Consider the following 71,054-nt stretch of genomic DNA (forward strand, 5'->3'; position numbering starts at 1 on the left):
GTTTATCAAGTAGTCCACTTACATTTATGCCTTTATCATCATATTATATAAAAATTGTTTTTCTCTATAAAAAGAGGTTATCAGCGAGTCCCAGGGCTCTTTATAAACTTGTAAGACTGGGTAAGGCTAAGATGATCTAGATCATCATGTGTCAAGTCTAGTTTTCTGGTAAAGGAGGTATAGAGCGTCATAGTCATTTGTGTGACAAAGTTCTTTAAATAAAGAAAAAAAAATATTATGAATTAATAAAGTCTAGAATATAAAATCAACCTATATACGTACACAGTCGACATTTATAAATCGCAACTTGTAGAGATAAGTGACAGTTAGCCGACCACGCCCCCTCAGTTACACTGAAATGTTTACTATCCTGTGCGTTCTGACCACGGTAGGCGCTGTTCAGGGAATATATTTTGGTAAGAGTTTGTACATATTTGGGGACGTGTTTTTTTTTATTACATAGATACTAACGAGCTTGGTAATATTGTATATAACGGGTAATATTTGTTGTATATCATACATGATATATGTACATATAATTTTAACAGTATATGATTATGATATGTAGGTATCTGATTGATGAACAAGTCGATTATTCTCGGTAGAATCGAAATACTAAACCGGTACTAACCGGTAACCAGTAGTTTAAAATTTAATTTATATCACGAAATGACGATTTAAAATGTGCTCGTAAATGCATCCTTGAATAACGTTTTTTCAAAGTCTATTTTGTCATATAACCTCGATTTTTGATCCTTTTAGACAATTGATACGATTTTTATAAGGTTCTATTTTTGTGTTTTATGCACGTTCAGTTGACTCAATTTTCGTTTTGCACAATACAAAATAGGATAATTTTCGGTGTAAAGCCGGTTTCATTCCACGACTAATTATGTAACTTAAACTGGTTAAGGTATTTTGAAAATTCATAAAATAGCTATTAATTTTTGTTAATAAAAAAATATTCAATTATTTTTTTTACACGACTATAAAAATATTTCCTTAAGCACGCATTTGCCCAGCGTGAGGACATCTACGGTAAAATTTTTCTTATGACAGACTAAATAAAGTGGAATACACGTTTCAGGGATATTTACTTTACTAAAATTTATATTAGGGACCTTCGGGATTGTACCCTCTTTTTAATACTGTACATAGGTTGTACAATATTAAAAAAGTGGGAAAAATAATAACGACCAAAGAAACGATGGATGGATTGCGTGAAAGACGATATGGTTAGAAATAATGTTACTTGTGAGTCCGACAGAGAAGTATAGAAGAAGAAGACGTTCTACTTGGGGTCGGCCCCCAAGTTAAATTACGATCATGGCAGGAGGATGATGATGATGTAGGTTGTACACACCCATCATTCATATGCAATATATTTAATATTACATGGTTATTTTTTAATGTTATTAACCATTTTTCGTTTTTGGTTCTACCATAAACTCCCCCTTTAATAGATATTTATTTAGGCAATATAAAGATAATATTTTAGTTAGGTGTTAGGACTTTGTGCTAGCCCGTTTGGACGTACCACTCACCCATCAGATATTCTACCGCCAAACAGCAGTACCCAGTGTTGTTATGTTCCGGTTTGAAGAGTGAATGAGCCCGAAACAATCGTATCCACTATAGCGGTCATATCAGTTCAGGTATTACGATTTTTTATGGATGATTCTGAAGAAGTAAATCCTACAAAACTAGTTCTGCGCCTTCATATTAAAAATCGTAACTCCAGTACAATTTAATTCTCATGTAAAATATACATTATTATTATGAACGGTCTAAATTTTCTCTAAATACATTTTATCGTTTACATCTTGAAGTTCAGAATTAGTTTTTGAGATCAAATATTTGAATAAAAACTTTTTTCGTTTGGTATCATATATAGGCGCGTATATGGTTGTTTAATTTATATATGTATGTATATATGCCTGTGTGGTATCAGCAGAATATCTGCACGTTATATTCTCCATGAAATTTAATTTGAAAAACATAATATAAAATTAAATAAAAAAACGCCATCAAGTTTTTTCCTTTAAATTAAAATTGGACCATACAGGAAGTATACCCATTCAAACAAAAAAAAAAACCACCTATTCTCACATCATTTCGCTTACATTAGCAGCCTGTAAATTTCCCACTGCTGGGCTAAGGCCTCCTCTCCCTTTGAGGAGAAGGTTTGGAGCATATTCCACCACGATGCTCCGATGCGGGTTGGCGGAATACACATGTGGCAGAATTTCGTTGAAATTAGACACATGCAGGATTCCTCACGATGTTATCCTTCATCCCCGAGCAAGAGATGAATTATAAACACAAATTAAGCACATGAAAATTCAGTGGTGCTTGCCTGGGTTTGAACCCTAAATCCCGGTTAAGATGCACGCGTTCTAAACACTGGGCCATCTGGGCTTCGCTTACAATAATAGAATTAGTAACATAATATATAATATTTTTGACAAGCGAGTGAGTAGTTATAATATTGACTGGAACTCTTAATATAATCGTAAGTCACTTATTAATCTTTATTAGCTGCTAATCTAATTACAAGTTGATAAGGAATTAAGATCAAAGTTATAAATAAATTGTTTATCAACATTTATAAAACGATGTAGTCAGAACGAATAGGGACGTAACACTTTTTGTAGAAATAATTATTAGTATTTTATATTTATATATAATTAATTTATTATATTCTTCTCTTCAGTGTATTCTCAGCATAAACGAGGACTTAAGCCCTTCCTCAGCTAAACGTACATATTTTTAAGAGATTATAATTTCCAACTTGGTTATAACCGTGAAATAGTTCATAACATTAATTTCCGCTAGCTTCATTCCGGTGAGGAGTGCAGGCAAGTGTTAGTTACCCTATGTATGCCTGACCTGTGTTTTATTTTCTGTACTCTGTACTGAGGCGACATGTATGCAAAGATTTATGATACAATGATGTAACAAATAAATAAACATATATTACATATACAATACTTGTGTATGTAACTAATAGTCGCCCGCAGTTTCGCTCGCTTTTTAAAGGTTGGTCGTCAAGTGTTAGGTATACAAAGAAGCATAGCTTCCTTGGGGTTAATGGTTGCTTCATGCCAAATTTCATCAAATTGGGTTCAGGTTTGCCTGTTAAAGCGTAACAGGCAGAGATACTTTCGTATAATTTAATATAGATTTTTGAAGACGCTACTAATATTCATTTAACAATATCAATGAACTATACATACTTTGATTTAACGTAAAAGGACGTTATATTAAAAACACGAAAATCAAAGATTTTATAAAGACTTCTAAAATGTAGCAGTTCTATAACTTCTGAAACATACTATACCCAAAAACCATGAGTTGGCTTGGAAAAGATACACGTGACGCAATTGTAACTTTTAGGCGTCAGAAACGTTTAATTGATAATGAACTTTTAATTTTATCGAGCCCAAAGGTCTACACATCACCAAAAAAAGACCTAAAAATATATACATATAACTTATGTGAAGTATTACTAGATTGATTGATAGAAACGAATGTATCTTTGTTCAATGAGCAAGTTTAAAATTTTAATTATAATATCATTTTGTTTTAAATTCTCACCTATAAATGAATTAGGAGGTGATTTGTAAAATGATGTTGTCTTCTTCTTTCATATTTCAAATAAATTATGACAAAAAGAGAGAATCTAGAGTTTAAATACCGCCACCACCACCACCACTATACCTTTGAAAGGCCGGAAAAATTGAACAAAAATCAGCTTGGCGACCTTAGTTGAATTCGAGTGACAAACGGAGTTTGAATTTTAAAATTTATTAATATATTCAGTTTAAGTGCTTCCAAGTATTATTTTTGGATCACGGGGTCTTCCCTGAACACTTTTATTTGACGTAATAAATATCTCATTGAAGTAGTTCTTTGTAAATATGTGCATTCAATGTTTAAACATCCGAGATTTAACGGGTGACGTAATTAGTTTTAAGAGCCTAAGTTTTCCTAATGTTTTCGATAATTATTTCGTATAAATCAATCTGAAATGTAGATGAATTTTGCAAGGATTACAAAGACACCATTTTTTGGTGGTTCATTTCTATTTCCATTTAAATGAAAATTAAACCACTATCTAGGGCCTAGGCTCTTGTTCCAAATCCTGGGTCAGGCCAATAAGATGTTATTTGCTTTGATCAAAAATGCATCGGGGTTTAGCTTTGTAATGTATTTACTAGATAAACGAGCCAGTGATAGTACAAATTTTATAGCTGAATTCTAAATAAGAATTAATTTGGGCTCTCTTATCCGGCAACCGATATCATCAATTAGTATTTGCATAATTATCGCATCAAGTTACGATAAACGCAAAAAAAAACGTTACCTTACCTAGATAGGTTCATTTGACAGCTCGCTTTATCAAATTAATTCGTACCAAAATGTCATTGGTCATTCACATTTGTCATTTGACTGTAACATAAGTTTTTGGGACATTTCTCTAAATTTGAGGAGTTTTTAAATTCCAGTAGTGATGTTGTATTATTTTAAACGAAGGTTGGGTTTAAACCCGGATTTAAAAGACTATTTAGTTTAGGTTCCTTATGCCTTCCTAGCTGATTCTTTGATAGATATGATTATACTAGGTTGAATGATTTGTTACTAAATGCTATTTATTTGAATAAACAAACATATTCCAATTTGTTTTTATATTAATAGTAATAGTAGTCTGTAAGAAAATTAGTCCAAAAATTTAAGTAAAATTTGGATTTTTGAATTGCTGATCGGTGCAATTTTTTGCGGTATAACGAAATCAAACAGGTTCCAGAAACCTGTTTTGAATCGTACTGACTACTCGAATTGATGATACCGTTATATTAACATTAAGTCTGACAAATTTAGTACTTTTAAGGCAAGATTTTGATAAACTGGAATTTTGATTCATATTGATGGTTTAAAGGTGGTTGTTTTAACATCCTGTTATCCATTGCTAAAGCCTACTTCCCTCTCTTGAGAAGAAGGTTTAGACTTTATTTCTCACTTCTGAAAGAATCTCATGTGATAATCTCTAAAAATGCAAATTTCCTCACGATATTCCTTCACACGATAACAATATTAAAAACACAACAGAATTAATTACAGTTGCAGAATTATCGAATCGTCGTGCAGTAGATATACATTTAAATATACCGCACGTGTATGTTAAATTAATTGGTATCTTCAAAAGAATTTAAAAAAAAAATGCTAAAACAACTTATTTAACTTAATCTGTTGTCGCGTGGATAAAATAAAAACGTATATTCATTTATTGTTGACACTACATTAAAAAAAATACTAAATTTACTTTTATAAGAGCACGGATTTGATGAAATCCTGATATTAAAAAGTTTTATTTTAAATTGATTATTATTTATAACATCTCCAATGTTTACAAAATATGTTAGCATCTAAGGAAACGATCACTAAGAAATAGCTTTACAAATTTAATTTTGATTTCAATTCTAGGGAATAACCCTGTCCAGTGGAGCTGTTATAATATATCTTATGAGTATTACTTTTACCGGAACAAGAATAAGCATATTTATATATCTAGATCTACTTGTATACGATAGTAAAGATATCAATATTACACACAGACACGTAATTATAAAGTTAAGGATCGTGATCAGATGTAAGTCGTAAGATCGGCTTGTCCGCTGCAGTTAATAAAAGTGTTCTGTCTCGTGCGCACGAGTCAGACGATGCGATGGCGCAGGGACAGGTGTTAATAGTTTTACTCGTACTAGCGATAAGTCATATTGGCGCAGGTATGTCATTATTTTAATAATTTTTTTTTGTCCAAGTCGCTTTATTTCGATAGTATTAATTGATACATTTATTTTTTTATTTTTCAAATTGCAACTATGTAACTGATTATTTTGTCATTATAATTCGTTTCAATTGTTCGAATAAATAAATTGCCTTTTTTTTTTTTTTAAATCATCAACATCGGAATTTCTACGATTGATAGTTATTTTGTTTTAATTTATACCGTTGTTTATTATTTTTGACTTAACAATCGTTTCGATGAATATTTATAAGATCGTGTCGATAATTGGGAAATAAATTAAATCTCATGTGACATCTATTTAAATTATTTTAAGCGTTTTGTTAGACTGATGAATGTACTAGTTTCCAATGTGTTTTTCAATATCTTTCTTTTGAAATTGTGCCTGTTTTAATTAGTGTTACGTTTGTGATAAGGGTGTGATGATAGCTAATGAGTCAAAAAACCTACAATATTATCTAAAATATTTACTTAATAGTTAATACAAATATATATATATATATATGTTTAATTTCCTTAATATATATGATTAATTATTCTAGCTTATCTTAATCGAAATCAATTTAATTACGAATATAGTCTTCAGCATCCAATGACATTTACTGGCTTGTATATATATATTTTTAATTTAAAAAAAAATTTGACCGAGCCGTGATAGCCCAGTGGTTAGAACGCGTATCTTAACCGATGATTGCGGATTCAAGCCAGACAAGCACCGCTGAATTTTCTTATATTTATAACTCCTCTTGTGCTGAATGTGAAAGTGTTAACAAGTATTAACTCCACGCTTTTTTATCATCTATATGATTTAAATGACTTTTTATCAGTCCGACCTGTCTGTACCCAGAAAGTTAATCTCAGGTCTTATAACGAGCCACTAGGGTAACGAGGCAGTCAAATATAGGCTATAAATATAACATACATATGTGCCCGCGGTTATAACTGCGTGTTATATGTGAGATTACACATTATACACTACACTATGTTTATTCGAAATTTTATTTTATTCCCTCAAGCCGTTTTTTGGTTATTGCGTAACAAACAGGCAAAGATACAAAATTTTGCATTTACGATATTAATGCAGAAATATATTATTTATTTAAATAATAAACGTCATAAAAAATATCCTGTCGAAATAATCTGCGTCTTTGTAAAATTATATTTGAACATAAGGGCGGTCGCTCACCGAGAGAATTCGCCTATATAGTAACAATCTTAGGTTCGATTTTGAACATTGCGTTACAATGATTGGAGACCGTTACAAAATGTTAAAATCTAAGTTTAAATTTAGAACATTCGCCTATAATGGAGTCAGTTGTTTATACACTGTTATACTCATTTCTAAAGTGTGATATGGCTAAGTACGCGTGCATTTTAATCGATTATTCCGGCTTCAAACTCAGACAAGCTCTATAGAATTTTCATGTGCATAATTCACATCGTGCTCGGCGGTGAAGGAAAACATCGTGAGGAAACCTGCAAGTGTCTAATTTCAATGAAATTCTGACACATAACAATCTTACAGGCTGGTGGAATAAGCTCCATTCCTTCTCCTTAAAAGGGAGAGAAGGCCTTAGCCCAGCAGTGGGATATTAACAAGCTGTTACATTATTTTACTCACTTACTTATGTTATGCTCGAATCTGAGCTGCTTCCATATAAGTAAACCTCCCGGTGAGAGACCGCCCTAACGTAACGAGTTCTAGTCTCATTAGACAATGTATATGTCCTGTCTGAGTGAAATTAAATCCAGATCTGTCTAATAAATTCCAGTGACGTAAGTAATCTCTGGAATGTAGGTTAAGTCATGACGATATTTTTATCCAAAGTCATAATATTTTAGTGGAACAATTTTATTTATCAGTCAAATTGCACTTCCGTTTCGAGAATGAATTTTGATATAAGAATGACATAACGTTTAACGTTAATTATATTATTATTTAGAATCGAGATGGTCCAGTGGTTGAAACGTGTGAATCTTAATCAACCATTTGGGTTCAAACCTAATACTAAGTTTTTATGTACCTACTTTATTTTTTTCAATAATTAAAGGTTTTTTTTATGAAATAGGTAGGTAGACTGGCACACAGGACAGGACAGACCTATCTGATGGTAAGTGGTCACTACCGCCCATAGAGATATTACCCATTCCTTACATTACACCAATGCGCCACTTAGTTTACTAAGCTTACATTTTCAAACAGCAACAATAATTGTGTGTGGTTTGAAGGATTAGTGAGCCAGTGTAACTAAAGGCACAAGGGACGTAACAACTTAGTTCCCAAGGTTTGGTGGTGAATTCACGATATATGAGATGTTATGGACAACGTGATATTTATTACAGTACCAGGACATCATCCATGACTTATTTATTTATTCGAAACACCATCGGCATATTCACAATAACAATGCAATCAAAAGTACGCGAACCGCTGCAGTGTGATACACCACCACAGGTATTTACAGCACTATTGAATTACAATAAAAAGTAATACACTCTTAAATTAATAATAATAATAGAAACTTAAACAATCACAAACTTAGGCAAAAGATACGGCTTAAGGCTCAATGCAAACGTAACAATTATAAACCTCTAAAAATAAAAATAAAGCAACAATATGAACAATGGAATGCTACCCACTTATAGCGTGTAATACTGACTTACCATCAGGTAGTCAATCTGCAAGTCTACCTTCCAAAAACCTGCCTATCTTAAAAAAAAAAGCAACAGTCAAATCGGCCAGAATTAGTCCCATGACTTGAATCTATACGGCTGGTATGACCAAGCTAAAATATTTGAAATAATTAGTCTCTTATCGTATTTTTTTCATAAATTATATCATTAACGATTTCATAACACGTAATATGACGTGAAAGTGTTAGAAAATTAAAATATTGTATTTTCAAGACGTGACTTAGATAAAATTTAAAAATACGTGACGATTTTATGTTAAAGGTGATAATAAATATAGGAACGCGATAAATTTATTGTTGTGTGACAACATTGTATTGATTGTATCGTAGTAGTACATTATATTATGAAAATAATTCAAGAGATGAAAAAGTATGGTATGTATACTCTTGGGACAGCATAAATGAAACATACAATTTGAGTAGAACTTTGTGCAATTCCGTCTGATCCGCTCACTTATCAGATATTCGACCGCTAAAAAACATATTCAGTATTTCTGAGTTCCGGTTTGAAGGGTGAGTGAGCCAGTACACAAGGGACATAATATCTTAGTTTCCAAGGTTAGAGGCGCATTGGCGATGTAAGGAATGGTTAATATGTCCTACAATGACATTAATTGCGACCACTTACCATCAGGTGCATTTGCTCATCCGCCTACCTATATCATAAAAAGTATCTGTATATATGAAACATATACATATATTTTTTTATGAACAGTGGTGATTAGTGGTGTCTCGTGATTAAGAGATTACCGAGAAAAAAGGCTGTATATAAAATCAGGAAAGGGCACTCTACGCTCACATCTACGTCTACATCTTAAACTCATATTTTGGCTAAGTTTAACAAAAAGAAAAGAGCCATTGGCTTTCAAAGAAAATTGAAATTATTACAAAAAAAAATCATGTATGTTCTTCACGATTGAATTTGCATTCCAAACAGACATCTTTTAATTAACTCGACGATACAAAATTGCTCGTGGAGGCCTTTTTCCGATATACCACTTCAATCAGCGCTGCTTACCACTGTAAGCAAATGTTAATAATTTAGAATAATATGTGTATATTTTTAATATATAAAACTATTTTTAATAATCATAATATTTATTAATAAGTGTATTTGCAATTTTGGACTTCCCCACAACCAATGACCCTTTTAAAGTACTTAAGGTAAAGATAATAGTTGTGAAAAATACCTAATAAATACTTAATTCGAATTTAATTATATTGCATTATGAATTTAGGTCTCAGATTAAATGAGTTGGAGATCAATGTCAATTATTTTTACGATACGTGCGAAGAAAAAAATAAAAGTGTGCGTCTCGGCAACTCCGACAGAAGTGATAACTTAAACTAATCTAAGTTGAACAATATATATATTAATATGATTATGTAAGGAAATATTATTTATTAATAAAATATTTCATTAATTATACGCTTTGAGTTATAGTAAGAGACAAGGAGTCCGCTGCTGTGTGCGTAAGAGAGAGGAAAGCCAGACAAACTTACGCCGTAACGCGTTACGTAACGTAACGGTTTACCCTCCCATAAGAAGTGATAATTTCAAAACGTTTACATATTATACACATAACGAGACCGTCACGAGATCGACATTGTCACGTCAAGTCTGTCTTCATTTAAAATTGCAACTGAACCGAGAAAAATAAAAACAGCAAAAAAAACTTTTGTTTATTTTTCAGTTTCGCTCTCAATATTTCAATAATCATCAACGATAGGTAAAAAAATTATAGAAACTTAATTGTAGAGTGTGGAAGAAGCAGCAAAAAAGTATATTATCATAATTCACGAATCACAACGCACAGCCGAGTTATCGCAAAAAAAACGAAAGTCAAATATTTTTTTCAATATGGCGGCGAACGTACATAGGAAATCAAGGTCGACAATTACAGGTTAAGCTTTTTTAAGCCCCTCCTACATATCCAAACATTAGCCTTCTCGGTTCATTTGCATTTCTCGGCCATTTTTTATATATGTATATTGACTGGACTACTAGTATTATAAATATAGTCAGACTCGATTTAGTAAAAACGATTTTGGCTTTTCTTCCTTTTCACTGACGATTCATATCTTTACATTGAAGATAAAATTATTTATTTTGATACTGATTATAAATCGCACTAATATAATCTAGACTAAAATAAAAATCAAAATATCCTTTATTCGAATAGGCTTTTACAACCACTTTGGAATCGTCATTTTACACAACTATATATAAAGCAAAGCTACCACCGGTTTGGAATGTAGATTCTTCCTAGAAGGACCAGCAAGAAACTCTGTAATTAATTTTTTGAAAAACATTAAGTTAGTTAAATGCAATTATATATCGTACCTGAAAGTCGACAAATATTAGCTTCATGCTTTTTTATTATAGTCTGGAATGGCACATATGTTACACACACTTGAGTAAAGACCGCGGGACAAGCTAGTACATCAATAAAAATTTTTTTGCTATTTTGATAAAATTAATATAATTTATTGTACTTAACGTGTTACTTAACTCCATATTTAATTTTAAACGTGTATTAAGATGACAGGCGTATGATCTCATACGCTATAAGTCAGAAATAAGTCACGTAAACTTTTTAAAATATCATTACTATTTGACGTATTTCAAAAAACAATCGCCAATAATTTAAATCGCGAAAGATAAAGGTGCTTCTTACTAGTAAAAAATTTAAACAAGTGTTCATAGTTACACTTTAGATATATGTAACTACAGTCACGAGGGACATAACATTTCAATTCCCAAGTTTGGCTGCGCTTCGGGAATGTAAGCAATGATTTTTTTACGACGCCAATTACTATACGTAGTGGTGACCGCTTACCATCACGTGGCCCATTTGCTAATCTACCTGCATATGACAAGTATTAATATATATTTGTATAAATTACTTCTATTAACTAGATATTCTATAGTTTCTTGAGATAACATTAAAAAGTATGTTTCTACAGTAGAATCTTTTTCCTTTACGGGTTAATTTGTTATTCAAAGTAAGGCAAGGTGATATGGCTCGATGGTTAAAACACGTTGATCATAACCGAAGATTTAGGTTTCATCCCGACCATCCAGACAATCCAGACAAGCACCAATATAACTTCATGTGCTTCAGTATTAATTACTTTAATGTATTGTATGTATCGTATAAACTTTATAATCAACTAGCTGAAGCTGCCTGAAATTAATAAATCTTTATGTATAGCACACAAACCGTCACCTCCCCCATTTTACCCCCTCTAGGGGTGAATTAAACAAAGTGACCTATGTTCTTCATTTCGTCTATATCGGTTTCAGTTGTTTAAACGTGAAGAGTTAACAGACAGAGTTACTTTAGGCATTTATATGTCGCTTATCACATTTTGAAATTTCACACTCGCGTTCTGCAGACTACAGAATAACTCTACTGTTCTTGTACCTTGAAACTGTGGACAAACAAAAGGTCAAGTTTAAATATATATTTTTTTATGGCATAGGTTGGCGGACGATCATATGGGCCACCTGATGATAAGTGGTCACCACCGCCAATAGACAATGGTGTTGTAAGAAATATTAACTATTCCTTACATCGCCAATTCGCTACCAAACTTGAGAACTAAGACAATGTTACGTCATTTGTTACACTGGCCCTACAAGGCACTCACCCTACAAAACCGGAACACATCATTACTGAGTACTGTGGTTTGGCGGTAGAATATCTGATGAGTGGGTGCCTACCAAGAGGGGCTTGGACAAAGCACTACCACCAAGAAAATAATAAAATTAAAAATAGAATATTAAATAAATAAACGAAACATCGAACACTTGTGAATATTAAATAGAGGCATTTTAACCTACTCGCTTTTTAATAATAACTCTGTTCGTATATATCAACCTGTATTAAATGTCACATGAAAATCTCTGGCATTTATTCACGTTGTTTGTTCGAGCCAAAATAAAACCTCCTTGCTGTGTAAAAAATTAATTAAGGCGAGACGTCATTTTTTTTGAAAAATAGAAGATTGCGCTCGGAAACTTGGACGTCAAATAATAATATAAATTATTTACATAAAATATTATGTTAATATGATTAAATTCATTATTCAAGAGCAAAATACTCTTCTCATTTCTCCATCTTCAATCATTGACGTGATCATTGTTCATTTTTTTATTTACTATATTGCTGCCGCTTGTTTCTTGTATTTGTTTAAATATTCATAATATCAAGCCCTAAAATTGTATCACTACAGCAATAATTTGATTAATTTAATTAGACTTTACATGGTGACTGAGCAAGCCCGTCTGGGTAGGAACCACCCACTCATCAGATAGTCTACTGCAAAAATGAAATACTTACTATTGTTGTGTTTTATTATGAAGGATGAACTAGTGTAACTGCTGGCACAAAGGACATGACGTAGCTTCCAAGGTTGGTAACGCATTGGTGATGTAAGGAATGGTCAATATTTCTTACAGTGCCAATATCTACGGGCAGATGTGATTCCTTATGATGTGATGTGATTCCATCACGATGTCCATTTGCCCAACCACCTGCCTCTAACATAAAACAAGTACTTAAGTTTGACGAAAGTCCTAATTATACGGCCAAAAAATATTTCTTTTGGCGATAATTATTTAACGTTACATTAAATGTATTTCTTAATCACTTTTCTTAAATACAACCGAGACTTCAAAAGATAAATGTTGTTTACACGAAAACTCGTAAACCGTGAACGATCGCTTTGCCTTAATGTAAATAAGTCGTGTCCTCCTTCACCTCGATCCTTTTATGTTTTAACATATTTTGTTTTCAAGTGACAATTTGCTGGCAACACAAAACAATTATCAAAATCTGTATAATTTATAAAGCTCGTTATTAAGCTCGATCATTATTTTACAAGAATAATCCTGTAACAAGACATTTCGAAAGTGCTAAATAGAAACTATTTAAAAATAGAATATTTATATTTTGATTTTTAAATCAAAGTATGGATGATAAATCTTGGAAATATATTCCTTCCATAAAGTTATTAATGGCGTATTTACTCGCTTGGAAAATAAGAAAAATATTTCAATCTAATGATCCGTATTATATCTTATAAAGAATGCAATATAGAATAAAAATATTTCAACATATATTTTTTATAACAAGCCCTTACATTTGATACCGAACTCTATTTGAGTAAACAATTTCAATTGTTTAGTAGATTTAGAGAAAACGGGCTGTAACAGACGGTCATAGAGGCAATATGGAATTCATAAGGGTATTTATTAAGGATATACAAAACAAGTGAAAATCAACGAATAATAATTACAAAACTCTTATTGTTTGTTTGTTTTTTTGGAATCATTCAATGTCATTTTTGGTAAAAGTTTGTGTAATTGTTTCTAAATTTATTTTTGTTACAGATGATGCCGTATCCACTCCAAAACCAAAAAAAGTCCTAGACACAGTCATGAACCCGTCCTACATACCCGCAGACGAGAAGCACGGCTCCTATTGGAGGAAAACAGCGTCAGAAGTATTGAAGTCTAAGATCAAAGAAACCATCAACACCAATAAAGCCAAGAATGGTATAATGTTCATCGGTGATGGGATGTCCTTGGCTACTGTCATGGCGGCCAGGACGTTCGCTGGGCAGCTGGAGAGAGAACTCGGAGAAGACAACGTTTTAGATTTTGAAAAGTTCCCAGTCACTGGGTTAGCGAGAGTGAGTGTTTTTTTTTTAAATTATTCTTTACTTATAAATTACTTGTACTGTGTTAAATTTTGGTCGATGAAATTGTTAGTATGCAGGAGTTTCTAAGCATTCAAGGGCAAAGGTAAAGAAAGTATCAGCCTAAAAATGTCAGCAGGGCCAATGCGGGTCGGTAGCTCTTGTGGCAGATATGGGCCAATACGTGCAAGTTTCTTTCAAACACCAATAATATCAAGTTTTTTGTAATATTAAAAATAGGTACTCCTTAAAATCGCTATAATAATTAATTTGTTTCGTAATCTAACTGAACATGAATTATTTTTATTTTCAAATAACTCCATTTTAAATATTTGTACTAATATTATAATTGCGAAAGTAGCTCTGTCTGTCTGTTGCTCTTTCAATGCCAAGCTACTGAACCGAATTTGATGAAATTGAGTATGAAGCAGGCTTGAACCCCAAGGAAGGTCAAAGACTACATTTTTATGACTAACACTTGACGAAAAACCCATAAAGCGCGAGCGAAGCCACGGGCGACGACTAGTCAATAATTATTTAAACACATCTACTTCAAGATTTCAAAAAATTAACAAACAATAGAACAACAAAATCGTAAAAAAGTAGCAACGGCATCCAATTTATTTATTATGTCATTTATATAGATATTCAACTATAAATAGATTCTAATTTTAGAATAATCAAGTCAACACAGAATTACGTCACTTCCCAAAAGGTCAGAAATCAATGAGAACCTGTTCTTTGCCACTCAAACCAACTAAGTCACCAAAAAAGTTTAAATACTCTGTCTACAGATAGTTAATATCAATCACTGTGCCAATCAATTTGCCCTTAAATTATGAGGAAATGAGCGATCGTCTGTCTGTTCGATTTAATAAATAAGTAAGTAAGAACTAACCTACCACTAAAATCGATTTAGAAAAAAAAATTACATAATTTTTTTTGAATTTAAAATTAAACCAAATTAACGAGAAGCGTACATCCGATTGTCTTAAAAATGCCATCTTATATTTTCCCGAAGATAATAATGTAAGCTACCCTAAAGTATATTAACGTATACTAATATTATAAGTGTGAAAATAAATCTGTCTGTCTGCCTATCACCAATGAATCGAATTAAATGAAATTTGGTTTAAAGCTAGCTTGAACTCCAGAAGGACATATGCTACTTTTTATGCCCTTTACTTACTTACTTTTTACACTTGACGACCAACCCCTTTAACGCGAGCGAAGCTTCGCGCCACAACTAGTATAATAAAGTTTAAATCATCCGTATCGAATAAGATGTATTTCAGAGTAATCATGAACATACGTAAAATCATACGTGTCAAAACATGCAACCTCCTATTTGAAGTCGGTTAAGAAACAAACCCCGTTTCTTAAAGGCAAATGAGATGCAATCTATCGAGATCGTGTCCGTTAATTAAGTGCGCACGCGCAGGTCACGTGTGGATTAAGAAATCATATCTCATATCCTAGGAAATTACCAATCTAGAAATTTGTATACAAACGAAAAATCATATCGCTTTTTTCGGATTAAAAACTAGATTTAGAATCACGTAACCGGTTTTTTTTTGTTGTTCTTGTAACGAATTGTGAAAGTGAGTTCGATTGTTACGTCATTACAGAATAAGCACTAACACCGTAGTTTCACTTTCACTTGGATCTTTCAGTTAGGTGCAAGTACATCTTGGTAGGTAATCTTCACATGTTTCATAACCAAGCATATTATAGTATTTTTGTGTGGCGTTGTAAGGGCTTATGAACCGGTGTAACGAAAAAACTAATTTTTGTTTTCAAGATTGGTGGTGCATTGGCGATGTAAGGATGAATTATAATTTATTTCTCCAATGCCTATGAACGGTAACCACTTACCACCAGGTGGCTCATATCTATAAAAAGTCTCTGAACACTTATTTACTTACCGATACGATTTTAGACAGTAAAAATCATGGAATAAACATGATTTGATTGTCATGCTCGATAAAATGATAATAATTTAATAGTATTTAATTTACATCGCTGTGTAATTTCATTGTAGGTAAAGTATACGTAACTACTATGTAAATTATCTATTAATAGAGCCGAGATGGCCGAGAGATTGGAACGCGTGCACCTTAACCGATGATTGCGGGTTCAAACCCAGGCAAACTTTTGCTTATAATTCATCTAGTGCTCGTGATTCGAAGGAAAACATCGTGAGGTAACCTTAATATGACTAATTTCTAAATTCTGGCATTTTATATATATATATATATATATATCTCAGAGGCGGCGTTCGCCCAGCAGTAAGACATTTACACGCAGTTGCGATAAATAAAAAAAAACATTCCAATCATTGATAAAACTATAGACGTTATAAAAAGGTCAGTGCTTGCACTATTTATTGCTTCGATCGTAAAATATATTACACATCGTTTATTATCATATATTAAGCAATCGAAGCTGTTAAATTAATAATCCGTTCAATAATCCCATACTTGATTAAATTATACTTCGAAATGATATTTGTGTTTAAGTTTTTGCTAGCTGTCCCGATAGATGTGGTCCTGTCTTAACTATGAATATTGAATTGGTATAACTATTAGAAATAATATTTATTCGAAAACTTTTTTATTATTCTAATCCTATTTGATGCACAACATTCTCAGTTTTATTTTCTGGCGCGTATATATGAATAGTTTTGTTGGCAATCCGATTTTGGTTACAGTTACTTTGTTCGTTTAGGTAGTTTTTCTAATGTTTCGCAACTTTCTTAATTTTTTCATTCATTAGAACCTTCTTCTCACAACAAAATAATAATTAGCGTAATTGGTCCATCTGTTCGCATGTGATGCCGTGTCCAAGGAGAGATAATATAAAGGAAAACATTGTTTTTTTTATTTTTTTATTTGCAGTCTTAGGCTGAAGAGGCCATCCTCGTAGTAGAATAATAAAAAAAAAATACTTAGTCAGCAATTTAAATCCAATTTTTTTTTTCTTGCAATGTATACTAAAGGATTTGGGCATGACCTTTAAATATGGTTTCAGTTATTTGGCTATGTTATTTATATAATGATAACCAATCAAAAATTAATGACCTAAATTCCTACTAGTAAAAAAATAAAGAACATCAAGCACTGACTACTGACAATAAATACTCTTATAAATATATACTTTTTCCTCAAATAAAACCCCCTGCAACCGGTAGTACAAGATAATAAGCGTTCAACTGCGATAGGCACTGCAGTTAAAAGTATTTTTTTCCTTAACCTTTGAAAAATACATTTATATTTTATAAATAGATTTGTGTCACAAAGCAAATGATCAACATAATTTCTAATTTTATTACACAACGGATTTTAATGCGATCTTTTTTAATAGATAGATTGATTCAAAAGGAAAGTTTATATGTATGCACATGCACAATATAGTAGAGAAACATTGTAATTTTAGAGGTTTCTGAAGTGATATCGTAAATAAATACTTTTTTGCGCTTAGACTGCAAACGCTGGCTGAATCCTACGAGATAAATTAAAATAATGTACTACAGTATTGTATACCTTAAAAAGGTCTTCAAAAAAGTCCGCGATGGTATATGTCCATATCTTAGGGATAACCCACAATAACCATTTTTTATCTTTTATTTTTTACGAGAAATATAATGGCTTAGTTTCGAAGCGATTTTAAGCAATACAGCATTAATCCAATTAAGTACCTTAAATACATTGTGAATTTAATATACATCAATATGGCCCTTTAAAACATGTAATTTAAATAAATATTTTCGAAGATATAACAGATTTAAAACGCAGGGACATAGCGGTTTGTATTGTCTAATGACTGGAAAACTGAACGTTGTAAGACATTCTGTAGTAGGTATATCAAGTATCAGTATTGCACCCGTGCGAAGCCGGGGCGAGTCGCTAGTATACTATATATTTTCTTAAAGGTCATAATTATTTTGTAAATAAATGAAAACAATCAATAAAAAAGAGTTATTATGGGACATCCTATTGGAACGAAGTTGCTTTTTTATATATTATGTTTTAAATAACAGACTAAATATAGGAAATAAATGCAAAGCTTGAGAATCATTAAGTGATAACAAAAAAATTAGTGTAAAATGTATAAAAACGTATATCACAGAAAGAGAATATCAGGTAAAGGTCGCGTGGGATTCTCCAGCCAGTTAAATCTACTGTGAGAAGCGTAAAATAACTCCCTTCCAAATAATGAAACATATTGATATGGTTAATAAAGACTAAGCAACTACCAGATATATTGTAGTCCAACTTCTAACTCTCCAAGTATTGAGAAGTCTGTTTCCCTTTTATCATTAAATAAACATAATCTCTTTCTGTCTGTCCGTTGCACTTTCAAGCCAAAATCATAAAATTCGTTATGATATATAAACTATTTTTGAAGTATCTGACGTATATCCAAGCGGAAAATGAGTTCACATTTGATGAAATGGAATTACTATTGACATACAAAACAATTGCATAGAATTTTAAGTATATATTTGTTAAGGTAGACCTTTACGTTTAGGTCCGTTGATTTATAAGGATAAAATAATACTCAATATAAAAATCTCTTTTAATTTTGGTGAAGCGGTAGCGCGGTGAATCGAATATTTCTTACAGTACCAGGTACCATCAGGTGTTTACCAGCCCAGCATAACATAAAAAAGCCACAATAATACTCGTCTTCTTGCTAATATTTAAAAAATCACACCCAATGCTGTAGCATCGTGATTATCATAAAACTCAAACCGGAAAAATCGGTAAAATTGTGTTGTACGGTTGACAAGCGCGTATCACGTTTAAGGAAATTACAGAGGTCACACGTACTGCTTCAATTATCGTTCGATACAACTCCAAACAAAACATTTAATTTTTTGTCGTGTTACGTTTGATATCGATGAATCGCTTCTAGATAACAATCTATGTTATACTTAAGAATAATTCTGGATGAATATCATCGCACAGTCAAAACTACCAAGTTTAGAGAGCTGAAATTTCAAATATATAATATAAGGTTTATTACGAGTGAGAAATGGGATGTGGAAAATTTTACGTACGAAGTACGAAGTCAAGCTAGACATTCTACGATGTATAGATATTTTTTGAACAGCCTCATAGTTCTAATGTCTAAATTATAAGAGATACGAGCCGATAAAAAAATATTGGAATAGTCCGAAAACAGGTTGGTTTTGCGCCTGAATACTGATCAGTCTTGTAGATTCATATTTTGGGAGTGAAGCATATATCCTATAGTTTGATAATATCCACTGGACCAAAATCGTCCAGGAAGATTTTATCGTCACTATTAAAATAAGAATAGCAAGTGAGTGAAAATGTAACAAATTGATAAATTGTATTTAGTGATTTTAGTTATTGTATTTTTTTATTTTGCCCAACATTTTGATATACTTGAATTTGACTTTACTGGGTACGGCTTTGTGCAAGGCCGCTTGGGTAGGTACCATTCACTCATCAGATATTTTACCGTCAAACAGCAAGTTACGATACTAGTGCTTATACTCAATGCTTAAGATATATAAAAAACTGTGAATTTTACTACGCTGTTGACCTTTACAAGAAATATTACGAAATTATAAACTTAATTGCAAGATTTCGCAAAGAAATAAAATATAAAAAATATCAAAAGACTTTTGTTTTTATTATAAGTTTTTTTAAACTTAAGTGCAACTCCACTTTCAATTCCCGATATCCTATTTCAACATTGTTGTAATGGAAAATACGTTTACGTTTACTCTGAGTGTATGTGTGTATGTGTGTGTGTAGTGTGAGTGTATGCGTAGAGTACGTAATTGATATGAATTTCATTTTACGATCTTTGTCAGCAGCAGGTTCGTTTATCGAGATTTTTTTAATTACTTTAATCAGATACCCAGACCTTTCATCGATGACATAATAACTTTTAATCAACCCAGACTAGTTTCCTACAGGTTGGTACAGGATTATCTCCTCTATAGGTATATACAAATTACAATAATTTATTACAATTTTTTTTAATTTTATTTATCAACCAAAAATGCCTTCAAATTTAAAAGAAAACCCCAGAAACCTTCTTAATCAAATTGACAGCGAACAACTTGACACAATGATAGGAAGGAAACTCTATAGGAAATTACTAGACAGTTGATTGTTAGACCGTCTACAAGCCCCAAGGTTGATGAGACAATGATCTTGACATAGGAAGATGGACGGGCATTCTTACTTAAATTCTAAATGCTTCTGAATATCCATCATGAAAAACAAAGACAAAAATGCCGCTGTCAAAAGTCATTTTAAATGTCTATAGAATAAAAATACTTGACATTAATTGCCGCCCGTAGTTTGACTCGCGTTTACGAGTTGATCGTCAGTTGTAAAGCATAAAAAGAATCCTATTCATTGAAGTTCAAGCTTGCTTCAAAACGAATTTCATAATATTCGCTTCACTGATGAAAATGAAAGAGCAACAGATAGACAGACAGAGTTACTTTCGCATTTATAATATTAGTACAGATAAGTAATATTTCTATACCATTTATATGATAACCTTAGTATTTTAGTTTGAATTATAAAATTTATTTAATAGATATTGTCCGATTTATCTCGTTATTTTCACTGATTGACACCAGCACTGCAATAATTAAATATAATTTCTCATATCGTCAAAGGGTCGCTAATCATGAGAACTATTCCAGCTTTCTAACCCACTAAGCAGGAACATACCAATAATAAAGCAGTGATGTTTAGTGGTCAAATATCACTCACGTTTTGGTATCTATTAATACGATATTTACTTCGTGGTAGGGCTTTGTGCAAGTCCGTTTGGGTAGGTACCACCAGTCATCAGATATTCTACCCCCAAACAGCAGTACTCAGTATTGTTGTCTTCCGGTTTGAAGGGTGAGTGAGCCTGTGTAACTACAGGCACAAGGGACGTAACATCTTAGTTCCCACGGTTGGTGGTGCATTGGTGATGTAAGGAATGGTTAATATTTCTTACAACGCCATTGTCTACGGGTGGAAAAACTTGACTCCAAGTATTGATAAGTTTCTCTTTAGTTTAAAAAAATATTGGAATGGATTTGAAGATAGAAATTTGAATTCAGCACCAATCTCTTCTCTTAAAAATAAGTTGTGACTGAGAAATAAGAGATTTAAGAAATATTACATCATTAACAGTATACTTATTTATGTTTTTTTTTTCTTACTAGACTTACTGCATAGACGCTCAAGTACCAGATTCAGCCTGTACCGCTACATCCTACCTCACAGGAGTTAAGACCAAGTATGGAGTCATTGGTCTGGATGGCAACGTTACTAGAGGTTCCTGCTACTCGCAACTACATAAAGGCAACTGGTCACCTTCTATTGGACAGTGGGCGTTGGCGAATGGATTAGATGTTGGTGTGTACTTTAAAATCTTCATTTGTTTAATTTAATGTAGCTTCATTTGACAGTTATTAATAATATGAAAATTATTAGTCTAGTCGCCACCCTTTTTGTATGAATATCATAGGCTTCCGTATTCAAATAGAGGTTTAGTAGAAATAAATTTGATTGAGTTGTTCTCTTAATAAATCCTCAGTAATACACTGGAGTTAGGAAGTTAGCAATGTTACTGTGATTCTTGGAAAATATTTAAAATAGCTGGCGAGATCTCTCTCTGGTCGTGTAGAATTGGCATTCTATCGAACTATAGCTTGAGGGAATAGAGTAACAAAATAACAAAACATCAAATCAAAATATACTTTATTCGAGTAGACTTTTACAAGCTCTTTGAATTGTCATTTCACACAATGGTATTATATGTAAGATTAGGGTTCAGGATATAGATTCTTTTTTCCAACACTTGAAATTCATAATTATGTCGATATAATACAATTAAAATTAAATAGACATATCATGCCTGTAAGTCATTAGTACTAGCACCACGTTTTTTTATATCATCTTTATACACATATCTATGTAATTTTATTCACCAAATTTCGTAATTAGCAAGTATAAACGTACTCAATATTCAAATACAAAAAAAAATAATGAAATTACAATTGGAATTGTTTTAAAGATAAAACGTTATGTTAAATTTTCTGATAACATTTCGAATCACCAATAGAACTAGAATGATATTTTTAAATGTTTGTCTAACACATAGTTATCATGTGCAAATATTTAAATTGAACGTAAATATATTCCGTAAAAAATACTCGAATTAACTATACTGTTTAAAAAAAAATAATTAAATATCCCTACATAATTATGTACCGTAAATTTTCCACAAAATCAAGTAATACAGTCAAATAAGATGATAGGATATGATGAACTTCGGAATCGGAGATAAGTATTTGTTTTGGTATAATTATGTCTGACTATTAAACTTAAAGGCGATAAGATGGCTATACAGGATATTAATTTCCCACTGCTGCGCTAAGGCCTCCTCCCTTTGAGAAGGCTTGAAGCATATTCCACCACGTTACTCCAATGCGGGTTAGTAGAAACACATGTGGCAGAATTTCGTTGATATTAGACACATGCAGGTTTCCTCACGATGTTTTCCTTCACCCCCCAGCACGAGATGAATTATAAACACAAATTAAGCACATGAAAATTCAGTGGTGCTTGCCTGGGTGTACGAATACAGATGTACATTTCCGTCGTTCTCATATGGAAAGGATGGCATGCGAAACGACAGTTTAGGTTTCAGGTGTCGAATCAATCACGAGCCTTACGTATCAAGTATCGTAAGTCTTAATTTTCCAGGTCAGGAGTCAAAAACGTGGGTTCATAATTTTAACTTAGATTAACACATAAATTGTATACCGGTGATATAACGAGAACTAAGATTCAGTCAGAATTTTAAGCGTAACCAATTTTTTATTTTCTTCACACTCGAGTAAACAGTCATTGAACTGTTCTGTGTCACGGTGAATTACGACTTTGTATGATTATATAAAAAACCTTATCAATACTTTTCGTCCGTAAATATCACGTACTAGATTTTTTTTTTATATTAAACTAGTACCTATTTTGAGCATTTTAATTAATAGAAAAATACTGTTGATTAAAAAAAATATATGATCATGTTGTCTACCTGACCAATTTAGGCCAGGTTGGAAACGGAGAGGAGACTCAAGGAGTCATTTTAAAGTTAAAACCTAAGTGCCTCCGATAAGATGACAATTCCGACAGGCTGGGAAATAATTCAGGCAAAAAACAAATGGTATTATGATCCATTCCAAGCGTTTAGAAAATTGCGACAGAGGAACTCAACAGATGGTTATTGGTCTAACCAGGCCTTCAAGATTGGCCTCATAATCTTTGAACTAGACCGATGAAACAGTCAAAATCTTTAAAAATAATTAAAGCGTCAAAATAATCTTTTATGCCAGTAGAAGCCGTGTTACTATACCAAAGATGCGAGAACTCATTGTGGCTGTCAAGTTGTATCGCGATTGTCCACGATGACGTATCCAGTATGGATGGATGATTTCAATAGTCAATTATTGTAAATCACTTGTCCATATTAATCATGTTTAATTACATTTTTTCTATATATAGTTTGGAACGTGTAGCATCGAACTATACCTTGATGACACTTAGTTTTAAACAATGATACAAAAAAACTACCTTCAACCCAAAATTGACCATTCTTTTTCAAATTGGTATTACTGAGAACTTCGATTAAGCGTGTAATTCAAGATATTTAGTTATCCTTAATTTTTTTAGCTATTCGGACTGACTTTAAGGAAGTTAAGAGTATCGTTATTTCTCTCATCCTTTTTCAACATTTTTTTAGAATATTTTCCAAAATCTCTTCACATACTTTTTTATTTTCTATTTACGTCAAAGGAATAAATAAAATGTATATTTTTTGGAAAGGACTTATTAATAGCACGAGACAGAAACATCAATTAAAATTTTCGTTTTAAAAATCAGGACATATTTCTTAATTTATTTCTTACTGACATATTTTGTATACACTGAACTTTTCTATTAACATTTTGGATCTACAAATTTTACCTTTTGTTAGTATAAAGAATAGTAAGTGAGTAAGCGTTTATTGATGTGTAAGATGTTTCCTCTCGCTTTCCCGTAATCTGTGGGAGTTCGTGTAAAGGGACGGAAGTGTGTAACAGGTAACCGGGAATCGCGCGCTATTTGTTTTGACCAATGAGCGCGTGTGGCGCTGGAGTTGGCCGTGAGATGGCACCAACATTTGATGGCCCATTTTCCGAAAGGATCTAATGTAGTGCTTATTACCTTAGTAATATCACCTTAATGAGATGTCATCATATGCGACTACTGTAATGCCCACTCGCACACATAAATAATACATTGAATTATTATTTTAGTTATAGTTTTCATTATTTCTGGGTCTTTGTTGACCAAATGAGCTTCATCTCAAAAACTATGGTCTCAGTGTATGATTGGAATTTAGCTCTTCGGAAGATTTGCAATTGGGGGTTGTACTTAACCGAACAGTTAGGTACTACCCATACTTTACATTTTATCGCTAAGCAGCAATACTTACAGTTGATTTCCAGTTTGTTGGGTGAGTGAGTCAGTGTAAATACAGGCACAAGGGACATAACATATTAGCTCCCAATATTATCTTACACTTACCATTACCTATAGAATAAAAAAATATATATATGCGTGGACTGAAATTAAAAAAAAAACTTAAACTTATTAACATCTACCAGGTAACAAGAACTCATTAAATTAGTTAAGTACTTTAAGTAAAGTAATTGGTTATATATGAAACTCCATAAAAGTAATACAATTCCTTCTCCATGTCTTAAGGTCTCGTTACCACCACTCGTGTGACCCACGCCTCACCGGCTGGGATGTACGCCCACACATCCGAGAGAAACTGGGAGTCAGACGCAGATGTTCCTGCGGAGTGCCTGAGCTTAGGGTGCAAGGACATAGCCTATCAGCTGATCACGAGCAACCCTGGCAGACAGTTTAAGGTATTTATTTAGCTTATTGAACAAATTACAGGACACGAAATACAAATGTGAAAGTAACTCTGTTTGTCTATATGTTACGCTTTTACGGATAAACAACTAAACCAAATGTTATGGCATTTGGTGTATACCCCAAGGAAGATATACGTTTTATACCTAAAATCTATTGACAGCCGTCGAAACCGCAGGCGAAAACTAGTGATTTATATAATTAAAAAGAGTACGTTTATTTTGTATTTAGCATTACTCTTATCTTGTTTACGTATAAGTACACGGTAATTATTCAAGTCATTCATTCTTTTTTAATGGCTGAAGGTATAAACATTACACAACTCTGACATATTTTTTTCTTCCATGTAATTCTATTAAGATTTATTTCCTTCGAGCCGCGTTCCAAATTTAAATATGCCTTAAAACGTGTCACATTATGTAGTGTACATGCGTTACGTGCCTGTATTTTTAATACATATAAATCCTTATTATTTATATTAATGCTAAGAAATATTTTTGTGAAAATTATTAAAAAAAACTATGTTAGTTTCGGGACATAAAATTATATATTAAAACATTTTTTTTATATATGATAGAAATATATATTTAAATATAAATTCTAAATAAAAATAAATCGATGCAATGAACCTCCTTTTAAAATTTGACAAGTTAAATAGCAATAGAAATAGTTTCAACATATTAAATACGAATGATCTATTGACTAAACTAAAACTGTCTCGTATAGTTTTGTATGAGTGGTTATTATATCGTAATGATTGATAGGATTTAAGTAGTTGGTTCTGTTACTATCTCTAGACTAAATGACTAGGCTAATATCTAATTTGATTTATATTCATTTGACAATAAATTCTATTTTTAAAAGGCTTCATTTGAACTCATAGGTATTGCAATGACCTGGACTAAATGTTTTGAGTGATAATTGCCGTAATTGTTTTGTAAAAAGGAATACGAAAATAAAAGGTTTAGACGCAATTATTTTGTAATACATTTATACCAAGTACAAAACACATAATTACAAGTAATGTACAATGTATCGAAATACACATATACGTATATTAGTACACAGAACGAAGCATACAGCTGTAAAAGATTATCGTTAAAATTTACATAAAAAACACAAAGGAATTCATTCTCTAGCGTGAACGATTTACCGTGACAAAACGACTTACACTGTGAAAATAATATCTTGAAAAAACATTACATCCAGATTTATATTTTATTGTACATATAATTGTCCATTCACTGTCCGACTATGATGAAACAATGGGAGGAGTACGTGGCCAAAAACAAAAAGATATTGTTTCTCTGATGTTCGACGTTCGTCCTTCAATATATCGTTTTATGGAGCAACCCTATTTAAGGCGGACCGGCAAATGGGCCACCTGATGTTAAGTGAGCGCTGTTAAAAATAATAATCCGCCAATATGCCACCAACTTTGGTAACTAAGATGTTATGTCATTTATACATGTGGTTACATTGGCTCACTCATGCTTCAAGCCGGAACACAACAATACGAATTATTGCTGTTTGCCGGCAGAATATCTGATGAGTGGGTGGTACCCAGACGGGTTTGCACAAAGCCCTACCATCAAGTAACTGATTACATCATAAATTCCAAATATACTCAGGACAGGCGAACCTTTGTCTAATAGAAAGTTTTTCTATTACTGCTCTTACTGTTATATAGTTATTGTTTATAAATGCTTAAAAATAACATTAATTATGTATTTCATCTTAGCGTTCTGTATGTATTAACACAATACAAAATGAATTTATAAAATACCGACAGCTGTTATTTGAATTATTTATAATTTGTATATTAAATATTAATTTAAACGTTCAAACGTTTAATTTAAATAATTACATATTTCCAATAAAGATTTATTGTAATTAATTCATTAGTTTTCCATAACACAAGTGCTTTAGCTACTTACATTGGGATCAGAGTAATGTATGCGATGTTGTCCGATATTTATTTATTTAGACCGGTACGAAACTTAGACCACAATCTACGCAGCTAGCTATATAGCGGAATATCCATTTACGCAGCAAATATAATTGAGCAAACTGTTAGTTCACATACAAGAAACTCACATACAAGACGACCTGCGTGGTCGAGTAGTGTGTACACCGGTTTTCATGGGTACGAGAGTCGATGTAGAAAAAGTTCCATAGTTTTCAATGTTACCTTGGGTCTGGGTCTTTGTCACGGTAGCATGCGGAAGCGACCCCGTGGCGCCCGCCGAAAGACGGAGAGGGTACCGCTGGTTTTTTAGTGGGTAAACCCGGCGTACCTGGGCGCACTCGGTGTCCAGGGCTCCGAGGAGTAACACCCCCCCCCCCTTTCCATCACGTGGGGGAAGCGCGTAACGCGTTTTACCAGCGAGAAAAAAAAAAAAAAGGGTCTGGGTCTTTGTGGTGACGTCGTTACTTCTAATTTTTCATAACACAAGTACCTTAGCTATTTACATTGGGATCAGAGTGATGTATGTGATGTTGTCCAATATTTATTATTATTTATTAAGAAGCAATCTCTATTTGATGGACTTCAAATTCCGCTGAAAATCCGAGACAGGATAGTAATCACGCCAGTGTCCAAAACGATCAAAATATACTTTATGCGAGTAGGCACCATATTTGTAGTATACAAGACTAGTTTGTGTGCGCAACTTCGCGTTATAGTGGTTTATCGTCAGATGCTAGGCATCAAAGTATACTTATGTCCTTTATTGGAGTTCAAACTTCCTTCATACGAAATTTAATTAAATTCATTTCCGTGATTTTGTCGTGATAGAGCTTCAGGCAAATAGACAGACAGAGATAATTTTGCATTTATAAAATGAGTATAGACTGTATTTCATGTAAAGCTACAGTTCGGAATGTAGGTTCTACCGCAAAGAATTAGCATAAACTAAGTATATTTTCCATCAGTTAAATAACATACGTCATAAAAATAAAAAATAATATATCATGACCAACTTGTAATTCCGAGCTGCTGATGATTAAGTAACACACTATTAATCTCCCACCGCTGGGCTAAGATCCCTCTCCTCTTCAGGCAAAGGTCATTATGATGCTGTAATGCGAGATTTTCGCAAAACACAATATGACGTGGCCGAATACGAGTCGAATTGTAAACACAAATTTTACACGTGACAATTCGGTGAAGCTAATCCTTATTAAGTTTAACGCGTAATTATTAAAAAAACCTAATAACTAGATTTGAATCCATTATCTAACATTACCTTGTAAACGGTCAATTAGATCTAGCTCGACCACAGAGATAATTGCATAATTATAGCATGCTTTTTATGAATAAAAAAATTTACTAATTACGTACAAGCTACCTTCAAGGAAAAATATTTCATAGACAAATACATTACTTTCAAACACTAAACCACTTAAACAAATGATAAATATGTACTTAAAATTTACATTGTCTTGTTTTGAAAAGAATCATAACATAACATAACATAACATATAATTATTCAAGTAAAATATCGTATAAAGTTATTTATACAAATGTACAATTATTTAACGTTTATTTTAGGTGGGTCGCCTGATGGTAAGTGGTCACCACTGCCTATAGACATTGGTGCCGTAAGATATTTAACACACCACCACTCCCAAGCTTGGGATTTTAAGTCTTTCATGCCTATAGTTTCACTGGCTGACCTTCAACAGGAACACAACAAAACTAAGTATTGCTGCATGACGGTAGATTCTATGCTAACCGGGTGTAATATCTACCCAGATTAAACAATCTATTTTCATTCAATTGAATCCGTGACGAGTCGAAAGTGTTTGTAGGAGCGTTCATAGTTAAAATATACTTTGATTTAATCCCAGAGTATCAACGTCTTGAATGCCACGTCATCGTCGATACGATTGTCAATTCATCATCTATGCAAAATAACATGGTATTTATCGGTGATTACATTTAATTAGATTTGAGGATCGTTCGTATATTCTTCGTCTCGTGTGCCATTGGCGTGACGTAATTTATGTACAATTGTCCATTTGAAATAAATTAAAGTAATAAATACACATATATTATTGTGAATAATGGTCTTTCTGTTCGGTGATATTTTATAGCTAGCGATACGTTGCTGTGACGTAATATAAAACAGTCCTCCGCGTCAGTCTGTCTAAACGCGATAAATCCTAAAATAAATTCGTCGCTTTTAACTCGAGTTAAAGTGCAAAAAAATAGGTTCGACAAGGCGTTTGAGCAAACAAAATAAGAGTACATGAAACTATCAATTAGGAAACTGGAATATTCTGTTTAAATTTAAAATAATCTGAAGTTCAGTTTGTGTTTAGCCAGGTTTATAATACCTGAAAGATAACACTATTTACTATGCTAAATTTTTACTCAAAGTATCATTAAAATACGTAAATAGCTTATTTTTATAACATTAATTCATTTGTTTATAAAATCAGTATTGACAGAGATTAATGACTTATTCATTTAACGCTTTATAGTAAAGATATAAAATATGTGAAAAAGGAACTTATTATGAAAGTCATGTTTATTCCTTGAATATATTTCTCGAACAACACTCAAGTATGAAAAGATAATGAAGACATAAGTGACATTTGTTAGGAAATATAGAAAGCATTATGCTTATAAATGGATTTTTACAGACATCTACTATCAAATACAAGCGTTTAGATAAATAAAGTAACTAATTAATTTCAAGTGCATAATATTATTAAATTTTTAATAAGTATTATCTCTGATAATGTTACTCGTGTCCCAATGATAACAATACACTTAAAAGCCGCAAGATGTACCCATTGAAATATGTATGTTTATCAAATAAATAAACAGCTAAATGATTGGAAATAAATATATTTCTAGGTGACCACTTAGGGCCAATATTGGTATTCTTTAAGATGTAGTTGGTGTAAGGGCGTAGTGCAAACCCTTCTGGGTAGATACCACCCACTCATCATTTATTCTACCGCCAAGCTGTAATACTTAGTATTTTTGGGTTCTAATTTAAAGCGTCATATCATCTTAATTCCCAAGGTTGGTGGCGCATTGGCAATGTTAGAAATGGCCAATATTGTTTACAGTGCTAATGTCTATGGGCGGTGGTGACCACTTACCACCAGATAGCCCATTTGCCAGTCCGCTTACCTATGCTATAAAAATAAGTATTTACTATTTCAACATGTGTAATCGTATAAATTTTTATTATTTCAGGTGATAATGGGAGGTGGGCGTCGCGAGTTCACGCCAAACGTTACAAACCCTTTAACCAACAGTACTGGCAAACGTCTAGATGGCATTGACCTGATTGACCTCTGGCATGAGGATAAAGTTGACTTAAATGCCACCCACCAGTACGTTACAGACAGAAGTGAGCTGATGAAGGTAGGATAGATTTTGATACACATTACAAGGGTACATTAACTGACTTTTTTTCACATATAAATGGTATACTCGTAACTGGTCACTAAAATTCACACATACTTGCATCTTGGTAGAACTGGTGAATAAAATTCAGAGACATTTGTATTACGTAATATTAACCAACCTTTACGGTGAAAATGTTCCTGAACTAGCCATTTCTTTGAATTATAAGACTGAACACTTTAGAACATTTTCAAGATTTTCATGTAAAATATTAATTGTATTACAAAACGACGTTTAACTCCGTGCCATTGGTAATATTACTTAGTTTTTATCAAATAATTTTCAGGTCTTCAATTCAGATGACTTGCCCGAATATCTTCTTGGCCTGTTCCAAAACGACCACATGGACTATCATTTGAAGGCCAATAATCAGCCAACCCTAGAAGAAATGGTAGAAGTAGCTATAAAGATGCTGAGCAGAAACGATAAGGGATACTTTTTGTTTGTGGAAGGTAATAGAACGCATTCGGCCTGTCCGATCATAAAATTTTTGGACGCCTGTTACTTATAAATATTTGAAAACGAAATTGTATTGAAATTTATCTGACTAATTTATCTAATTAGATCATCTTGACAACTTAATTTTTCTAGTTGCGAGGGTGCGTGAGTCAGTCTAACCGATAAATAGGCCAGTATTGGTGATTTTTAGAAATGGTTGTTCTTACGATGTAAATGCTACTTGGAGGTCGATCGTCCGCCATCCTATAAAAAAATTGTATTTTAATTTTACTTTAATCAATTTAAATTAGGTCTATACTCTTTTGATAGTGATCTCAAGGACAAACATTCTGAACGTCAAGTTTCAAGTTCTTTTTATTATCTATAGTAAATAGCAGAAAGCATTTTCCGAGCGGAAACAATTACGTTGTTATTAAAAAGTACGAGTAGCTGTCTCATATTTGTTTTCCTCGTTGATAAAAATTTAACATTGAACAAGACCAAGACCCAGTTAACGTAACACGTAATTCCTGTTTACTTTGTATTATATATATAAAGTTTCTTTAAATGTTTGAGTAAAGATTATTGAAAAAAAAAAATACAACACGTTTCGTCAAACGATGTTGTTTAAGTAATAGATTTAATACTATAAATAATGGCATATACATTATTGTTTAACAATTTAACACTGCAGGACAAAATATTCCAAGAAACACATGTATAAATATTCCAATCATGCCAGTCCAATCTCCTGTTCTCGCCTGATACTTCACACCGCTACACTAGCGCCTCGTCTTCAACACGAGCTCTTCAATTCACTTCACTTTACTCTGTATGATATATGAATATATTCTATAATATTTTTATTCTAGGTGGCAGAATAGATCACGCCCATCATGACAGCTACGCTCATTTAGCACTGGATGAAACTGTTGAATATGCTAAAGCTGTTAAGAAAGCTAAAGAACTAACAAATGAAGCAGAAACTCTTATTGTCGTATCTTCAGATCACGCACACACAATGACAGTAGCCGGTTACCCATCAAGGGGTAATGATATCCTAGGGGTTGTTGATACAGCTAAAGGTGCCGATGGTGTACCATATACCACTCTAAGTTATGCTAACGGAAAAGCCACGTCCTTTAATGAAGCAGGAAGGATTGATGTGACATTACATAGTGAATTTTCCAATCGTAAGTGTCCAATAGTCCAATGAAATGTCCAAATTCCAATTACTATAACAGAATGAGTTTTTCAGAGGCTTGACATTGGTCGCCAACCTAGTAATTACGGAACGTACTTATTTTTTTTTTAAGTTTATATTGTTACTTCTCTTTAAATACCATGTTTATTAATCAACCCCGCCTTAACCTGCTTTTGAGTGATCAATAAAAATAGCATTAATAGTTTTTTTATCGATGGTATCAAGGATATGCTTAGTTTATAATTAATCAACATCTTCCATGAAGTTTGCTATGAAGTTAAAATTACATATATCTAAAAATATGAATGATAGTTTTGAATTTTAATCTCTTTTCTTTTCCTTGATATTTACAAAGGTAAATTACTATTATAATCTTGTATTTATTTTATAATTTTACAAGATCTAAAATTTCAATGTGAATAATAATAGGCTTAGCACGAGATAATATAATTTAAAATCTATTCGAAATTTAATCTGCTTATTAAAATATAATTTATTATTAAGAATACAACAGCATTTTCTCATATTAAAACGAAATATTTGAATTCCAGGTGAATTGGAATATTCATATCCAAGCTTAGTTCCTCTGGACTCAGAAACGCACGGAGGTGAGGACGTCGCCGTGTTTGCCAGTGGACCTTGGCAGCATTTATTCACATCTAGCTACGAACAATCCGTCATACCACACATGATGGCATATGCAATGTGCTTGGGTGACAATCCCCATGAGAATTGTATGTCAAAACATCAAAGAGCATTCTGGACCAGTAACGGATTTAATATGAGACCAAATAAGTATTATTTACTAAGTTTATATGTTGTGATATTATTAGTTAGTAAAATATATATGTAGTTATTTAGTTTTTAGGCATGATACTTAATTTATTTTATAATACCTAAGAGAACTGTTATTTGCCGATCTATATATTAAACTAAATGCCTTGCCCCTCCTTTTAAGTCAAAATACATACCAAGTAAACCCTCCCTGAAAACTATATAATTTTTGCTTTCTAGGCTGTAGTTGTGTCTGTGCGTTGATAGCCAGTCAGGACAAATATTTCTTTGGGTAGATATTGGATAAACCTTCCTAAAAAAAATCCTAAAAATGTATAATATATATTTTGGTTTTAAAATAAATACTGATCTTAAATTTTCAATAGCACGGTTTTTCTATATGGATATTTAAAAATGTGTGATATTATTATTGCGATAAATCGCAATTATTCCATTTATTTGTAAGTTTTACTATTTGGACTTAGCAACTATATACTTACTTTTACTATTTATTTATTATATATAAATATATATTTTTAAATAAGTTGGTTAGTTACAGCTACGTATGTATTGTCTATCTCTTTCTACATCATGATCTATTCCATTTACCTCTCAATAAAATATATACGTTTTGTAAAAACCTAACTTATGTGAAAATACCTTGTTTCGTTCAATGAATAGTCCAAAGTATAATTTGTATTAATTAAAATGATATTACATAAGTCTTTATTTTGTACGATCTGGTTAAATCATTTACATGGAAATTTAAAGAGGCTTTGAATAGAATAGTTTTAAAAAAAATGTTAATTATTTATGTATTATCACGTATATCTTGATATTATTTTTTTATTTTATCTCCATGGACTACATTAACGTTTTAATTATTTTTTTTTGTTTGTTTTTCGTATAAAACCTAAGGTATCACTTTAATGTTGTAAATAAAAACTGTATGTACTGTTTCCTTATACAAATGGCCATATATGATAATTTTATAATTATAATAACTTCAATGTTCATGTCGTGTGATCCATTTTGTTAATAGTATTATTGTTATACAATTTTAATATTAAATATATTAAATTTATTTGTTCTTTTTTTATTTTTTAACACCTGAATTAAAATACTTTTAGCATTCATATTGGCATTCAACGAATTCATTTAAATTGACAATTTACATAATTATTTTACGTTATAATTTTTCTTTAACGATATCATCACAATTGTATATTTCGATTTTTGAACAACTTGTAGTTTCGAAAATATTTTTCAAATGAAGTTCTTTTACGCGGCCTACAATATAGTGAACTGGCAAAAATCTTTGCAAGTGTTATTTTTCACATGTATATAGGGTTTTATCTAATACACACACATTTTTATTCATTATCAGTTATTTAATACATAATGTGATATAGCAAAAGCAATTTCGATCCAACTGAGAGCCCCACGTTACTTTTCCTTTTTATTTAAATTAAATGTGTAATAGCGCCATCTCTTATCTAGTTACGTAATTCATTACACATACGTATAAGTTACGTAATAGTTCAACAATATGCTAACAGATGGCGTTGTAAGATAAAATGCATCTTTAAAATGTATCCCTGCAGCAATTCTATACCAATGGAACAAGATATCGTTTAGTTTTGTAAATATTAATCGATACCTATGTAATTACATAAAATTTACTCATATACTTAATATTTATCAAATATATTTATTGAATTATTATTGAACAACAATTTATTGAGGAAGGATGTGCCATTTTGTTATCAGGACTAATATATTAGACGTCAAAGTGAATCTCTCTGTTTGTTTGATACCTAATCCCAACTTAAACACTCAATACAAATTTAATTTCTTCATTAAAATTAAATTACGATTCAGTGCTTAAGTTTTCTATAGGTAACTTGCATAGTGACATAAGCATAATCTTCTTAATATTATAAATGCGAAAGTTTGGATGGATGGATGTTTGTTAGTCAATGATGCAAGAAAAGCTGAACGGATCTCAAAGAAATTCGGTACAATAAAACACTCATATACACCGGCGCTTTAAAGAATTTTCAATATCCCTAACATTGCCAATACGCTACCAAACTTGGGAATTAAGATCTACATACATATATCCCTAAGTACTGGCTTAAACACACTTCACAAACCAGAAGAAACACCTGATAAAAACAATAAAATAAAAAATAATACATTTGAATAGGCATAATAATAATCACTCCTAACAGTGATAGTATACGCGGTCGAGGTAATTTTTGGGTTAGGAATGCTTTTTTTTTTAATTGTGTTAAAATATCAATACACGCAGATGTGTTACAAATCGGATTAACCCGGAATAGTAAGGGACACAACCGCGCGTTGGGTCAGTTGCTTATAATGTAAGTGATTCGATCACAGAGAAATGAATTGAGTCGATATGCATACAATTTACTTTACTTTTTTAAGATGTGTTTCCTTTGAGTGCAATGAGAATGAAAATGGCGATGTCAAATTTTAGTGTAACTTTTCTATTGCTGCATTTCCAGTTATATATTAATTGCTTAATATTAGTCGCTACTCTTATCATAGTGGAGAATGATACGTTTATTTTAGTAATTATTAAATTGTTAACTAACAGTATTTTTCGTACAAAAACTACGAAAATCTACCCATTCGAGTAGGCACTTAAAAGTATTCTGTCTATCTGAAATCCTTTCCTCCAAAGGTTTTTTATAGCAAATTAAAAAAAAAACAGTTGAATTCAAACGTTATCACAACTAACCGATACAGCAACGGGTAGTGGTAAAAGACTGACTGAATTAAAATACTTTTAATGTGAATAGTTTTTTTTTTCAACTTTTATTGCATATTGGCATCCAACGAATTCATTTAAATTGACAAATTACATAATTAAATTACATTACAATTTTTCTTCATAACTTCACTATTGCATTCATCACTTTTGTGTAGTAATAACGACTCCACGCCTCTACTGTTCAACCGAAATTGCACTTTTAAATGACATGAAAGGAACATTCCCGCCAGTTTAATAGTAACCGTTGAAGTGTTTAACTGTGAACATTATGATAATAGTTTAAATTTAAATAATTGTCCCTCTGACTTCGTGCCTTTGTCTGTTAAATATTAAAAAGTAGAATGTCATTATTCAATATTTGTTCCTGGACGTGTGTATTAGTGTGCATTGCATGTACAAGTGGGCGTAGTTTAACCAGTTCGAGTAAGAGTTGTGATTTATCTAATAAAGCTTAACTTTGAAGTGTTATTAGTAATTTTAATGTATTTAATAGTGAGTGTTGGTTGGTTAAATGTTATATTCTGCATGTATATTATATCATATTACGTCGTCTAAGTAAATTGAATTATTAAAAATTTTGAGGAGATTGGAGCATATTCTATCCAATGCGGGGGAGATACACATGTATTGTTATACAGTGCAGGTTTTCACGATGTTTATCCTTACCGCCGAACACAAAATACATTTTAAATACAAATTAAGCACACTAAAATTCAGTGGTAATTCCCCGAGTGTTCCCGGCAATCTTCAGTCAAGATTGACGAGTGGTCTAAATATCAACAAGTTATTGACCAATTAAAGATATTACTGAGGAAAACATACTTAGTGTATTTATCGCAGTTTTAGAAACAATCAATTCTGAACTAATTAAACACAATTAATATCTGAAATATCAGGGTACCTAAGCAGTATTATTCTCTTTAAGCATATCTATGGAGTGCCCTTCACTTTGAGGGTCTCTATGCAGTATTCCTCACTTTTAAGTGTCTCCTTTTTGCTCTAGAATCAGTAATTTACAGTAGTCTGTTTGCTTTTTGACGAATCGGCATTTGTTTTTCTCATAGATGCCGCTGTAAACTACAATGGGCATATGCAACGTCGATAGGATTCCTTTGCGTGCCACACAACTGAGGCGGACCTGATTATTGCGGTCAATAAGGGCTGGTTCATATCACAGATCAATAAGGTCTTTGTCGCACCAGTTACGCGTACAGCCATTATAACCCTCCCCATTGCTCGTGACCCATTAATTTATGCTTTTTGGTCGATTTTCACGATCCTTGACTTACCTGGTTCTTTGGAATAACACATATATTATATGGAATGTATATATATGGAATAATACATATACATATGGTGAAATAAATATTAGAAATATATGATCTTTGTCAGTTAAGGATTTACTTATTATTCGTTTCGTATAATCGTTGATAAAATCGTGATATAGCACAAAATAATACAGTTTTTTCTCGTGAACATGACGCAGATCGATGTGAGACCAAGGCAGATAAAGTCTGCATGGTTAGAACCTAAGGATACAATTAGTTTTTGTTTTGTATCAGTAAATAAAACTAAACTATTAGTAATCTGTAATTGTATCACGTCTACAATATGCTACATCGTAATGTAACTAATTTGTGTTTCAATTTAGGTAATTTTTTCAATATTTCTTATGTTACACGCATCTTTTGAACTCTTTCAAATCGTTTAACCAAATGATTGAGTTACATTATCTGTTTAATGTTAGAAATAAGATTTAAAGTATCTGTAATCATTAAATCGATAAAAGTGAATGATTACAGCTAAAATATACATTGTTATATTCCTCGACTAGCGACCCGGAGCGGCTTCGCACGGGTGCAATGCTGCCACTAAATATACTACAGAATCTTGTCTTACAACGTTCACAGTTTTTCAGTCGTTAGATTTAATACAAACTGCTATGTCCCTGCGTTTTAAATCTGTTATATCTTCGAAAATATTTATTTAAATTACATGCTGGCCATATTGATCTACATTAAATGCACAATGTATTTAAGGTACTTAATTGCATTAGGATTAATGCTGTATTGCTTAAAATCGCTTCGAAAATAAGCCATTATTACTCGTAAAAACTAAAGGATAAAAATGGTTTTTGTGGTCTATCCCTAAGAGATAGACATACGAGTATACAACCGCCAACTTTTTTGAAGACATTTTTAAGGTGTACACATCTATCTCGTAGGGTTCAGCCAGCGTTTGCAATGTAAGCGCAAAAATGTGTTTATTTACGACATCACATTAGAAACCTCTAAAATTATCAGTGTTTCTCTACTATATTTTGCATGTATTACACATATAAACCTTCCTCTTGAATCAATCTATCTGTTAATAAAAACCGCATCAAAATCCGTTGTGTAATTTTTAAGATCTAAGCATACATACGGACAGACAGCGGTAAGCGACGTTGTTTTATACTATGTAATGCTGAAGAGTGTTAGATATGGATAATGATAAGAAAATAAATCGGTGTGTGTGATTCTGCTACTTAAAAGACCATCGAAATATGTCATAAAGAATCACTGCTTGGTTAGCGATACACGAAGGTGTACCTTAGGGAAGTGTTTTTGTTATTTTTTTACCTCATCTCTATAATACTCGTATGTCTTCCAAAATATATTGACTAAATCATAAAGTAGAGAAACGGTCTAAGCATTCATCCTATATATTATATATTATAATATAGAATATATATATAATAAACACATACAGATACTTGTCTCTAATAATTAAATAATTAAATTTACAACATTTAATCGGTTCTTTGAATGTAATTTATATAATATTGTTGTTATATTGACAATCTTTGAAATACATTAAAAATTTGAATTGTAATGAGCAAGTTGGAAATTTATTCTAATCCAAAGTCTAATAATAATTGCGGAAGTTTGACGCGACTGTGGCAATGCGCTCTCTGTAATAAATACGTCGGATATATGATAAAGTAATATCGACAATATAATATATCTAGTACGTACCAATAGTTATATTTGCACGAGTTCACTATCTAAACATACTTCATTTGATGATTCATTTTCAAAAAAAGAGGTATGAACAATAAAAATTCTGGACTTTAACGGATCTAAAGAAGATTTATCGATTAAGATCTTTACCATTTCGTGACCCCAGATGGGATGCAAAGTTTGCACAGGTGCGACTTTACAAGTTTTACTTATTACCAGTACTTTGATAAAGCTGTATTGATCACTGCTGAGCAAAGACTTCTCTACCATATACCATAGACATTAAGTTTTAACGCAAAGTAAAACATTAGCTCATTTTCAGTTCAAATCCACATGCAATTTTATTATTATTGAGTTGCGTGTACAAATATTAAAATAACTAAGCCTAACTCTTCCTCGTTTCTGAAATAAAAATATCCATGTTATGTATGTACGTACACTCAAATTATATATGGAAATGATCTTACATATAATTTATCTTGTTATGAGCAGGCTTCAACCAGCTAAACCTCATCGCACATTTCCAAACTATTAACTTCTAGCCCAAAACATTATTAAAATTTTATTATAGTATCGTCTATAGTTTTTGGTTCGGTGGTAACGTTATTATCGTTGTTGTATAACATAACATAATCAGCCTGTAAATTTCCCACTGCTGGGCTAAGGCCTCCTCTCCCGTTGAGGAGAAGGTATGGAGCATATTCCACCACGCTGCTCCAATGCGGGTTGGTGGAATACACATGTGGCAGAATTTCGTTGAAATTAGACACATGCAGGTTTCCTCACGATGTTTTCCTTCACCGCCGAGCACGAGATGAATTATAAACACAAATTAAGCACATGAAAATTCAGTGGTGCCTGCCTGGGTTTGAACCCGAAATCATCGGTTAAGATGCACGCGTTCTAACCACTGGGCCATCTCGGCGTTGTTGTATACAAAATGTCATTGTTAATTGTAATTTAAAGAGTATTCATTAAGTGTGAATAACAATTTATTTCGCTTACGACAATTTAATCAATACCTTGTTTTGAGACTATATTCAATTGAATGAAATGAATTACATTCCCAGTATAGAAAAATACTTATCAAAATATCATTCTCAATGAATGAATTATATATAAATCGAGGTAATTTTTATTATCAGCTCGTTTTCAAATATATTTAGTTGTCTGATTAATCAATAGAACGTTGACGATTTTTTACCGTCTATTAAATGATTTTGAAACGACCATATACCGTAAAACAAGCTACTGTTAATATGACTGACTAGTTTGTTCATAATTCTAAAGCAACTAAATTTGTGACATGAATTGTCAGCTGTCAGCTTCTGATAAGTGTATCAACTGCATCTATGTATTAATTCCAATGTACCCAATTCGATAGTCACATATATTTTATGCGTTAGCTTACATAGACGTTGCGTAATGACGGTTGGAGAAGCTAAAGAAAACTTTTGTCGTCGCACAGATAGTTTCCCAAATCTAAATATGAGTAGAAAAAAAAAAAGAAAAATGAGAAAAATGTTAAGTGAATTCTGTAACACCAACAGAAAGAGACCACTTAATTTATTTTAAGTATGTGGTAGTGAAGCTTGACATTATCATGTATTTGGTGGTAGGTCTTATGCCCGTCTGGGTATAGCTCTCAGTATAATCCACTCATCAAATATTCAACTGCCAAACAGTAATAATTAGTGTTGTTGTGTTCCGGTTTGAAGGGTGAGTAGCTAGAGGAAAAAGGGACATAACACCTTAGCTTCCAAGGTTGGTGACGCATGGGCGATGAACGGAATGTTTAATATTTCTTACATCGCTAATGGCTATGGGCGTTGGTGACCACTTACCAGCGGTTTATATTAAAACGAATTATGGATACCTTTGCATAATTTGCGCACTTAATAATTCTTATTTCCATACTTATCGAATCAAACCGAAGCGAAACATACTCGGATTCGTTTATACTGAAAATATTTTCTCGTAACAAATGTTAACAAAAGCGAATTCAATTGACAGTCAATTCTCAAGAAGGCCAAGGTTCGGTTCCACGGTGCGGCACGTTCCCAAACATTTTATGTTACATGTTTTTGCAATCAAATGCATAATAACTTAGTTACTGTAGTACAACAATGAATGGCCTTTTTATTATGTTTTTTTTTATCTAAAGCGTCGAGCATACCTTACAATGTAAATAAACAACAAATTTATATAAATATATGAATATAATATATTATATATAGTATTTGATCCGGTAGCGCAAGCTATTAGTGAGGAATTACCACGGATAATGAAGAAGATCTTGATACCCGTATCCGATCTGCTTGATGTCAGTCAAAAGGAGTGTGTGTGTATGTGTGAGTCGGTCACACACACGCATTTAGCGTTACTAAATGAGGGTTTGGTCTACTACAGACCATTGCCTTCATGGCGACAATTATTCGTGAGAAGATTTTTTATTAGTGGGATTATTTTTATTATTATTAAATTGTGGTTTAGGCAGTAAATTATTTAATAGTATTTATCGATATGCAATGATTTCTCGACTCTTACAACCCTTCAGGAATGGGTCCATCTCTACCAGATTCTGCTATTCCATTCGATACTGCAATATTCACACAACAGATAATTAAAAACGAATATAATTGTTTTAATTATTTTAACATACTTATCTTTACGAATAATTCAATGAATATCGTGATAATATTAGATTTCGTGTTCTTTGGTTTTAAACGAATCAAAGTTTCTCGGGTCAAGGTGAATTGGACAACCTCACGTAATAGATAACTGCTTGTTTTGAAATCGTTACATATTTTCTAATTTATAGTAACCTTGCCCTGAGAACTGTGAACCGTGGTGAAATTTTTCGTAAAGGTACCCATGTTAAATGTTTTTAATATAGGTCGCATCAAACTATTCTGAATAAGGTAGATATTAAAAAGTTAAAAATAGCCTAAAACTAAATGTGCTAAGTTTAAAACTCATATTGACTCATATTTAACACATACTATTACTAATCTTGCCGGTTATGTACATTAAATATACTTAAAAATAAAACAATTATATATTGGTATGTATGTCTGTCTCTGTCTTGATAGACAATTAAACCTGTGAACTCTATTCCAACCATAAGAGGAGAAAAGCCAATTAAACAATATTTGACAGCAAATCGACGCGATATCACGAAATTTTCGAAAAATTGGCGTTTTGAATGTCGATGAGACAGTTATCAGAATTTTGGAAGTATAAGTAGTTAAGTGTAATATCTTATATAGTATAAAACAAAGTCGCTCACCGCTGTCTGTCTGTCCCTATGTATGCTTAGATCTTTAAAATTACTCAATGGATTTTGATGGGTTTTTTTAAATAGATAGAGTGAATAAAGAGGGAGGTTTATATGTATAATACAGTCACAATATAGTAGAGAAACACTAATAATTTACGAGGGTTCTAATGTGATGTAAATATACATTTTTGCGCTTAAATTATAAACGCTGGTTGAACCCTACAAGACAGATCGAAAAATAATGTACTGCAGTATTGTAAACCTGAAAAAAGTCCGCGATGGTTTATGTCTACCTCTTCGAGATAATCCACGATAACCATTTTTTATCCTTTAATTTTTACTAGAAATAATTGCTTATTTTCGAATTCAATTAAGAATCAATATTTCGACATAAAGCTATGAACTCTGTATATAATTAAATTCTGTAGTATATTTAGTATCAGTATTGCACCCGTGCAAAGACGGGGCGTGTACAAACTCTTAGTAGTGCACACGTGCAGTACGTTAGATTATTGTATTAGTAGTGTCTGCTTTACGAAAAATATTCAAGCTCAAGTACCAGATGGTTATACCTACAGCGAATAATATGACTAAAAACGCAATAGCTTAATTTTTAGTTAGTATTTCAATATTTTGTATGTAAATAACGCTAAAACTTTAAACAAGGTTTTTTACTATTTCTGATACGATTAAGCCGATTAAATTAACAATAATTTTTTTTAGGTTTTATTTATAAATGGTATTTTTATAAATATGTTATCCCAATTCACGCGTGGGAAAACGCGTAATTGCGTTTTTCGATCGAGACCAAAAATAAAGTTACAAATATATTGTAGCTAAGATTACAATCTTGTTTTAAATTGGTTTTGGGAGCAATATTCAAAAATCGAAAAGAATTCACATATTAAAATAACACTAGCTAGGTAGCTGGTCTTCTTCGGTACTATACGGCAATTAAAAATATTACCTAAGAATTATTAACAGTATTCTACAAAATATTCGTAATATGGGAACTAAAATCTTACTTACTACGTTAATAGCGCAATGGTTTAAACGTCTCCTAGCGATGTAAAAAGTCGCAGATACGATCCTGTGCCCTTGGTGTATTGTCGTCTCTACTCCTAGCATAAGTTTTATGCTTAATTGGAGGGGTAATTAGAAACTTTAGCAATTCCTTACAATGTTGCATTCCTATTAATTAAAAAAATTTAGGTAAGAATGTAAATGATATTTATGTTTTCATTTTAGTATTATTTCTATAATTTGACATACATATAAAATTTTCTATCGAATCAATAAAATGTTGTTTTAATTTAAATTATATAAATATATATTTTATTACAGTTAATTCAATTCAGTATTTTATGTTAACATAATTAAGACACTTTAAGATTGCATATATTTTGAAATTTTAATATCGACATTGAGCCGCTTGTAAAATACTGCAATCTAACCTATGTTACTATGCGTTGACACGCTATTTTGATCCGTGTATCCTTAAAACGTTATATTTATTCCAATCAATATAGCATGACAAGATATGTTACCTTCTGATAATTCACAATCAAGTTTTACTTCGAGCTTGTCAACTCGACTTCAATTATTTACTAAATTATAATATTTAAAGGAAATCCTGTTTTTTGTTAACTATCTTCAGCCTATGAGCTAGCTACGACACAATGGATGTCTAGCAGCTAACTTAAGGACCCCAAGGTTCTGAAGCCAGGGATGAAAAGTAATGCAGAAATAATAATAAAAAGGATAAATAACGGGTTTTAGATAAGAAAGAATCCCACATTTTTGAAAGATGATGGTGAAACATTCTTGGATCCTGGTATCATGGCGTCCCGTGAAATTATACGAGTAAAGGGTGCACCTTAGTCTGTACGCGCATTTATACACGAATCTCTATTCCTTTTGAAATTGACGATATCCGGCTAAGAGGACCAAAAAAATATATTTAAAAAAACATTTAGAATTCAACCGAAATCACGGAACAGAATTACATTATTTGACAATAATACACAATTGATATTATTTTCACTTAAAAAAGAAGTTAGTAATCCGGTCTTTTTTCATAGCTTCCTTGTTCCGCACGACTGATTTCAATACAATTATTTGGATATTTCTCTTTGAGACAGGAAATATTTTATCAAAATGTTTTAAACTGTTATGATATTATGAGACGACTTACCTATTGTCTAGTAACAATGTTTTTCAAGAGATGGTAACTTGTATAATATCTATGTAGCCTTACAGATTATGCTCTTATAAAAAACTAGTTTTCGCCCTCGGTTTCACTTTTGGGAGTTGGTCGTCAGATGTTAATAAAAAAAACTTTGTCTTTCCTTGGGGTTCAAAGTTGCTTCATATCAAGTTAAGAGTAACAGACATAATTAATTTGGCATTTAAAATATTAGACTGTGATTTTTAATTATGGTCTTTGCTTGCTCTATTTATTTAAATTATTTATTCATATTTTGTGAGTAATTTATGTAAATCATATAGATATTTTTTCTTTCCTAATACTTACTCTCTGAGATGGCCCAGTGGTTAGAACGCGTGCATCTTAACCGATGATTTCGGGTTCAAACCCAGGCAAGCACTACTGAATTTTCATGTGCTTAATTTGTGTTTATAATTCATCTCATGCGCGGCGGTGACACAAAACATCGTGAGGAAACGGCATGTGTCTAATTTCAACGAAATTCTGCCACATATGTGTTCCGCCAATCCGCATTGGAGCAGCGTGGTGGAATATGCTCCAAAACCTTCTCCTCAAAGGGAGATGAGGCCTTAGCCCAGCAGTGGGAAATTTACAGGCTGTTGATGATGATGACTCACTCTTTCCATAGTTAATCAATGGAGAAAACATTTTTATTTCCAGAACCGCAGCCGAGATCGTTGTTGGACGAAAAGAATAAGGATCATTGGAGAATACAAGCTCAATGGACATTACGTTCAAAGGTAAAACGAATTTTAATACTTAGTCCAGAAAGCTCAATTTTCGAAATTAACATTTGAAACTTAAGTTAACTATAAAATAATAAACCTGTTTCTTGATTTTAAAAAGGTCAACTTGTTTTATCGCGTTCATATCAAATTTATAGATCTAGGTGCACATTGCAAACATGATAAAAAATGTAAAATAGCAGAAAAGTTAAAATAATGAATAGAATTATTTAAAGCAATCATTTAAAATATGTCTGTAAAAAAATAAACAGCAATTGCATCAGCAATTTGACGAGTAACATTTTTATTTTAAACGCACTGATTACATGAATACATAAAAAACAAGAATGTCTGTCAAGTTTACACAAAGTAATCTAATAAGATTTAAAAATATAACAATTGTAAAGGCATACATAACTATCATAGTATTTTCGTATCATATGTAATTTTACTACTAATGTACTTTTTTATGGTATCAGTAGGGAGATCCTCAAATTGTCCAGCTGATTCTAAGTGGTCATCACAGCTCATAGACATTGGCTTCTCTAGCACAATCAACCTTGGGAACTGGGATATTATGTCCCTTGTGCCCTTAGTTACACTGGCTCACTCACCTTTCTAACCGGAACACAATACTAATTATTGCTGCTTGGCGGTACAATAAATGAATCTACCTTGAAGGGGTTGCATAAAGCAAGTAAAAAATAAAATATTTAGTATTCCCGTATCGCTTAAAGAGTCTCCAATAAAACGAAATAAAAGATAAAGGAATATCAGCTTTCGTTCATAAATCAGCATCTTGTTCAAGATTACGATATATAGATTGTACTTCTTAAAGCAACAATGATAAAACGTGGACGTATTGGGTAAGATTGCTAGTCTTATATGATTATTGTTCTTCCTGATAGAAGTTCCAATGTTTCGCTTCCAGGTCTCAGTGCCTCTCAAAACCAACGTTGCAAAGAATGTTATCTTCTTCCTTGGGGATGGTATGAGCATCACAACATTAGCCGCCACAAGAGTGTACCTTGGAAGGAAACATGGATATTTGGGTGAAGAGGTCAAGTTGAGCTTCGAGACCTTCCCTTTTACAGGATTGTCAAAGGTATTTCTTAATTGTTGTATATTACTTGTAATGTTATTTCTGTTCTTCTCGTTGGAACGAAGTTACCTTACGCTGCTTACATTAGAGTGAACCGGCAGAATTTGTCATTTGAGGAAAATACATTATCCTTTCTCTTTCCTTTTTCATTGTTAACGGTTCTATGTAGAATTGTATGTTGTTAACTTATACCATCACCTCTATTACTAGTCCATTCAGTGTCTTTATTCCAACCGTCAAACTTCTTCCCAAAGATACCTGGAAGAAATGATTCCTTAAATAATATAGCCTGTAGGCGCCTAGGCTTTCGTATTATGTTTATTTATTTTAAAAAAAATTATAAAAATCCTTATTCAATATAGAAGACTTATTGATTGTCAAGAAGAAAAATCTTGGAAAAAGATGGCTTGAAAGATTTTTTTAGTCCCAAGGCGTGTTATCCTTTAAGAACTCATCAGTTTTATAATATCCTTCAATACAAATGTTTCTTAAGGGAATTCTATATCCTTATTGGAGGACAATACACCCTTTCTGTAAATCTATATTATTTTTATGTTTATCTCCAGTTAAGGTTTTATTCGGGACACATATTTTTATTATAACAAACTGTGATTTCTTGACTCCTTGACTTTGTAAGCGAATTAAATATTTAATATTATATTATATTGTAGTCAAACCACTTTCGAAACCAGAGAATTAGTCACGCTGTACATATCAACTGTTTGCTGATTAAGTTCGTCCGTAAATATACAATTATATAGGAAACTAGTTGTCGTCCGCGGCTTCTCTCGCGTTTTAGGAGTTGGTTTTCATGTCTTAGGCAAAAAAGTAGCCTATGTCATATGACTTCAAGTTTACTTCATACCGAATTTCCTCAATTTCGGTTCATTGGTTTGGTAGTGAAAGAGATAGACAGACAGACAGACAGACAGAGTTATTATCACTTTATAATATTAAGTATAGATAATAAAATAGTAACAGCTCGTAAACGTCCCATTTCCATCCAAATGCCTTGAATAATTCTTTTTCTTGATGAAATCCGTTTTGTAGTTAAAAATCTGAGCGTACCACGAGAAGTTACTTTTAATTTTACTATGTTAAGATTCGTGTTGTGATGTGAAAGATTGATTAAATTTTAAATTTCAACATCATGATGACAAAATTGATATTGTTAAAGTCTAAAACTATTTCTAAAATGTCTGAATCACGCTAACGGTTGAACAGAAGAAGAAGAAGAAAATATTATAAAGTATCGATATTTTAATAAAATATATATGGGGTAGTTTTTGATTTAAATAATTTGTAACTGGTATCAAAATTATTTATTATTAATTCTGTTTTATATATTATTTCAGACGTATTGCGTCGACAATAATGTAGCTGATTCAGCTTGCAGTGGAACAGCTTATCTCACAGGAGTTAAAGCCAATAGTGGTACGGTTGGACTTAGTGGCGCTGTCCGACGTGGGGATTGCGAAGGTCAAAGGGACACAACTAACTCAGTCACAGGGCTCATGGATTGGGCACAACAAGCTGGCAAATCGACAGGTAATGAATGAAAGTACCAGGATCAATTTTAAACTCTTGGGCAATTGTCGACCCCACTCCGAAAATAACTGATATTATAGGTGTGGCAGCGTTTTGAAATAGGATTAAGCAGTATAGCTATTTTTTTACACTTAAAAAAAACAAAATGGCTCCGTCTAAAAAATAATCAAAGTCATTTATATCATTTTTCATTATTACATTCAAAATATTTATTTTATTATTATTCTTAGAACTTTATTGAAATATCTGCTTACGTCTGATCTTTGAATTAGTATATGGTTTAACCTATTATAAGTATTTATATATATATTATATATTTTCATTGAAATTTGAAGGATACTTATATGAATTTGAATGATTCGAACATTTCTCGTAAGCTTCTCCATAGCTTCTTAACAATTAAGTTAAGTTAAAATCGATTGACAAACACTTTTTACTTGGGGGTAGGTTTTATAATTTTACCAAGCAGCAATACTTGGTATTTTTGAAGGGTGTGTGAGCCGGTGTACGGTATATGGTCACAGGTGTCATAACATATCAGTTTCCAAGGTTGGCGGTGCATTAGATATGTAAGAATTTGTTAAAATATCACACTATACCAAGTTATGGACAGCGGTGACCCATTTTCCACTCCACCTAACAATGCCATTAAAAGGAATAGAGAAGAAAAGGGCACTGGACCAATGGCCTTTGCCTATTTTTATTTGATAATATAGTATTACTACGTAGTTTCGCGTACGAGGTGTTCAATATTTAGGTGTAATGTTCAAACTTATTACACGTTAAGAATTTTTCAGTACTATTAACTTGTGTGCAACTCACTTGTGTGCAGACTTATCAGACATTCTATCTAATATCTGCAATGTCTTGTTATGTAGACATAACAACAAGGCATTTGATTACATAATTATGATAATATTATTGCGACGTTCCAAATGTTTCAATTAGGTGATGATAAAGATTAAAAAAAGAGAAAGTCACTAGAAAACTTGAATCTTATAAATGATATTATGTTCTAAACAAGAACATGAATATCACGTTTGTCACGACAGTAAATTTAAATCGGGTGAAATTCCAAAGTGCATCTTCTCAGGTAATAAAATTATACATAAAAACCTTTTTCGAAGTGTGCTGCGTTTTCTGATATAAGTTTAATATATATTGTAGTGGGTTTAGTTTATTTTTCAGTTAGGTATTACAAAAAAACATTTGCTGCTATAAATATTGATCTCGATTAAGATGCTACCAAAATGTCTTGGTCACAAAATATGACGTGATATTTTTTTATGCCGTACGAGTATCCCAAATTATTGTTATCAACGGTTTTAAATTTTAAAACTGTCTAGCCCTTTCTGGGGTGCCTCAGGGTTCACATTTGGGTTTTATTATTATTCTTGACCTTTATCAATGACATTACCTCAGACTTAAAAACATTTTTTTATTTGATGACAATGATTCATATTTATTTGATGACGATTTAAAAATTTACAAACCAGAAAAATCAGTGGATGACATATAACTAATACAGGATGACTTGAATTGAATAAATAATTGTTGTAATGTGAACAATATAACGCTTAATGAAAAAAAAAATGATTTCACGTTAAATACACTAACAAGAAAAAACCGCTTGTATTTACTTAGTCCAATAATATTGTTGTTTTGCAATAACCGTGACAGATGAAAGACTTAGACGTTACCAGTGACAAATAACCTATGAATCGCATATAAACAATATTATATTCTTAGGATTCATTAAACGCAATACGAAACGGTTTTCCTCTACCACTAAAATTATTTTATACAATGCTTTTATAAGGAGCCACCTTGAGTTTGCCAGTGTTGTTTGGAATACATCTGAGCTTGCATTTACTCGACATTCTGCCCTTAATATCAGTTGTATCTCACATAGACAGCCTATCAAAAAACGACTGATTGAATATTTCTGTAGTAGACGTGAATATCTTGCTCTTTGTTTCCTATATGAAATAGAAAATAATAACGTAAAGTGCGGCGACCATTTTGATCGCATATCAATATAAGTTCCGCGTAGATATGCCCGTTCTTATGTATCGAAAATATTTCATATCCGTTTCGCGAAAACTTGTCTCGAAAATCAATCTCATATTAACCGTATATAACCTAAACATAATGAAATATCTAAGTCGATACTGGCATCGAAATATATCACGATCCACTTTGTACTTTTATTAATCGATGGTATATTATTATTGGCGATCAATAAGCTTCTATATTGTATAAAGATTTTAATGCGATTTATATTTTTATTTGATTTTGTAAAAAACATATAATTAAATCAAACACATGCACCTTGAGAACCTTGTATATGAAAGGTAATTTAAGAACGAACATAATTATTTTAATTGTTATACGACCCAGTAAGTTTGAATGTTTACAATTAGTCTTAGCATATACCTAAAATATCAAATTACCTATCATGTTTCCAGGTATAGTCACAACCACAAGAGTAACTCACGCGACTCCGGCTGCAGCCTACGCTCACTCAGCCGATAGGAAATGGGAAGCGGATGTAGATATGCCGAGACATGGCCTTCGCTGCGAGGACATAGCTAGTCAGCTTGTGAGGGGTCGAGTGGGCAGCAGCATTGACGTAAGATTTCCGTGATTTGTAACTTAGTATCATAGAACTATCACCAAACGCATATCTATATGAATTGTGAAATATGAGCTCACCTGAATATATTATTTTAAAGCCATTTCATAGCAGTACGTTAGAAGATCACTGCATAACCATTCCAACCGGTCTGCAATCTTCCTGTTGTAAAGCTTTTGTTGACAAATTGTTTTTAAAGTTATTTGACATTTTCTCGGAAAACTGGGAATATCAGTGTCTCATTATCTTGAATTTTCCTCAATAATAAATATAATACTATATTAATAAATTAATATCTTTTTTTTTATTTCCTGTAATTAATAAATTATGATACAACTATAGTACAATATACATATTCAATATGATTTTAAGTATGCAACTAACATTGATTATTTTATATACTATTCAATGAAATGTTGATAAATGATAATAATTGTATAAATGGAAGAGGTCACAAGAATACTTATACCTTTAAGGACAACAGAATATTTATTAATTACAGGTCGTGTTAGGAGGAGGTAGAAAAAATTTCTACCCAACAACCGAGAAGGACGCTCAAGGTTATTTCGGAATAAGAAACGATGGCAGAAACCTGATAAGAGAATGGCTTCTTAGAAAAGAGAGTCTTGGAGCAAGACCAAAATACGTTTACAATAAACATGATCTTCAAAATATAGACAGTACATATAATAGCGTACTAGGTCTTTTCTCATCTGACCATATGCCTTACCATCTTGAAGCTGAGGAGGATGATCCGACTTTGAGTGAAATGACCCAAAAAGCAATAGAAATTCTGTCACAGAATAAGAACGGCTATTTTTTATTTGTAGAAGGTATATATTATTTTTTAATTGATAAAAGGTCGTTTGCTTATTGTAATAACATAAAGCTTAGGACAGGATATACAATTTTAGTACAGATCTGTATAATTTGGAAATGCTTATAGTTTTCAGCTCCTTGTTTGAAATTATTAAATTAATATAAACGAAATTATTTATTGTAGTATAATTACTAATTGGTTGAATTTAAAATCATCAACATCATCAAATAACTAGCCGAAGGTCCAACAACACTACTTATTAACATGGGCGCTGTATAAAATATTAAACATTCTGAACATCGCCAATAAAAAAGCGGAACACAATAATACAAACAATTGCTATTCGGTAATAGAATATGAAATAAGGGGGTCCTACCTAATTAAATAGGCTAACACAAAGCCCTATCACCAAGTCAACCCTAAATATTTTGTGTAATGTGAAACGTAATATCGAAGAAAATTTCAGTTTGATTCAATCAATAAAACGATAATACCTTATTTTAGGGGGAAGAATAGATACAGCTCATCATGAGACCAAAGCCCGTAAAGCATTAGATGAAACAGCGGAACTAGCGAAGGCTGTAGAAGCTGCGTTAAGACTTGTCAATATTGAAAATACTCTGATTGTGGTAACCTCAGATCACAGCCACACAATGACCTATAGTGGATACAGCAAGCGAGGAACGGATATCCTGGGCCTGACGAATACAAAGGTACTTGTTTATTTTTTATTGGACCCAAATATTTATCAAGTTTGTAATATTTTTGATAGAGTTTTGCTTTGAAAAATTATCTTTTTTTTTATGGCATTGGTTGACGGACAAGCATATGGGCCACCTGATGGTAAGTGGTCAGCACCGCCAATAGACAAAGGCGCTGTAAGAAATATTAATCATTCCTTACACCACCTATGTGCCACCGACCTTGGGAACTAAGATGTTATGTCCCTTGTGCCTGTGATTACACTGGCTCACTCACCATTCTAACCGGAACACAACAATACAGAGTACTGTTATTTGGCGGTAGAATATCTATTTTATGGTTTGATTACAACTACACGGTATGCTTAGATCGCTTATTAGCAGTTCAGTGATGTAAGGAAAATAAGACATAGATTTTAGTATAGTTCAGAAAGTTGAAGGACCACTCAACATATATCAATGTATCTCATCGGAGGCACAAGCACTTTGGGAGTGAGTCCCAAAAAAGAGTCTAAAATGTATTCTGATATTAGTCTTTGATATCACAACTATAGCCACTTGAACTATACCATATATAATGTAGAGACTTATTTTAAATATAGTTAATAAACGTGCTGTAATATCGAATTAGGATAACCATGTCATGTAATAATATGTATTTTACAGTTTTGTATTATAAATAAATAAATCTTATAGCACTCAGGAATAATGTAGATTTCTATCAGTGATTTTTTTTAGATTACATTTAGTTCAGAAGATTACCTACAAACAAACAAATTTTACCTCTTTATAATATTTGTATAGATGGTAACATTGTCAACTATACACAGTGAAATGAATTAATAAGCAAATCTGTATAATTTAACCTTTTGATACCATTGTTAGTTAAGAACATATAAATACAAACTACTAGTTTTCAGGTATTAGGAAAAAAGCATTCCCTCTTTGGGAATCAAGCTTGTTTAAAACCAAATTTCATCAAATTTAGTTCAGCGATTTTGTCGTGCAGACAGACAGACAGATTGTGTTACTTTCGAATTTATTATATTAGTACAGAAGTATCTCCATACTACAAACAAATAACATTAGACTTATATAAACAGAGACTAATAAACTTAATTAGTTATTAAAATTCAAGCATAATCCTCACCTACGTGACCACTTCAGCTGCAAAAGACTAAAGTTTCAATTGAATATTTCAGTATAACGCGTCGGACAACTTACCCTATAGCACGTTGAGTTACGCCAACGGACCCGGCTTTAAGCCTCACGAGGACTTCAAGAGACATAATCTTATGCTGGATGACATGAGTAAGTAAGAATCGATAATACACTTCACGCAAAAATAAATATATATTATAATTCCCTTAGGAATGTCCAAGTTCAAATGAGAATAACTCATTATACCCGGTAAGATGAATTATGGCAAAAGGAGGTTGCGTCGAATGCGAATATTCAGTATATCCAGATTAAGAAATAGTAGAGATCTGATTAGAAATAGTAGAGTTTTGCACCGTTTGGATAACGTTATTTTACCGCCAAGCAGCAATACTCAGTATTTTTGTATTCCGGTTTGAAGGGTGACTCAGGGTAACTATTGGCATAAGGGACCTAACATCTCAGTTCTCAAGGTTGGAGGCGTTTGATAAATATAGTTAATATTACTTACAAAGGCAATGTCTATGAGCAGTGGAGAACAGTGAGCTCTTTTGCCCTTCCTCCTAAGTTCCTACATACGTTATAAAAAAATAAGCGTCACTGTATAGGAGAGCGGGAAATAATATCCAGTTATTTTTATGCCAACCTCAAATAAGTGATAGCATTCTTATTTTTTTTATTTATTATCAGAAATTAATAAGACGCAATTATAATAAATGGATACTATTATTTCGTCACAAGCTCGTGATCATTCGTCTACAATACTTTAACGTTTGTTTTCAGATAACTTGAATTACACCTACCCATCTCTTGTGCCACTACCCCGAGAGACGCATGGTGGGGAGGATGTTGCGGTATTCGCGAAGGGCCCGTGGTCACACCTGTTTAGCGGAAACTATGAACAAAATTACATACCACATGCCATTGCCTATGCGAGCTGTATAGGTCCAGGGCTTACTACTTGTAAATTATGATATTATAATTATTTTAATTTAATTAATTATGAAATTAATATTTCAAATGGCTATTAACTGTTAAGCTAGGTTAAGTTATTTTATGTAGATATGATATGATATTATTTCGAGGTCTGTTAAAAAAATTCAAGAATTCGAACTGAGATGGCCCAGTGGTTAGAACGCGTGCATCTTAACCGATGATTTCGGGTTCAAACCCAGGCAGGCACCACTGAATTTTCATGTGCTTAATTTGTGTTTATAATTCATCTCGTGCTCGGCGGTGAAGGAAAACATCGTGAGGAAACCTGCATGTGTCTAATTTTAACGAAATTCTGCCACATGTGTATTCCGCCAACCCGCATTGGAGCAGCGTGGTGGAATATGCTCCAAACCTTCTCCTCAAAGGGAGAGGAGGCCTTTAGCCCATCAGTGGGACATTTACAGGCTGCTAATGCTAACAAAATTCACCTTTATTTAATTTAGCTTATGGAGTCATGTATTGAGTTAAATGTGAAGGTTTATGAAAATTATAAGGAATTTACAGTTTTTTATCATTTGGTATTTTTGAGTCATCGTATAAGTGATTCATCAACTGGTTTTCACATCACAGATCAGTAGGGCAATTCTGTACCAATAAACTCGAATCTCATCTCAGAAACCGAACGTCAGAATGTTATGTGACACTGATTATAATAATAAAAAAAATATATAGGATATGTACGTATCAAAATGGCGTATCACTGTAAGTCGATTCTCAACATTTAACGTGTGAGATCCGAAGTGAGGTCTTATATAATAGCACACAGTAGCAGTGCAAATTTATAATTATTGTCTCAATGTAGAAATTCATTTTCTGATATTTCATGCTTGCATTGTGCGGTGAAATTCGTGTTCCTTCCTAAATAGTACCTCTAGATATAATATTTAAAGAAAATAATATCGACGGTTCACGGGCTATTTGTATTAAACGACATTTTGGTAACATTACAGGAGAGCGTTTTAAAATTTGATTTTTCGGAAAAACAAAAATGAAAAATAAAACTTAATTATTTTTCAAGAACGTTCCTCGAGTCAGGCGATTCCGAATATGTATATAACTCTATGCCGGCTAGGATGTCGCTTAATACCAATAGCCTGTGAACCCTCGATATAGTACTAATAATCAACTTTAATAACTATAAAATGCTTGATAACCGTCGAGATGAATATTACACCCGTCATCGCTGTCATGATTTAGATTCAGTCCTTGAGAACTTCTTTTCGTATATATTAAGATGTCTTGTGAAACTTCAACGTCAATATATAGTATATTGTTATAATATGAGGTCAATAAACTCTTAGGTCATGTTAGACAAGCTCAAATTGTGTGTGTGTTTTTAAAATGTATCATATTTATCGAAATTTTGTTCACGGTTAATTTAGATATAGTTGCCACAAAATTATGTCTTAGTTTATACATATTTGTATGTAATATTTTAAATGAACGTGGTTATTGTAATTACTATAAATATTTAAAACGGGACATTTACCATGTTTTTTATTTTTATTTGGTGGAGCCCGATATTTCGATATTATCTACGAATGTCTTGTTCACGAGACTGCTCACGAGACTGCGTGAACAAGACATTCGTAAAAACATGGTAAATATCCCGTTTTAAATACTTATAGTAATATTTGTATCTGTATTGATAATGAAATACTGTGTATTATTTTTCAGTTATGAGCGATTATAACATATTTAGATATCAGTCAATATAATACACGATTTATACTTACATTTCCAAATTGACTGGGGTAGGCAGTCTACTACCATTAAAATTAGTGGTGGGACATTGTGCAGGCCCGTTGGGGTAGGTTAATCACTCATCAGATGATCTGTTATAAAAACAGCAATAGTATTGTCGTGTTTCGGTTGGAAGGTTGAAGCCAGTGTAACTATAGGTCCAAGGGACATAACATCTCAGTTCCCAAGTTGTTTGTTCATTGTTCATTCTTAGAGTGCTAATACTTATGGCCGAACTATTACAAAAAAAAAAATAAAGGAATTTTCACTTAATAATTTTGTAATTAATGTTGGTCAAAGTAATACGATGACTTTAACGTTGTCCGCAGAGATTACGTTAGCAAATGAAAGGTATTAAATTCGAAAAAAAAATTACTATTGTTTAAACTTAAAGTTGGTCATATGCAGGTTCAGTCGGATATTAAAAAAAAATATTCAAACATTAACAAATATATTTGTAATAATTATAAGAGTTATACAATTATTTTTAATGAAACATTTCTGTGTTTTCCTACTTAACCAGTGCAAATATTCATTTAACATAATGGATTTTAATGACGACAATTTCAAAATAAATAATTAAAAATATTATCAAATGTAACCAAGTATAAAATTCGTTTTAGTAAAAAAAAATACAGTATTAATATTAATTATATAATTATTATTTTGAATCATTTCTATGTAATTTAAGTTGACAATTGTTGCAAACGAAACATATTTATTTTAACTCAAATTATATTTCAATTACAAAATGACATTGAGATAATTTGTTTTTATAATTATTAACAACACAATGACGATAATATAATTTTCTATAATATTTAAATATCTAAATTTAAGTTAGAGAGACTTTAAGTAAAACAAAACTCCAAGTTAGTGAAAAGTTGAAGTTTTATTTATACTTTCATATCAGTTTACCTTTAGGTAAGTACAATTTACTAATCTATCTATAAAATTATCAATGAATATTTTATCTATCTATAATTATACAATACATGAGATAGATAGTTGCTTTTAAAATTAAAATAAATATAGTATACAAATTTAATTTTCTTTATAATTCATCTTGTCCTGGGAAGTGAAGGAAAATATCACGAGGAAACCTGCATTGGTGTACCATGTAGTGATCTCCAAGACTTCTCATAAAGCAGAGGAGAGGGCAACAGTCGGACATTTACATGCTTCTAAGTATATATTTTTAATAGAAAATAAGTTTCCTACGTAAATTACAAGATCAAATCTGTTTACATCTTATCAATTAACACTGGTGTCTATAAATAACTTATACTGTATTGAAATTAATTTATATAGAGTTATAGAGCATGATGTACCCAAAATATAAATTAAAATACAAAAATTAGTTAGTTAGTTCAGTGCATAATTCCAAGTCAAAATGAAAATAGATTTTTTAATTACCTTTACAATCATAATCCTTTTACGTACAGGACTGTATAAGTAGTTAATATATTCATATTTAAATGGCAATAAATATGTATAAAGTAAATTATATTAAAATGACAGTATATTTACAGATGTCTGCAATAACTAAAATACGTATATAGCTACGAAATATGATATGTCTCAACAACCTTAACTGATAGTCAGTCATGAGAATGTCTTAATTTTAGTTGTGTTATAAACGACGACCTCCGTGGTCGAGTAGTGTGTACACCGGTTTTCATGGGTACGCCACTCCGAGGTCTCGGGTTCGATTCCCGGCCGAGTCGATGTAGAAAAAGTTAATTAGTTTTCTATGTTGTCTTGGGTCTGGGTGTTTGTGGTACCGTCGTTACTTCTGATTTTCCACAACACAAGTGCTTTATCTACTTACATTGGGGTCAGAGTAATGTATGTGATGTTGTCCAATATTTATTTATAATTTAAAAGCTTGGCAAATAAAAATGTGACAGTATTACAATTACATTTACAATACCCTATTGACTCTGAGTTGATATAAAGATAAACAAGTTTACACAGATATGTTACGTCAACGTCAAACGTCGTTGTGTGAGCATTGACAACTCATATTTAGGCTTCACTTATTGCTCTGAGTAGTATGTACGTCTTTTTTCCATTCATTCTACTTAGTAATAATCCCTCAACTCATTCGTTCATTTCTTATTAGGCCGTTAGCGATGAAATTGCCGATATTTTATTGCTGACTAGTGCATGTCGATATACTTTATTGTACTTGGAATTCGAAATTCAAATTGATCATAAAGTATAGCAATAATGTTCTCTTTAAAATCTATTGTCCTTTTGTTTTCCCTCCTTTAAAAATTTCTTTAATTACGATGTTACTGCCGAAGAATTGATAATGATGGTTTATATGTTTTCTGTCAAATAGCTGTAACATGTCAACGCTCTAACCCACTCCTTTTTTCACGACCAAACTCTGTCACATCGAACATCTGATTTCCAAAGTCCAGGAGTAATGACTGAAAACTCCCCGTTTTCATTTCAAGCTAAATTTATCGGATTTTGGGTAACTTTTTACAAGGGAAAAGCTTCAAATCCGATCGACCAATCAAAACGCTTTTGAAAAGTTCATTAACTCCCGTGCCTTTACTATAGCAGAGACATCCAAATTTACATCAATCAAAATGGCATAGATGCAGATAAAATTGGCTAATATTTTAATTTAATTTAAAACGGCAATTTCATAAGAGAGGTCTTATCAAGGCTCATGATTTTCTCGAAACCATTTTCATCCTAATCATTAGTAATGATTCATTATTTGAAGACTTCAAAGGAACGACCGCAGCAGGTCGTCTAGATAGGTCAGCAACGTTCTCTTGAACGTCTAGATTCCCTGAAAATAGAAATTAAAAATGTTATAATATTTGTATGTTTTATTTTAATTATCATTATTTTACGCCGTCATGACGTCGCCGTTTCATACGCGTCACGCCACACATGGAAATAGCCTTGTGACGTGGCGCGTCTACTATATCCTATATAGATTATATAAAATATAATCTAATAACGAAACTATATATAAATATATATATATATGTGTGTATATTACTAATTGTTAAGATTAAAATGATCATAGATATATTAAAAGAAGATTTACGTTTATTGAGAATACTGATATAGAACTCTGTCGCTTCTAAGCTAAACACGTAAATATGAACTAGCTAAAGAAATTCCGTATAATCGAAAGTGAAACAGGATCTATTATTATGACGGTAGCTAATGTGATGATTCATTTTATAAAGTCACGATATTCTACCTCGTTCAAAGACATTCACGAGATGCGAATAAACGTCTGGCGCCTCTATAATTTATTATTAAGAACATTATAGCGTTTTTTTAAAATCTTATTAAGTTAATTGGACGTCTATGTTTATATTTTTTAATTATATATTTGTGAAGTTGCTATAATCTTTAAAAAGGCGTATGAGATCAGCAATGCTATTATATTATAAAATAAAATTGTCATTTAACAATTGAGCTGATCGTGAATTATTGACTACCATCTTACGGTGACACGCTTTTTTGATATTTGTATCCTTTATTATTATTATTAGCAGAAAAATTGAAGCAAAAATTTTAGCAGAAAATGTGAGCTATGAAGGAACAGAGCAATTCCCCAAAGACTTAGTCACTTAACCAATTGGTAACTTAACAATCCGTAAAGGACATGTAAACGAAAATTTAAAATTGTTCGCTACATATAACAATCGCAAAATATGCTGTGTATTTTTGTAAATAAGTATTAATAGAACAGCATCCTCAAGGTCGAGACAACGTCCTACGAGCGCGGTCTTCAACACGTTTTTTTTTTTATGGCATTGGTTGGCGGACGAGCTTATGGGCCACCTGATGTTAAGTGGTCACCACCGCCCATAGACAAAGGCGCTGTAAGAAATATTAACCATTCCTTACATCACCTATGCGCCACCAACCTTGGGAACTAAGATGTTATGTCCCTTGTGCCTGTGATTACACTGGCGCACTCATCCTTCTAACCGGTATACAACAATACAGTGTACTGTTATTTCGTTTCGAATTTATTTTTTAATTATCTTAAAATACTTTAAAATTGTATCCATCATACTACGATCATAAGTTAATTAATAAACATTAATATATTAACATGATTTTTAAAAATGAGGCCATTTCGTTCGTTTCCTTATATTATGTTAGTCTTTACGTTATTACAAGGATCAACAGACTCTTTAATTGTAGAGCATAATAGACGCGATAAAAGTATACACACATTTATAATCTTAAATTGAAATCTCACCTTCTATTTTTTGAAGTAAAAATATTATTCTAATAAATAATAATGTATTTACTGAATATTGTTGTATTTTAATTTCGTTTCATATAAATTTCCACGATTACATAGCTTAGTATTCTCGGAAAGACCGTGTTTATTTGTTCGTACAATTACTATGTTCGTAATTTAGTTTGAAAAATTGCCATAAATTACCGTCAGATGACTGCATGAACATCAGCGTTCAAACACTTCGATTTGATTTATGATTGTTTAAACCAAGAAAAATTTAAGCAAAAATTTACGTTAAATTTTTGCCTAACATTGCAAAGGAAATACGTTAAAGAAAGTTACGATCATTTTCCTTCATAAGATCAGCTCGTAAACATTTGATTAATGATTTTAAATTAAGATAACGTGTTGTTTGGAGATAAATTTGTTTGAACGAGATAAAAGGCACTACGCATACGTCAATGAATACTAGTTTACACTAGATATAAGATTGAGTCGTGCGAAGAAGTTACAAATTACATTTCTAAGTTTACTAAAGGTCATCCTTGGGTTCATATTTGGGTTTATTTAAAGAAATAAATAACAAATAAAACATTGCTACGATCGGTATTAAAATCTGAGTCATGATCTTTATTCAAAATATTATTTATTTACGCGTTAGCCTCGCTCATTCAATGTAATTTTTTTTTTATTTCTTATATTTAAATGTGGGCAGTGAAACAAAGATATTGATTGATTGAAACAAAAAATAACCAAACTCGATTCACACGACAAAATTATATTAGAAACTTTTCGTCAAAGACATTTAAATTTAGAACACTATAATTCGAATATTATATTGCAGATACATTTATAGAGTAAAATATATACAAATGATTATTAAAAGTGTTTTGATAATCATATGCGTTAACGATATTGTTAGCACGAAATTGCGCAATTATTTTGACATAAAAAAATTAAGCCCGCAGATGATTTAACAAAGTTATCAGTTTTATTTACAATCAACATTAAATAAAAAGTGATTTGTGCATAATGAAAATGATAAAGGCTGCGTTGGTAGACTGCAGTCGCTACAAGATCGCGTTAATGTACTAGAACATTTTAATATGCCGAAATGCCGTTCGATTTATCGTGCAATATCAAATACCAGTTGGAAAAATTGCATTGCGATTCTGTAAGAAATCACTTCGTATATCACTCGTGAAATATTGACAATCGACTGTATCCTATAAATTTTATGATTGTTAATGTAAGTGTCGCTTATCATTCTGATATTTCAAGTGTTCTGATGTGAGTTTCGAGTTCCTTATTAAAGAATAGCCTAAGAGATTCAAATTAACATTTTTAAAGTTATATTTACAAGCGGTTTTATTGATGCGTATATGATTCGCGTAAGGACGCAGGTGTAGCTGTAGCATTATATAATTGTCGTAAATTACCTTGATATATTGTTAAATGTTAAGTAAATGTATAAATATAACAGACAGCCCAATGAATTTGCTATTTAGAACCTTGTTATAATACTTCTCAATAACATATTTACTTAAATCTTTATCTTAAAATTTATAGCGGGTTTGAGATATGGTTCCATAAATTAGTTAAAGATTACTTATCGACGACCACCGTGGTCGAGTAGTGTGTACACCGGTTTTCATGGGTACGCCACTCCGAGGTCCCGGGTTCGATTCCTGGCCGAGTCGATGCAGAAAGTGTTTAGTTTTCTATGTTGTCTTGGGTCTGGGTGTTTGTGGTACCGTCGCTACTTCTGATTTTCCATAACACAAGTGCTTTAGCTACTTACATCGGGATCAGAGTAATGTATGTGATGTTGTCCAAAAAAAAAAAAAAACTTATTGTAGAGTAGCGCGATCTAAAAGACTTATGCTTCAAAGAAAAGGAGATGAGCACAAAATTTGACGTAAACTAATATTAAGTACCCGAAAGCTCAGAGGTGCTTATTCGTACTTGAACGTGCAATTTTTGGTAAATATCCACATACGCTATCTACTGTACTGCATAATAAAAACTAACATTATATATAATCAAATTATCATAAGTCTATATATGTTTATTAAATTAATATTTAAAAAAAATAATTAATATCTTGAATGAGGAGAGAGTTTAGAGTGTATTCCACCACGCATCCTATGCGGGCTGTCGGATACAACTCTAGCTTTCATCCAACTCGTTTTAATTCACCGAACAAGAAGTTAATTATAAAATCAAATTAATCACATGAAAATCAAATGAACCCGCAATCGGTTAAAATTTAACTTTTCTGACGACGGGGTCATCTAGGCATCTCCAACAAAGTCGGTCCATTAATCACGCATTAGATAAAAATGTTCTAGGTTTCACGTAACTCGTGATAAAGTGACGTATAGCGTATAAAATTAAACTACAATATTCAGACGTTTCCTGTTAATATTTTCCTTAACAATTTAAAAGAACGTGTTTATTACTGACATATTTTTAAAATGCTGTCTAAATGTATAAAACGCACAGTTGCATGATTATTATTTTTTTGGTAATTAATTTTAAGACGGAAAAACTGCAAATACCTATCCCGTATTAGCTCGCTCGCAGACTAGTAAGTGTAGTATAAAACAGTCAGATTACCAGTTACGTGTTCAATTCCCGAGTCGGACTGGTAAAAATATAATTGATATTTTTTTATGAATTTCTCGCTACTGTCTCTTGTTTAGAAATGGCTTTGCTAGGAACACGTGCCGCGAACATCGCGTAAGCCTTGAATCCTGTTTAAATTTCAATCGAGACCAAAGTGACAAAATCACGTGATTGTCGAGGAAATCTTTTGCCAGTTTTTTTTTTTTTTAATTATTTTTATTATTATTTGTTTGCACCAGTTTGGTGTATGAATACAATATTAGGACAATTTATATATTAAAATGCGCTTTACATAACGTAAAGAATTTACTTAAAATTGATAGTTAAGTAAATTTTTTGGTATTCGTACCAAATGGTCTGTGGTCAACTTCGCCCTTAGACATTGGCGCTGTAAGTAATATTAACCATTTTTTACAACGCCAATGCGCCACCAATATTGGAACCTAAGATATAATGCTCTTGTAGCTCTAGTTACACTGGCTCATCCTTCAAACTAAAACTCAACACCGCCAAGTCAACAAATATAGAGAACACGCATCAGTATTATTAAAACACAATCTCATAAAAATATATTTTGTAAACGTAATGCTTATTGCTTTCGTAAATTTTCGCTGTCGAAAAACATATTTTGGCATCGCTTAATATAGTAAAGCGCGCAATACTCACCGAGAGCATACATTGAAAGTAGCTCGGAAACCCGTTAATTGGACCTGATCTGACTTCGCTTCTGAGAAAAAATGTCTACCTATTCATTACTTTTAAATGTCACTGTATGTATTTTAATCCTCTTATTAAGATCGCATCGTTTAATAATATAACTATTAAAGTATACCAGACGTACTGCTGATAAGACTTGTCTGACCGAGGATATTATTGTTTTTATTTATCTGCGTAAACCATGAAGGTTTTCATTTCATTTATTATTATTAAGCAAAAAAATATATCTAAATATTCGTGTCTTATGTCAAATTACTTTTTTGTCCTTTTGTTTTGTACTTTTTTGTCAATTGCTGTCGAAACACTTGCACCTTGGAGTAATAATGCAAACAGCTTCATCAAAAGTACATATAACACCTCGCCTTATTGCCTCCACTGGTGACAGGAGGGCTGGTTCGTTTTTAGGCCAGAGGATCGGAATTGCGATTCAACGGGGAAATGCTGCTAGCATTCTTGCCACCATTACACGCGGTCAAGATTTATACAGTAACTATTTTTAATTAATATTTATCTATATTTAAGCACTTAATGTTATCAATTCTTATGTTAATAAATTTATTTAAAATCAAGCAGTTTTTTTCTAGGCAATAAAAGGCAAGTAACTCTGTCTGTTTACGTTTCCACGACTAAACCACTGAACTTGAATTTCATTTAATTTGGTATGAAGCTAGCTTGAACACCAAGAAAGGACATAGGTTACTTTGAATACCTAACACTTGACGACTAACATTATGAATGCGAGCAAAGCCAGGCGATAACTAGTTTTGAATAAAGAACGATATTTAATAATTGTTCTCTTATTATTAGAACTGATTTATAATTGATTAAGTCTTTAATCAAACGTACTAATTGGTGAAATGATTTAAGGTATTAAACACCTGTGGCTGATAGATAAGCAATTCATCCTCTACTGATGATATGGGTAGAGCCCTAACTCTACCCAAATCGTCAGTGTTTTGTTAATTTTTGATTTGCTTTTAATAAGATCTTATTCGTAGTAGGCATTATGGAACATAGAATAAAACACACGGATTTTTTGTTTGGAATCGCATTGTAAGGAAAAACGAATGTTTCGAATGAAAATATGTCATAATTATGTCTTTGGGAGAGAGGAGCACGCTCCAAGACCTCTCCTGAACAAGAAGAAGTTGACAATTCCTACGTATCACATGACACTATATCTCATACCTCGGTGGTAGAGCGTTATGGCCGATTGGTATCAACTTGTCAAATATTATATTGTCAAACAACAATACCAAGTATTGTAATGCTTCCGACAGACACGAGGAACATTTTGCAACATTTCCCAAGGTCATTGGCGTATTAAGGTATGGTTAATATTTCTAACGGCGCCAATATCTCTATGGGCGATGACACTTATCATTAGGTAGCCCAATGTTAGTCTACCAACCTATGTTATTAAAAAAAAAATGTTACACCTAGATTTTAGGTTCTATAATATACCTATACTCAACGCCATAACGTCATTTTAATACGAAAAACACTGAAAATAAGTTAATATATCACAAAACGAAATAACAACGTAATAAAATTTAATTGATTTATTCTTAGAAAACACTATTTGGAATATTGCGGTTAATAATAATTAAGTTAAAAAATATCACAATATTATTGTATAAATTACGAAACCACAGAGTAATTATCTTTTTTTCCCGAACAATATGTAATAACAATTATTTAATAATCGCATATGAGTCAGTATACTGAATCATGTACACTATGCACTGTTATGATTTATAAACATGTGTAAAATGAAATCACCTGCAACAAGCTTACTTATAATGAACTGATTGCGTCCCGAATTTATACAGGTAAAATTAATACAAAGTTATTATATAAACTTTATCCCTCAAAGTTGAAATATCCTTTCTAATGTGACATTATGAAATAAACATTTGTTCCAAATTTCAGCTTTCCAGTCTCAAACAAAACAAACGTACAAGAGAACGATTTTACATATGGACTTATAATTCAACATGTCGTTTTGGAACTTCACGTATATTGTTGTAATGTATGAAGACTCAATGTCGACAGACAACTGAAGTAAAGTCTTATTATATTGCGGTCACAGTCTTATCTCAAGAATTAGTCAAATACAGGAGGAAAATCTCAGTGCACTAGTGTGCGTATAAACACAGATGCATTGTCGTAGTCCGATTAGTGTCGAACTATGATTAATTCGACCAAAACGAAGAGTAACCATGCACATTACCTTCAAATATGATTTAAGATACAGAAGTGTACCACGCAATCTTTTTAATTTCGTTTCTTTTTATTGATGACTGAGATTTGATTACAGGACCTCGGAATTATTGTCATAATACCAAGGACGCTATTCAGTGGCGGATCCAGAATTGTCATTTGACGACCTTGGCGCCGCTAATTGTAGTTTTAAGCAAAGTAAACATTAAAGATTCACACAACATTACATTTTGCTTCTGACAGTGTTAAGAGTTTAATTGCAATAAAAAGGAGAGGCGTGGGGGTCCACACGTGGGACACCCAGTAGGAACGAAGTTACTTTATCTATACACATATTATGTTTTAACATCCACAATTAAATCAATTTACAGCGTTTAAGTTTAATGAAACGACAATGACTAAATGCCATTAAAAGACCTGTGTGAAATAACAACAAAAACAGCCTGTAAATTTCCCACTGCTGGGCTATGGCCTCGTCTCCCTTTTAGGAGAAGGTTAGGAGCGTATTCTACTTTGCTCGATGCAGATTGGTGGATTCACATGTGGCAGAATTTCGTTGAAATTAGACACATGCAGGTTTCCTCACGATGTTTTCCTTCACTGTCGAGCACGAGATGAATTATAAATACAGATCAAGCATATAAAAATTCGGTGGCGCTTGCCTGGGTTTGAACCCGCAATCATCGGTTAAGATGTACGCGTTCTAATCACTGGGCCATCTCGGCCATCTTATAATCGGTGTGAAATAAATCAAAACTAAAAATTAAATGTAATATTATTCTAAAGTTGTATCCAATGGAAAAAGATAGAAATAGAAAGAAAGAGTAGTCGCCTAGAGAGGGGGGGTGCTTACTATTACCCTTTTTACGTGGCGATTTCTCCCGTTTCACACTACTGTAAGCTGCGTAAAAGAACTTTGTTACAATGATTATACAGTCCAATTTTAGATTTGTCACGGATAAGCTGAGACTAGCGGGTCTGCCTTGCCGAAATTTTTATTGCCAAGTACACTGTACACATTAGTTCAGTTAGAATTGGAGTTTGTCGATGGTCATTTACTTTAATTTTGTTTACGTTATTCATTTTTTTTTTCTTATGCATCCGTAGCACCGCCCTCTTACCGGCCAGTAACTTTTTCCGCTCTCCAAAATTAATTATTTATTAAATTGTAACAATTTAGTACATTGCAATCAAGAATCGTTTATAATTTTCTGTACATCTACGGCCGGAGCTTCAAAATGAAACCACAACCGATATAATCACTGGGACAAAAATCGGCTTACGCTAGTAATATATATAAGATTATTTTGCATGTTGCTACTATGCAGTAAGTACTAGGAAAACAGACATGGAAAAAGGTTACGTGAAGTTAAATGAAGGCGCCTGATGACTTCGTTAAGGGCATTAGTCATCCTTTAAATTGTTTACGTCCATCGAAATCCGTTCTGCATGAAGTTGCAATGGACTTGTAATTTCACTGACTCACACACCTTTACCGTAATCTGCTCTGAGTTTATGAATATTCTACGTGTCTGCAGATCTACCGTAATCTTTTAGTGGCATTCGAACTAGAAGATTTGACTTTTAACTAAGTACTATTTATTTATATAAAGAAATATTTAATTAGGTTTTATTTTATCGAAAAGTGTATACAGAATATACGTTTTATTTAAATTAAATACGTTATGTTTTAATGTGGAGAAGAATCTTGTCGCGGGGACTTGTTTTATCATCAATAACATTTCATAATTCGTATTGCTGGGCGTTTAGAAGGTCATTGACGTTTGACGTTTTTAAGAATCTTCTTTTGTTTTATTTATTATACTTTCACGAAGGCAAATTTACAGACTGATAGAAATCAACAAATTATTGGCAGCTTAAAATATGAAATATTAAGAAATTCCAAAAGTAGTTGACGTTATTTCCTAACGATGCTGTTATTCTATACGTTTTGATGTTTATAAATTGCCATCTAGTTTAAATATACTTGGTGCTTTGTGCAAGGCTATCTGGGTAGGTAACCACCCACTCATTAGATATTCTACCGCCAAACAGCAATACTTAGCATTGTTGCGTTTGAGAGTTGAGTGAGCCAGTGTAACTATAGACACAAGGGACATAACATCTTAGCTCCCAAGTTTGATAGCGTATTTGTGAAGTAAGGGGTTTTTAATATTTTTTACAGCGATAATGTTTATAGGTAGCGGTTAACACTTATCATCAGGTGGCCCATTTGTCTGAACGCCAATCTAAACAGTAAAAAATATAAAATATAGTGATGACATTTTTTAACGATGACATTTTATCGACTCGAGGTGAAAGTTTGTTTGTCCGACAGTTATAATAATCGATATATGTAGGACACAATGTCTTTCTCTCAAACTTGTTAAAATATATTTCTTTCAATTCTTCCTGTTAAATATATATTTATAAATAAGTAAATAAATACGTAAGTCATTGAGTGTTTGTTTATTGTTTTTGTTAAATTAAAAAAAAAACAAAACACGATTGAACCGCTGTCATGAATAACAATAATAGATGACGTCGCTTGAACATGATTTATTTAAAATATTACAAATTATTTTTGAAAGCAATTACCAATATTTCCATTTTCCAATCGACAAAAATAAACCAAGGGGCCAGTATCGAACACACGACCTAAACATCCCTTGGCAGACAGAGTTACACTGTTAACACAAAAACATTAATTAAATAATAACCAAATTTATTATTAAAAAAAAATACTGATAAAGTTATTGTGATGACATTGGCTGTCACATTAAAAACTTATTACTTCGAAACTCTTTTCTTCTTCCTGACTACTCCCTTCTTAAAATGACTCTAATAAAACCAACATAGTCTGCAAGATTCTTGTGTTTAGCTTGACGATGAGTCAAAGGACATAGCATTACCTTTTATATTGTTAGCACGCTTATTAACATAGTTGAACAATTTCATTTTAATATTACTTCACGCTTTAAAGATTCGTGATGCCTAAGCGGTTAAATGACTTGAATCTTAGCCGATGATCTTAAATCGAAACCCGTGGAAGGATCACAGAATATTCATGTATTTAATTTGTGTATATAATTCATCTCCAGCAGCAGCAGCTTAGCAGTTCAGAAAAACATTGTGAGGAAACCTGTGTATGGCGGATGAAAATCAAATCTTCGACATGTATCCATCAACCTGCATTGGAGCATCGTGGTGGTGTAAGCTCTTAACCTTTTCGTCAAGAGAGTACGCCTTAGCCCGGTAATGGAACAATTACAGACAGACTATAAGACTACTTCGTTGACATAGTAAGTGACGTCACAACTAGTGACGAACATTGTTTTTAATGTATATAAATTAATACTGGTTTGAATTTCACCTGTTCAAATAATTAATATCGATATTCAAAAGTTTAAATTAAATTTCATAATCTCTTAAGACCTCATATAGAATCTATATATATATTATAATATAATCAGAGTGTCTGTTTATAAATTATAGGTATATCTACATCTATATGAAGTCCATAATTATCAATTAAAACTTTTGTTTTTTTTTGGGTTTAAGCCCGGGTAAGACCTATGTAGCCTTATATATAGACTAAACCAACGAGGCAGTCGAAAGGCAACGTGTGTGTCTTTAATCTATGCAAATTCTATTTGGTCTATATGTTGCAACATCTTATCTTTTACAAGGTTGTGTTTATGAAATTGGTTTGGTTGAAAACTGTTTTGCCATTGACTTATAGATATAAATTTTGATCTTAGCGAGAACTAGGCCACCTATTCGTAAGTGACGGCACCTACAGATACTGAAATACGTATAATGTGTTGTTTGTAATAAAGTAATACAAAAAACGCGTATGTATAGATTAACTGTTTCGTGGGAGGATCACTCAAACGGGTTTACAAAAAATCTCTTACCTAGTAATTAGATATTTGTTTAAATATAATGAATTAGATGGAAATATTTTTTCCATTTCATGACTCACCACCAAATCTGTAGGAAAGTGCAATGACACCACTATTTTATATATATAATTTTATAAACTTCATCTATTAGTTAGTGATTAGTACTAATCTGAAAACTCAACTCATGTCGGGTATTGTTATAAAATATAACATCCTTACCAGGCCTCATAACTCTGCATGTCTCGGATAAAAGAGAAATTTATATCCACCGCGCAGGAACAATGTACTTATATTTTATATGATTTGATCTCAGAACGAGTAAACTACTTTTAATAGTAACAAATCCAAGTACTTACTTGAATGATTTCCGTTCAGACACAGCGATGGTAAGCCTCTCATAAGAGACTAAAGACTTATTGATTTATTATTATTATTTTTATGTAAAAGGACCACCTGATGGCAAGTGGTAACCACCGCCGATAGACATTGGCGCTGTAACAAATATTAACCATTCCGTACAACGCCAATACGCCATCAACCTTGGGAACTAAGATGTCATATCCCTTGTGCCTGTAGTCACTCTTCAAATATTGTTTTTTGGTGGAATACCTGATGAATGGGTGGTACCTACCCAGACGGGCTCGCCTAAATCCACCACCAAGTAAAATAGAGTTATTAATAATGGTAGATTTATTATTAGTAATGAATTATTTATATATTTATTGTCTTTTATAGCTTAACCTTCTCAAACTACTGACGAAACTAAAATCCGACTAAAACTATTTAATATACTTTACTTAGTTTTGATATTTAATAGCTTTTTATATATTATATTAAAGCAAATGCAAGTTTACACAGTCTTATCTCGTTGCGTAATTAGTTTAGATACGCGTTTCAATCAGAATGGGAAATTTTGATTAACTGTAGTATAATTCACAAACTCAATGTTACAAGGTCGTTACTTAACATACCCATTATGTAAATTTGTTACCTTGTCATATTGTATTTTATATCAAATCAAAATATACATATTATTTAAATAGACTTTTACAAATACTTTTAGGAATTGTATTAAATACAATGGATACCGGTTCGGATTGCAGATTCTATTTAGTAAAACCAATTATAAACTCAGTTGTTAATATTTTCCAATGCAATACGAAGTTATGTCGATCAGATACAATTGAATTTATATATCAACAAGTACTGACACTACACTTTTTTATCATTTATATAATGTTATGTTGAGTAAGATATAATAATGCCTTATCTATGACGGGTTTTAACTAACGATTTAAAGTTAGAAATATTTAATGAATCGAGGACTTTAATTAAAACGAAAATAGTCATTGTATGAAGGATGTTCATGGGCTACGTCTGTGTTTATAATTCATCTCGTGCTCGGTAGTGAAAGGTGAAAGTGATGAAAATGGTGAAAGAAAATATCAACACAAAAAATTTAGTTGGTGTAGGGCTTTGTGCAAACCCGTCTGAGTATTTACCTCCCACTCAACAGATATGCTGCTGCTAGGCAGAAATACTTGGTATTGTTGTGTTCCGGTTTGAATGGTGAGTGAGC

At 32.2% G+C, this 71,054-nt stretch overlaps 2 protein-coding genes across 3 annotated transcripts; both read left to right on the forward strand.

The window, feature by feature from the left end:
* The first annotated feature begins 328 nt into the window (after positions 1-328).
* LOC113396500 (membrane-bound alkaline phosphatase-like) lies at positions 329-33,353 on the forward strand. Of its 2 annotated transcripts, none has more exons than XM_026634460.2 (8): positions 329-416; positions 13,898-14,199; positions 21,419-21,611; positions 25,008-25,177; positions 30,400-30,570; positions 30,899-31,064; positions 31,923-32,243; positions 32,806-33,353. In XM_026634460.2, the coding sequence occupies exons 1-8, from the start codon at positions 359-361 to the stop codon at positions 33,105-33,107; spliced, it is 1,683 nt and encodes a 560-aa protein (XP_026490245.2). In that variant the 5' UTR covers positions 329-358; the 3' UTR covers positions 33,108-33,353. The 2 variants fall into 2 exon arrangements, with proteins under 2 accessions (XP_026490245.2, XP_026490244.2); XM_026634459.2 differs by lacking the exon at positions 329-416 and adding an exon at positions 5,657-5,786.
* A 2,714-nt stretch (positions 33,354-36,067) lies between these two features.
* Positions 36,068-54,040, forward strand: LOC113396501 (membrane-bound alkaline phosphatase-like). Its single transcript, XM_026634461.2, has 9 exons — positions 36,068-36,251; positions 44,998-45,077; positions 45,994-46,167; positions 47,520-47,712; positions 50,181-50,344; positions 50,850-51,180; positions 51,672-51,880; positions 53,071-53,179; positions 53,810-54,040. Exons 1-9 carry the CDS (start codon positions 36,170-36,172, stop codon positions 53,998-54,000), a joined length of 1,533 nt encoding a protein of 510 aa, XP_026490246.2. The 5' UTR covers positions 36,068-36,169; the 3' UTR covers positions 54,001-54,040.
* The last annotated feature ends 17,014 nt before the right edge of the window (positions 54,041-71,054 follow it).

Source organism: Vanessa tameamea, chromosome 13 (assembly GCF_037043105.1).
Source record: "Vanessa tameamea isolate UH-Manoa-2023 chromosome 13, ilVanTame1 primary haplotype, whole genome shotgun sequence".
Taxonomy (NCBI): domain Eukaryota; kingdom Metazoa; phylum Arthropoda; class Insecta; order Lepidoptera; family Nymphalidae; genus Vanessa; species Vanessa tameamea.

Coding starts and splice junctions, on each gene's coding strand:
- LOC113396500 (XM_026634459.2), top strand. CDS start 5,726: ATGGCGCAGGGACAGGTGTTAATAGTTTTACTCGTACTAGCGATAAGT. Junction 25,178..30,399: donor ACCCTGGCAGACAGTTTAAG/GTATTTATTTAG, acceptor TTATTATTTCAG/GTGATAATGGGAGGTGGGCG. Junction 30,571..30,898: donor ACAGAAGTGAGCTGATGAAG/GTAGGATAGATT, acceptor AATAATTTTCAG/GTCTTCAATTCAGATGACTT.
- LOC113396501 (XM_026634461.2), top strand. CDS start 36,170: ATGTCATTATTCAATATTTGTTCCTGGACGTGTGTATTAGTGTGCATT. Junction 36,252..44,997: donor GCGTAGTTTAACCAGTTCGA/GTAAGAGTTGTG, acceptor TTTTATTTCCAG/AACCGCAGCCGAGATCGTTG. Junction 51,881..53,070: donor TGGGCCTGACGAATACAAAG/GTACTTGTTTAT, acceptor TGAATATTTCAG/TATAACGCGTCGGACAACTT.